Source organism: Populus trichocarpa, chromosome 6 (assembly GCF_000002775.5).
Source record: "Populus trichocarpa isolate Nisqually-1 chromosome 6, P.trichocarpa_v4.1, whole genome shotgun sequence".
NCBI lineage: Eukaryota > Viridiplantae > Streptophyta > Magnoliopsida > Malpighiales > Salicaceae > Populus > Populus trichocarpa.
The window spans coordinates 2,764,617-2,831,688 of record NC_037290.2 but is presented as its reverse complement, the minus strand read 5'-3'; the positions used below and the strand labels follow the sequence as shown (position 1 = coordinate 2,831,688).

Sequence of the window (67,072 nt, the reverse complement as noted above, 5' to 3'; positions counted from 1 at the left end):
ACCTTATCTAAAATGTTATTTGAAATTGTGGTACATAGTGATTATTATTCAAAATATTTTTTACTCGAAAAAATATTAGAATAATATTTTTTTTATTTTTAAAAATTTATTTTTGACATCAGTCCATCAAAACTATCCAAAAATGCTATGAAAAAATTAATTTAAAACAAAAATTTTTTTTGGCTCCAAACAGTGCTAAAGTTAATAAGTTTTGAGGAATAAAGGAAAATATAGAGTTTACAGACATGCTGAAAGACATTATTTTGCCGCAGAGCTAAACAAGAATTGCAGGTAATTATGTGGAAATCAAGCTTCTATGCTTTTTTATATTCTTTGCACTAAAGCTCAGGTTTGGATTTAGGAAAGCAGCACAAATTAAAGAACAGACATGCTAAAGCTTAAAGACAGCAAACAAAATGTGAAGAAACAGATACCAAAGCTTAAAGATACTAGCTACGGAAGTGATGCGAGATAGTGGCAGAACAGAGAGATCTAAAGTTATTCTATAATACAAAATGTGTGCCATAAGAATTCTGCAAATTGAATACTTGCAGATAAGGTGAACTAACGTACGTTTGTGGAAAAATTAAACCCTAAAGCTCGAGCTATTCATGCGCGAATGCTAACTAGTAAGAACCGAGAAGAAATCAAGATAGATGAGAATCATGAGATTGCTTGTGGCAAAAGTGACTAGCCCGATTTGAGTTTTGCAGGCTAACATGTGAAATGCATGGAAGAGAATCAGAGATAAAGACACAGAGGCTAGCATTCTCCGCCCCAACTTTGTTAGATAAAGTGTGGGCACTAGTTACTTTGTTAAAGCTGAGGTTATATTCTTAGGACACCAACCGGCAAATCCCATATTGGCATAAGGGTACTGAAAGAGGCAGCTTGCTAAAGCAAAAAAAAAAAAAAAGAGTACGAAGACACGCATATAGGGTTAAAACACAAGATAACTCTTCAACTTCATTTTATTTCTTAAATATTAATATGACCAAGTCTACTTTCTAAAAAGATTTACAATGTTTTTTTTTATATATAGACAAGAAAAACCAACTAAGGAATATAAAACAAAATCAGAATCCTAACACATAAATAAAATTAACACAAGATCTGAAATAAAACAAATTATCTTCAAATAAATAGAAAAATAACTTACCCAAATAGTAAATTCTATGTCTAATTTTGAGAGATCCATTAATTTTTTGAGTAACAAATTAAGTAGCTCTTCATAAAATAAAATAAAATAAAAACTACTTATAGAATTTCTGTAAAATTATAAACTCAATTCAACAGTCAAATTTATTGTTATCTCTATTATTAGCAATTATAATATCGGTCTAGAGTGATTAGGTCTTTTTTTGAACCTACACATGTTACATTAGTCTATTAAAGTATTTGTTAGATCATTCACATAGTTTGTTTAAGATAGATCCATTTTTAACTACTCATAACTCTTAATCTCTACGAACTTGGCTACATCATTTTCTATGGATTGGGAAGAACTCATCCTTGAGTTATAGTCATCACGATGTCGCGGGTATTGACCAATTTTTGGTCTTTATCGTGTAATAGACTTAGATAAATTAGATCAAAAATCAATTCTCAAAACACTTGTAATCTTGATAAAATCACTATTGATCATCAATGCTTGTTCCACACCCCTTATTAATTTGGACTCTCCACCTTTTTCTTCGTCTCTCCCTTCTCCATAAATCTAGATAAAAATAACTTATTTTTATCTTACTTCCAACAATTGTCTTCTCCTTATAAGAGTTAATACTATACATTTTTTATATATATATATACTAAGGGCAAACATATCATGCCTTCTATAATGCACGACATTCATGTCATATTGATATGATTTGCCCAACAGTATATAACCTGTATAGATAGTCATCACACCACACCAAATATTATTAAAAAAATTATTTCTTATGAAAAACAAAATGAGATAGCATTTATATATTCGTGATTATTTTGTTGTCTTCATTCAGTCATTTTCATTTTAGGGTGTGAGATATTTTTTTTTATTTTAAGCTACAACTTTCATACCACTTTGATTGAAACTATATAACTCAAATCTAGAATGAGTAATTTAGTCTAATTTAATGATCAAATATAAATATAGAAAACAATCTCAACTAGTTTTAGAGAGTTGATATCATATAAATAAAACCAAGCATGTAAAATATGCTTGCAAAATTTTAGTGTAATCATACATTTAAAATTAAAAATTATGCATGTTCTTATCAGCAAATTCGTTTAGCTTCCCTAAATGTTTCTTAGATTTGATTCTGTTGATCAAGTTACGTTTACACATTACGACTTCTTTTCTTTTTTCCTTTTTTTTTTTCTTTAAACCACTTATTGGATGTGAAAGAGCCAAGAGCAACGTCGGGAGATGCCCATTATGAGCGGGTCAAAAGGTAGCAGTCTTGATTCCTAGCTAGGTCAATTGATTCTCTAACCTTTGATTTTACAAAAAAAAAAAAAAAAAAAAAAAAAAAGAACAACGTGTTGTTGCCATTTGGTAAAAGTGATGCTCCTTCTCTTCGATCTGTACGATCTGTGGGTTCAAATATTTTCAGCCCCAATCCCAATATGTATAATTCAAGTAGTAAAATTTTAGATTTGTATTTTTAAAAATTATTAGTTTAATTTTTATAAATTTTAGAATTATTAAAAATTTATATAATTATTAATTTTAAAATTTATAAAATTAATTAAAATACACGTAAACTAGTCTGAACATCCTTATTAATAAAAAAATATATATATTAGTTGCACATCAAAGCCTTTTTTTTCACTTAAAACATTATGACAGACTAATTGGTAAATTATGATTTATCAAGTACGATTGGTGTATGTTAATTTTATTGGTATCGTGCAAAAATTTAGAGCTTTTGTGTCATGATTTGATTGCCTGTACAAGAAATTATTTAAGAGTGTGATAGTTTCTTTAATTTATTTATTTTGTGCTTTTTTCAAAAGTATATTTAGCTTTTCAAAAGTATACATCAAATTAATATTTTTTAATATTTTTTGATGATTTTAATATGTTAAAATCAAATATAAAAATATATTCTTAAATATTCTTAACTTTTAAAAAATATCATAAATATAATACTAAATAGACACTAAGATACTTGTTCTTTATTATCGTTGCTTACAGTTTTTCGTTTTAAGGCTTTTAGCTTTTTCACATATCTTTTTATGTTGTTAGCACTTAATGCATCAAAATAATCATGAACCGTTGTAAGATATAATTTTTGTTTTCATTAAAAAAAGTAGAGAATAGATAAATATATTAAATTAGGATTAATGTAATCAAAGATTAACATGTTAATGTTTTTCATGATTCTTACTCGAGGCCAGGTTGATTTGGTATGTATATGCTCACGACAATGAGACCTTATTTTGGGTATTATTCTTCGAAAAAATAAAAAATAAAAATGGACAAGGATTTTTAAGAATAACATAAAATAAAAGTTTATAATTTGACAACACCCATATGGACTTGGTGGTTTGTTCATCTCGATCTACCAGACTATTTTGATGGATATACCCATGATCGATCTCTTTCTCATTTATGTGCACAGGGTAATATTAAAATTATTTCAATTTTATGGATTTGGCAATTTGATTCAAATCAATTATTATTTTATAATTTTTTTAAAAAAAATAAGATATTAAGTTGAAATTAAAAAAAAAACTAGGTTGATTTGTAAAGTTCAATGAATCCCACAAAATTTAATTTAAATTCAAACCTAAATATAAAGAACCAGTAGGCTTATTATTGGTTGACCAGCCAAGTTTAATAACAATAAATAAAATATTCAAGATGGTCCGTGGAAAGTATGAGCAATCTTTTTTTTTTTTAATTCATGTGGGGTGTTCGGGTCAGTTTGCCTACACCTCGACTAATCCTCATAGATCCTGAAGTTAATGATCATATAAACTTTCAGTAACCATCAATATTAGCAACCACATGACTCAAATCTAAAATTACAAGAAGAACAAATCCTTTAATCTCAAGTTTTTATTACTAGATTACCTACTTGATGGTTCGTATGAGCAACCCGATTATATAGGTAGTGTGCTTTGCAAGAAAATCAATAAATTGTATTAGGCCGGGCTATGATTATAGCACTTGGGCTAGCACCATATAACCCATTATGGGTTTTGGCTGCACGATACTTGGGCTAGCATACCAACAGGCCCATTACATGTCAAATATCATTCTCAAATCTCAACATGACACGAAATTTATTAAAAACAAATTTTGCTCATTTCTATTTACTTTAAATTAAGAGAAGTATAATATTTATTTATTTATTTATAATTTAACCCATTCACAGCAGAAAAGTCTTTGGACGAATATATAATCTCCAAATCATTGCTTTAGACCATATTCTCATGTATTTACAAAGAAAAATGATACAAGTAAATTATATGTGCCATGCTATCTCAATCAAAACTAGCATAAAAACACTAAAACGTCACAATCTAATGTTGACTTGGCAACTATTGATAAAGCTATCATTTCATCATACTGTATTTGTTTTTGCGATTTGTATTTATAAAAAAAATTGGATTTTTTTTCAAATTAATTTTTTTATATTTTTTAATTGTTTAATATGCTATATTAAAAATAAATTTTAAAAAATATAAAAATATTAACTTAATATATTTTTAAATAAAAAATAATTTTTAGATTTTGCATCTTGATGTTGCTCCTTTGTGGAGCCCCTTTTCTGGCACTGTGTTGCTACGAGTTTTCCAAGCAATTGCCGTGATAGGTAGAGGCAAAAAGACGAGACCACACCGTGATAGATAATATAACAATTACTTGCACGAACAAAATTGAACATCTATTTTTTTTAGTTATTTTTTAAGCGCCAACCTCGACTAATTAAATAAAATTCAACATCTATTAATTATTTAGGTGGTGGTACACTTATAAAAATTTAGAATTAAAAGATTTGTTTTTTTTTTTATCTCAAATTTGAACCCTATGGTTGCTCATATGATGGTCACTGGAGATTTACATGGTCGTTAACTTCAGGGCCCGTGAGATTAGTCGAGATACATGCAAACTGGTCCAGACACCCAAATTAAACTAAAAAAAAAATTTGAACATCTATTGCCTTCGTCACCATATATGTCAGCAACATTCCTCATTTAACATTTAGAACTCTCCGAATTAATTTTCATTTAAATTTCAGATAGACTTCTACATGATAGCTAATAAACTTGATCAATTATGTCTAGTTCATGGATATAAAAGGTTAATCTAAATTAAAAAAAAAAGATATTTTATAAAAAAAATTAAAATATTATTATTTTTAAAAAAATTAAAATTAAAATTACTACTTAAACTAAGTTATTAACCAGTAAGAAACCTCTATTTCTTTTCGTTTATACTAAGAAAATAAGTAGTAAAAGCAAATTTTGTTTCCTTTTTTATCAACGTCGTCAAACCCAATTGAAGCATCAAAATTGGCTGCCCGTTAAAAATAGATAACACACCCCCAGTTACTCCCTCGTTCCTTCCTTCCTAGACTTCCGGCAGTCTCATATTTTATTTATTTATTATTCCACACTTGAAAAATGAAAGCTATATAAAGAGTAGAAGTAGGACGAGCAAATCACATGTATTTTTAAGAGCAAAACAAACCCACAAAAAAAAGGAAGAAATGGCAGAATTGTTCGTTGAGCAAGCAAAACAATATGCAGAGACAAGGCCAAGTTATCCACAAGAATTGTTCGAATTCATTGCCTCAAAAACACCCTCTCGTGACCTTGTATGGGATGTTGGCACTGGAAGTGGACAAGCTGCTCGATCTGTGAGTTCTCTTATCCTCCCTCTTCTGTTTATTTCTCTGTTGACAGCAGGTTTTTTTTTATATGAAAATTAAGGGCATGGAAGTGATTATTACAAGCCATTAGGATGACATTTTATGTTTATTGTACTTTTTGTTTAGGCTTGTAAAGTTCTAATACAAGTTTCTTTCAGCTAGCTGGGATTTACAAGAATGTAATAGGCACAGACACGAGCCTAAAACAACTAGAATTTGCACCAAAACTTCCCAATGTGAGATACCAACAGACTCCTCCTGTGATGTCAATGGGTGAGCTTGAACAGACTGTGTCAACACAATCTAGTGTTGATCTAGTGACTATTGCCCAAGCCATGCATTGGTTTGATCTTCCTTCATTTTACCAACAAGTAAAATGGGTGCTCAAAAAACCTCATGGAGTCATTGCTGCTTGGTGCTACACAATTCCTGAAGTCAATGACTCTGTAGACTCGGTCTTCAATCCATTTTACTCCATTGATTCTGATCCTTATTGGGAACCGCAGCGTAAATTGGTCGACAACAAGTATATGAGCATCGATTTTCCATTTGAACCAGTTGAAGGAACTGACAATACCGGACCATTCAAGTTTGTAACAGAGAAGATGATGGATTTAGATGAGTATTTTACGTACATAAGGTCATGGTCTGCATATCAAACAGCTAAGGCAAAGGGTGTGGAGCTACTGAGAGATGATGTGATTGAAAGTTTCAAGCGTGCCTGGAATGAAGATGGGCATGGCCAAAAAGTTGTCAAGTTTCCTGTTCACCTGAAGATTGGCAAGGTGGGAAACGTATGAGATAGCAAATATTCAAATGGTTAACGAGGTAGCTGAAAAATAAATTCAGACTGAAAGTTGATATGTTTCCATTTCTTTGAACACAATTGTTCAGTTTTCCTCAATGAAAAGCTCTCTGCTCAGCTTTTGTTGGTTTGATTCTTGAGTTCTATTCAAGGCACCAAACTGAAGTAGTCCATGATTTCTGTTTCTTTTATGATGAATGATGACCCGTTCAATTCAGACTGAAAGTTGATATGTTTCCATTTCTATGAACACAGTTGTTCAGTTTTCCTTAATGAAAATCTCTCTGTTCAGCTTTTGTTGGTTTGATTTTCGAGTTCTTTCCATGGCGCACCAAACTGAAGAAGTGGTCCATGATTTCCGTTTCTTTTATGATGAATGGTGACCCGTTCACAGGGGTCCGGACCAAAGATGTGGTAACCTCATACAGCCCTCGGATCTTTTTGCCCAAGTCAATGGCATTAATTTTCTCTATAGCCATCACATAGCTAACTGGTCTTTTTCTTCTTGTTCATCTATGGTAAACACAGCGTCACACCTCTTATCTCTGGCAAACAGAAAACAAACACTCTATAATACAAAATCACCAAGCCAGACACTCCATATGACAAAACCTTGGTACTCCTCCCAGCAGAAATCAAAACTGGACTAAACACAGCTCCAAGTACAAGTTCTTGTCTTACCATCGACGAGGCTGTGTTCCTAACACATGTTGGAAACAATTTCAAGGTGCAGATCATTAGCATGATAAAAGCTGTACAGGCACTGAAGTAGGATACCAGATCCAATCCAATTGGTATCCCTCCCTTCCAGTTCATGATACACATTGTGCTGCATATGCCACTTAATGTAGTGAATGCAAGAAGAGATCCTTTACTGTTCCATCTGCTTATGATAATGCAAATTTTATACAGGATGGTATCTCAGCTAGAGCATTGAATACAACACTCCATTACATGTTTTAGTCCAAGTTTCCTACTGCTAAAGGCGGCATGCTGCAGTACATAATGCCAAAACCTGTTAGCATCACGATTAACGACCTTTGAAGTGCCAATTTTCCCTCCAAGTTATATCTCGATTGAAGAGCAGAGGTTGGCCTTTGGTGCTTCATTTGTTAGGGAAATGTAGGTTTTGCATAAATTCAGGCTTGTTGGATCAAGTCTTTTTAATGTTGGCATGGCTTCTTCTTTGCGGCCAGCAGGGAGATTCGCGTGCGAAAAGATGTACTAACACTCAATACAATATTGATGGAATTGATGTCCATACATAGATAGTTCTTCTTGAAGAATTTATGTTGATAAAAGCGATCCCTGGCAACGACAATAGCCCTCATGAAACAAAAGAAATTCCAGCAATAGTTCCCATTTGGCCACGCCATTCGCTTCCTAGCTACCTTTTCAGTGGATAAAACAAGATCACTTGCTGCAGTTGATGCACGGCCCAATCCACTTAAAAATCTGAAAGCAGAATAGATTCATACGTTACTGGAGAAAATGGTTTTGAAAGACAGACAACTGAGGTAAAGGAGACCAGACTAGATGAATAGTAGTATAATAGACAGAATAAATATCTATGCTCTAGCTATTTTTTCTTTATCTTTATAATCAAATATTTTTATGCCTTATTATTTTTATTTTTTTATTTCAAAATAATAACCAAATACTATTAAAATTCAGCTGGAGCAAAACAACCCAATAAGCAACGGAGAAAAACAAATACAGTAATGGATATATATGTTTTACATTAAAAAAACAAAAATATATCAAAATAATATATATTTTTTATTTTTTAAATATTTTTATAATAAACATATTAAAAGTCAGTTACTTAATCCTTGGTCTCTCCTCTCCATCCTCATCCTCTCTTGCAAGCTTTCTTGCCTACAAAACCACATACATAAACCAAAATAAACCCAACGCAAACCTTGAATATAAAAGCATACCTTAAACAAACACACCAAAACCTCTTCAAATCATCATTTAATGGAAGCGAAGATCAGAGGGGCCTTCGAGTCCGTCGGTTCCTTCTTCACCGGCGGCGATCATATCCCATGGTGCGACCGTGACATAATTACTGTAAGTACAATTGTGGGTTTTCCAGAATTTTGTTATTGTCATTTTGGGCTTGAAAATTTTGTAAAAGTTGTTAATTTTAAGATATGTAGACTCAGATTTCATGCTCTACACATGTTAGACTGCTTAATCATGCTGTACTTCAAGAAATTTTTGGTGTTTTTAATATTGTTATGAGAGAAAGATTAAAACTTGGTGATGCTTTTTGAAGATTTTTCTTCTGGGTTATTCATGGATTGGTGATTGATGTTGAATATGAGAGGGATGCGAGGAAAGAGTGAAAAAATCAAGATAGAGAATACAGGTTTTTTGTTTTGAAGTAAGGTGCAATGGAAATCAATTTTGCTAAAATAAAGATCCATCGGGAGCTGATTCGTTTTTCTTTAATGTATGGTCTTTGTATCCCTTTAAGATCCTCAATTCATTCTTCTTATTTATTTTGGAGACATTTCCTATCAAGTCTTGTAAATCATCCAATTTTGTGTGATTGAAAGTTTGTGTGTTAGTGTCATATTTTTTTTTTTTTGTGGGAATGGAATTATGTCATACTGTTTTTTGCTTTTGGATATTTTACGTGTTGCTCTTGTTATGCCCCACTGCTACATGTTCACCTGAATTTAGATTCAATAACTTCAGTGTCCTAGTTTGCTAAAGGAGTTATGTAACAGCTACATTTAGCATGAGAAATGCGAATAGTTTTAATAGAAAACGGAAAGGAGGTGGGAATGCTTTTTCTCTGTGTGTGATGTGTGTGTGTGTGTGTTTCATTTTCTCTCAAGTCTTAGCTTTTATGTCAGCTTTGCTGTTTAGAAAATACTGGTGGACCTTTAAGTTTTTGCAAGCAATGAATTTATAGGTTATTTCACTTTTCCATAATTTCGTATTTTGGCTATCACTGTTCTTTTGATGCCAGGGCTGTGAGAGGGAGGTTGCAGAAGCTGCTGAGGGTGACTCAGAGGAACTTAAAAGGGATACCATAATGCGATTGTCATGGGCTCTTGTTCACTCTAAACAACCAGAAGATGTGCAGCGTGGGATAGCTATGCTTGAAGGTGAGTGACTTAAATTGTGTTCTCTTCCAACTTCATCATTCGATGCCATCACGTAGGACAAATTAGATAAAGTTGCCCATTGTGTTTGAAAACGGAGTAACTGGGGATTTTAGGGTTAATTGGTGCAAAATGTGTAAATTGTTCAAGATCTGAACATGTTTGGAGAATAGTGAAGCTGGTGGCAAGGAGTTGATGATTTGAAACAGATTTTAAGCTTCAGGTTTTTAGGTACAGCGGCTAAATATTGAAATGTGTGGTTCACTTTGAAAGGCTTTATTGATGAGGAAAGCAGTGTATAGACATGCATGGTAATTGGAGAAAATGGATGGCATTCTGCTGCATAATTTTAGGGTTCTCATCAAAATTTCTTGCAGTTTATCTGGGGTATGTGTTTTTAGGCAAAATCCTCATTAGTTTCTGAGGACAGATTGCCTTGTCAGCCACCATGATTATGTCAGTACTTGTTATTCTGCTTCACCCATAATCCCCGTTGTTGTAAGAATTTAGATTTGGAGTCTTAAGTGATTATGTTCCTACTGAAAATTTTAAAATCATTTAGGAAGTCCATTGCTTGCTACTTACTACTACAGTTTTGCAGATGATGGAATATTTTCATTATCTTCTTACTTAATTTGGTATCTCATTGTAAGCAAATGAAAATGTTGTCTTTATGAACTAGCTACCCATAGCAGGAATATTGGAGAAATCTTTTCTTAAAAAGAAGGAAGTATTTTAAGAAGAAAAGGTAAACAAAATTGTGGGCATGACAGTGAATCCCTAATGGGTTCTATGTAGTTGAGGAACTGACAGTCCTTGATCTGTCAATATTCATCGATAAATCATCACCTCTTTCATGTAATTGCTTCTTCTTGTCAGCAAATTCCTTTTTAAGTTGTGCTTACTCTCTTTGATTCTAACTTCTATATCTTTATTTATAATTTGCATGCTCTTTCTTGAACTAAAAACCCTGTTATTTGCAGCATCATTGGCAAATAGTAGCCCCCCTTTGCTACAGAGAGAGAAGATTTATCTTCTGGCCGTGGGATATTACAGAAGTGGTGAATATTCAAGGAGCAGGCAGCTGGTGGACCAGTGTTTGGAGGTCTCTTCTGTTTGTGTGTGCATGCATACTGTTTTCTTTTCATTTTTGGTTCTTTATTCTGAATTTCAACTTGTTGTAGATTGCACCTGATTGGAGGCAGGCTTTGGTCCTGAAGAAGACACTTGAAGATCGAGTTGCTAAAGGCATGCTCATACGTTGAATTTTTTTACTCTCATTAGAGCTGATAACATCTATCTGAATAAATTTCACAGGGATTTATCTAAACAATACCGAAATGTGTCTGTCAAAATGCAGATGGTGTTATTGGAATAGGCATCGCTGCTACTGCCGTGGGACTGATAGCTGGTGGAATTGCTGCAGCATTGGCTCGCAAGAAATGACAGCTCTCAACCCCTACAATGCTCATAAAAAAACATATATAAAAAAACTATAGCATCTCTCAGTTTTTTCTATGTTACAAATGTTATATCGTTTGTAGTTACCAAAATAGGAGGGGCTTGAGCTATGAGTTGGTTGTACCATATGGCCATCTTTGAATCATCAACTCTTTGTAACTAGATTCTAGTATTTGCTATAGCAGCAGCCTTTGACAATCTTGAATTTGCCAAAGCGTGTGTGTGTGAGCTTCGGTTTAATCCAGTTTGTTTGTAGGTATAGATATCAAGAGAATGAATTTTTAAAAAATAAAAAATATTATTCGATAAAATATTTTAAAAAACAACTATTATTATAATATCAAGAAGCAGCATGAGCAAGATGGAATAAATCTCTATTGATCTTTATATAGTGCAAGGATTGTTTCTTGTCTAAGTCGGTATGCAGGGCCAGCATTGTCTTATTCAGAAGACTTGAACCAGGTGGTGGACGATGCCAAACTTGAAGATATTGCAGTTTGACAAAGAATAAATTACACTTTAGACTCTTGAGTTTGGAATGCATTTATAATTTAATCTTTATATTTGAAAATATATAACAGTCCGTTTACTCTTGCTGACTGCTGTCTTTTTGAAGAGCCTATTGATTTTCCTCCGAACCCTAACCATGGAGGTTTTTCTCAAAGAATTAAATTTCTCAGATAAAGAAAAACACCAACAAATGCTCTCATAAGGACTGCATTATAAAATCCATATTTTCAAACATGAAGGGCTGCATTATAAATGCATTCAAACTGAGGGACTAAATAATCATCAATTAGTTGTTCTGTAGGCGCAATCTTCCTTCTAGCCATTGGCGTTGCCCGGATCTACCATGAATGTGGCTGGGTTGCTGCAAAAAAAAAAAGTAAAAAAGATCCCAGAGTTTTATATTAACGAGGCTCATTAATGCCTGTCTTGTAGCTTTAGCCAAGGACAAAGAAATTATTGTACGAACTAATTTTGATTCACGGTACAAAATATTTTTTTTTAATTTACGTGGGTGTCCGGGCTAGTTTATGCGCACTACGACTAATCCCACGGCCCACTAAACATCTTGCAAACTCAGTGAGCATGTAAGGCATCGTGGAGATGATAGGTGTGTACATAAAGGTTCGAACCCGGATAAAAAAAAACAAAAAAAAAATCCTTTTTACCGCTGGGCAATACTTCAAGTACTTACAAAAATAATTATTGCATGTGCTGCAAGCCCTGCAAGTCAATAATTTTATAGATCACCAAAAACTAGATTGGCTAGATTCTGAAAGAAGGACAAAAAATACTAAACGGGCTGAAATCACATTTGGTCCTTCTACTCTGTGGTTTTCTTCAAATCAAGTCTTCACTTTAACTTGTTCCAAATCAACCCCTTTTTTCATTCAATTAAATACGGTATGATACCCTTTTTCCAATTATATTATAACCCATGGCATCCAACTGGCCACTTAATTATGTAGTAATAAAGTTGGATTAAGGGGCTCGCATCACCTTTAATGGAAGCAAAGGAGTTTATTTGATCCAATTTAAAGTAGGGGGCTTGATATGATCAAAGGTAACAAGTAGAGGAATCAAGCATGGAATCATTCCTGGTTTTTCCAGCAAACTAAGATGAGACACAATTTACAGAGTGCACGAGTGCTGCTAGCCTGCTAGGTTCTTAAGGTTTTCTTTTTCTTTTTTCAAAGCTTAAAGGGTTAAAGAGCAATAAAGTGGGCATCGCATGACAATGACTCAACCAGCTCGACCTCACATTTGCAAAAAAATGAATCGTGGTCTGTTCTGGGCAATTATGCTTACTGGCTATGGTGGCCCAGCAAATTTGTCATGTGTCCATTTCAGCTTGTTTGTTAGGGTGCCTGTCGTGACTAGTGTACACACACAGAGACACGGATTAATTTGGATCCATCATGATTTTCTGGGAAAATGCTGCTGCTGCTCATGATTTTCTTCTGCTAAAGCCTCCTGACCAATACTTGCCAGGGTTCCTGGCTCTTGAAATTTCACAAAAAAACTACCGACTAGTGTACACACAAAGAGACACGGATTAATTTGGATTCATCATGATTTTCTGGGCAAATGCTGCTGTTGCTCATGATTTTCTTCTGCTAAAGCCTCCTGACCAATACTTGCCAGGGTTCCTGACTCTTGAAATTTCACAAAAAAACTAGTGACTGAAATTGCCGATGCCCTAGCAATCAAGTTGTGTTATGTCTGGTAACGGATTCTCAGAGTGGTTAGTGTGAATAGTAGAGAGTTGGAGACAGAGGAGAAAAAGGCGTGGAAACACAAATTCCCAGCAAAAATTCATCCATGCATCCTCTGTCATCGTTATGAGCACAGGTTTAGGTTCGACCTCGGATCGCGACTATCTTTCCTTTTCTTCCTGGTTGGAAGCACTATTTCGAGCTGGGGTCCTGCATTTGAAGCTCCCTGAAAAGCCCTTCAATCCATCTTCATCTTGGAACTAAGAAATTGGTTCCAGTGTGGAATTGATAAGGAAAAAATTCATTAAAACAAGATAGGAAGGTATTTAAGATTTGATCTCAACATAGATATGTAATGACATCAATCTATAGCTAACATGATGAATCATAAAATTTCATTTAATAATTTTTTAAAAATTAAATTAAATTCATTTAACTCATAACCCAGATCTTCATCCATCAAAAGCGGTGTAATAATTTCGATTAAAACCGGAAGTTAATGCGGCCCCTCTAAAAGGCACACGACTATGAATAAGTTGTATCAATGCTTGATTAACGAACAAGCAAAATAAGATGCAGGCACGATCATTTGGTGATTGTACTTGCTTTGCTTCTAATTTTAATAAGCACTTCATTAAATCCAATTACCAAATATTTATCATAATGTTTTTTCTTTCTTTTATAAACCATGTATGGGTGATCATTCTCTTAGCACCTGCCTACTTATAAATTAATAGTATGTTTGGAAATGTATTGTAAATGGTGTTATTTTAAATTTTGAATTTTTCTTTGTTAAAAATTATTTTTTTTATATTTTTAAATCGTTTTGATGTTCTGATATTAAAAATAATTTAAAAAATTAAATATATATATATATATTATTTTGATGCATTTCTAAACCAAAAATATTTTAAACGGCAACCACTGTCACAGTCTTAAATATACACTAAATTAAACAAAGCAAAATACACACAGCTAACAGAAAATTTAAACAAAAATCAATCTAATGCTAGAGACTAGGGCTATTTCCAGCTATTAGCACATAAAAGTTTAGCAAAATAATATAGACCTGCAAAATCTTTTAGCAAAATAATATAATTTATACTTATTTCAATTTCAAAATGCTACATATAAGGATATTGTAATTTAAAAATGTGATATCAAAGTACATGTTTTTTTATTATTATTAATCTGGATGTTTGGGTCAGCTTGATTTTATCTCGACTAATCCCACGGGTTCTGAAGTTAATGACCATGTAAGCCTCCAGTAATCATCATATTAGCAATAGGGTTCAAACTTGAGACCACATGGAGAGTAAACTTCTTATTCTCAAATCTTAATTTCTTATTACTAGGTTACCTATTAAAATAAATTTTTTTTTTTATTAGAGAAGAAGAGAGGCTGGGGTTAAATTCGTTAAATGTCTCTATTTTGAATCACGACTTTTATGAAATGTTGTGTTTTTTTTTTAATTACAACAGGATGAAATTGTGCATTTCCACCTATTTTCTTTTTTAAACTATACTATTCTGTAAATGTTTTTAATTTATTATGTTATTTAAAAAAAATGAGAGATCAGACTAAATGACTCTAGAGGGAAATGATAAGACATGATCATGATATGAAAAATATGTTTTCTTTTTCTCTGCGAACTGACAGTGAAAAAGACTCTTCAGTATTTCCTCAAAAACTGACACACTCCTCACTTTATTCTTCGAGATTAAAACAAATCTCAAGAAAATAATTTCCTATGCATAGATATTCTGGTCTTATCTTAAAACCTGATTAAGAAATTACAATCTCACGCAAATGCTCGATAATGCGCAAGCCGTGTTTTTTTAAAAAAAAATTTATTAAAAATTAATTTTTTATATATATATTTTGGATCGTTTTGATACGTTAATTTTAAAAATAATTTTTTAAAAATAAAAAAATATGATTTTGATACATTTCGATACGAAAATCATTTTCAAAATCAATCACAACCACACCCCCAAATAGGCAAGCCTGTTTGGAGCTGAAATGCATTAAAATGATGTTAAATGATAACGATAATAATAAAAGATTTAGATTAACATTTAATTTTCTGTTTAGAAATGTGGTTGTGATTGTTTTTGAAAATAATTTTCGTGCTGAAATGCATCAAAATAATGTTAGATGACAACGATAATAATAAAAGATTTAGATTAACATTTAATTTTTTTTCTATCAAAATTAATACTAGGAGTAATTTCTAAAGTTAATTAAGCCCGACTAACTTTTAAATAAATTAATTTTGATTAATTTTAATAAATTAAAATGATATTTTTTAAAAAATTTAAAATTAAAAATAATATCATTTAAAAAAATTAAAAAAATCAAACATGGTCTTAATTAAGTCAGCAAAGTCAACTTCAAATTAATTTTTTAAAAAATTTATATAAAAATAAATCAATTAGATATCAACTTTTTAAACTGAGATTAATAAATAAAGTAATTTTATTTCAAATTACTCTTATTTTCATCGAACAAAAACTTATTTAGAAGACAAAAAGATAGATCTTGAACACTACGGATTATCAACATGACTGCCCAAGATAATCTTATCCTTTGGTTAAAATTTTATTTCCTAATTTAGCACCCAATCTGATAAAATCCAACTTTGAAAACACCAAACATTTTATCCTTAATCAATTCACAAAAAAAAAAAAAAAAAACTCCAAAACTACTTTCCAACAGCTTTAATGACATCTATCTTCCACTTCCAACCCCCATGAAAGCTATCTGTCACCAGCACGCACACTCTTCTTTCTCCGAACTTGCCTCTAGAGCTCTCTCCATCACCCTCTCAAACCGACAAAGCCACAGGCCTAAAACTCGAACCAAAAAAGCAAGAGAAAGACTGGAGAAAGCAAAAGCTCTCCAACAAGCAAAACCAAACCAAAAAAGTTGAGCAAGCGAGAAGCAGCTTATAGAGAGACAGAGACATCCATTTCTCTTCATTCATGGGCTGTTCTGCTTCAAGACCAAATACCCTCCTCACAAAGAATCACCATCCTGAAGAGACCTTATCTTATGCTTCTCCTTCTAAAGATAACTCCATGTTTTCTCCACAGTATTCTTCACCAACTGTCCCTAGAGCTCTCTCTCTTCAAACCCCGTTAGTCCACCACCCACCTTCAAGAAAAGGTGACTCTCATCACCTGGTGTCTCTAACTTCCACCACTTATGGCTCTCTTGTCCTCATTGACCCCAACGTGAACACCCAAAAATCCTTTGATCAGCCACAACCACCAAGAAAATCTACCAAAAAGACACATAAAACACAAAATAATCAAGACCCTTGTGAGTCTCTATCCCCTGACTCTGTCATTAACACTTGGGAGCTCATGGATGGTCTTGACGAGAATGATGAGCTTGAATTTGAAATGAACAACTCTTTTAAGCCAAGATCTTCACTTTCTGGTCATTCTATTGAGTTCGTCTCCAAAGTTAGTTCTTTTCATCATCCGGGTTCTGATAAGTTTGTTAAAAAGCTGCATGATTCTTTTGACTCACTGAAGTTTGAAGAAATAGTTGCTGAAAAGCCTGTTTCATTGTCAAAGCCATTATGGAAGCATTTGTCTGAGGAATCATTGCTTTCAAAGATGGATCCTAATGTGGCTTCAAGTTATATGCGTGCATTGTCATCAAGGCAATTGGGGTGTAACAAAGAGTCCAAGGATGCAACACCAGTGAATTCTAGTTCCATGAGTGATACTTTATCAAGTAAAACGGGTCCCTTTTTGAATGATAAAGATGGAAAAATTGTTCTGTATTTTACAAGTTTGAGAGGAATCAGAAAGACTTATGAGGATTGTTGTGCAGTTAGAATGATATTCAGAGGTTTCAGAGTTGCAGTTGATGAAAGAGATATTTCAATGGATTCCACATATAGAAAGGAGCTGCAAAGTTTGCTTAAAGGGAAAGCAATGATCTTGCCACAAGTTTTTGTTAGAGGAAATCATATTGGCGGTGTGGAGGAAATCAGGCAGCTAAATGAAGCTGGTGAATTGGCAAAGCTGTTCGAAGGTTTTCCTGTTCAAGATCCAAGGTTGGTTTGCGAGGGTTGTGGGGACGCAAGGTTTGTGCCATGTCCAAATTGTAATGGAAGTAGAAAAGTGTTTGATGAAGAAGAAGAGCAACTGAGAAGGTGCGCAGATTGCAATGAGAATGGCTTGATTCGTTGCCCTGGTTGCTGCTCATAGACGATGCTTGTAATTAATGCTTTCTTTTTGTGCTTGCCTACAACGTTGCAACTTCATCTTACTATTGTGATTACTAATGCCATTGGAAATTATTTATCTTCATGATCTTTATATTTTCTTGCCATATTTGCTAAGCTGTTGGCTATAATTCCTCCTCATCTCTTTAATGAGGATGCAATAAGAATCAACATTTTTTGTGCTTGTTCTTGTTTATTCAAGTTATTGTAATCCCTCTTCTCTCTTTCGTGGAATTTCCAGCTTACCCTTTTTTGTTTCATCAAATTTGTTTGGTCAATCTACTCATTACTATAATTGGTTTCTTCATTATCAATCTCCACTTTGAGTAATAAACTGAACAATTAAAGAGTAAATATCATAGGTGGGTGATGGTTGATACTGTTTGGTGATGAGAAACTCTCATTAAGTTTGCTGGTCCACAAAATTAATGCTAGCACGTGCAAATTGAATGCCTGGAAAACATGAAGCATGGATTCTGCTCTGCTAATATCTCAACAAAGTCTTTAAAACAAAAGGGAAATGGCCATATCAGTGTTCAGAATTGCATATGATGAACCAATCTCTGATTAGCCAGCTTTGGTAGCTGCGATGATATCAGTGAGATGAAATAATTTGTGAGAAACTATAATAAAATTGCCCCATGGTGTCCATTTTAGTTGCTATCTTGGAAGAGAGATGAAGATAGCGTGTTTCCATGTATTATTTGGTTGTTTTGGAAGTACTGAAATTCATTCTAGAAATGTTCAGAAATGAATTTATTTCATATCTCAATCAATCTCTATCTCTTCAACTAATCACGTTTTTGTTTCTTCTATATCTATCATTTTTGTCCTGGAACATTAACCAACGCAACTGATACAGGTATGCCCAGTGTTTGAACTTTATCTAGATTTTGAGTGAGGGCTGCAACAAAGGTTATCAATTATGTTCCGTTTCGTTTAGAATGACTGAAATATTTCATATCAATTTAAAAAATAAAACAAAATGGAATAAATTTCATCTCATTTTAAATCTCGGTCTGTTCCGGATTTTTTGGCTAAATTCCGCCCGGAACGTTCCGGTTTCATTCCACATGTTCCGTTCCGCTCTTGAAAAGTCATTGAATCAAATTGAACCTTGTTCAATTTAATTAATTAAACCACCTAATTATAAAAAGCTATTTTCATTACTATTTTCAATAACAATGATATTAATAATAATATTGAAAATTATTATTACTATTTTCAATAACAATGATATTAATTTTTTAAAATTAGATTTATCACTAATATATATGGTTTATATTCATGTTATTTTTTTCATGTTTATACTTTATAGGAATTTGAGCAAAACAAGGGATGCTTTAGATTTCATTAGCCTTGATAACATTGACCTAACTTTTTATTTAAAATATTTGTGTTAAAACATTTTACTTTCATAATATTTTGATATTTTGTTTAAGTTGAATTACTTTAAGTTAAAGATCTATTTAATCTTGACTATTTAGAAATATTTTAAATTTAGAAATTATATTTGTTTGGTATTGTGTTTGTATTGCATAATTTATAATTAATTTATCTTGAATTATGTTTGTTGAATTTATATATATATGAACAGTACAATCCCGAAACGGTACTCCGAAACTGAAACATTCCATTCCAATTGAAAAAACGAAATACCTATCGAAACGGAATTGACAACCTTGGCTGCAACTGCCATAAAAACTTCATTCAATCTTCAAAATCCAGAAATGCAGGAATGATGAACCAAAAAAGAAGCATCTTGAATGTTACAAAGTGGAATCTTTGACAGCATCATAGATGGTACTGAGACACAAACATGCTGTCCAAGGATTCTATTCCTGCTTGCTACAGTTTGGTATAAAACATGTGATCACAGCTATATGCAGTACATGAGCTGTGACCCAGTGGGAATGTTCAATCCAGCTTGCCAATCAGTATGGCTAAAGCCTAAGAATGCTTTCAACTGATCACATGTTGTCAACTTGTTCCATGGCTAAGATTCAACTACGACTACAAAGGTCATGTTATCGTGAATCGGATTGAACTGATCATGAATGTTAGAATAAATAAAGGGAAAGGAAGAGGAACAAAAAGCAATAGATGATAAGAGTCGATAATGGATTGAACATATCCTTCACATCCGCTTGCTTTAACCCTTCGTAACTTGTCGTGAAGAAACTGCTCCGAGTTGACACAATACTGAAATTTCAACGACAATGGTAGTTGAGATCGGTGATGGAGATGGTTCTGTAACGCTTTTTGGGTAATTCAACTAGATATAGGGTAAGAATGAACACCAAAGGATTTATGATTGGTTAGAATCCAAATCTCCCTTTTTTTACAGGAAAATTATACTATTTCTTATCCATTCAACCCATAATAAATGGACAAGAAATTATAAATTCTCCATTTTCAATGCATTTAATACGTTTTTAGTAATGCATGCGTTTGTTGCGTGGTTTTCAAAAATGCTTTTTAATTAAAATTTATTAAAATTTATTTTTTTTAGTTTTTTTTTTACATTAACATATCATGATTATAAAAAAAAACATAAAAAACATTAAATTTAATTTTTTTAAAATAAAAAATACCATGAAAAACAATTTGAAATGTAAGCTATTACTCTCTAAAGACCCTTCTTCCAATCAAAGAGGCTTAAACAATTTCTTTTTTCTTTTTTCCTGAAGGGTACTTTTAGACAAATTTTGTTAGGACCGTCACACCAGCATTGTGGCAATTTATGGGACATCATACTGTGGGCATCATTTTTTAAGTATAGTTATTAAATTTAATTTAATTTCTAAATAAATAAAACTTAAAAATCTTATTCGAATTATATTTTTATTTAAATTAGATATAAAATTAATTTTGTTAAACTCAGTTTATCTAGTCAAATATTTAAGTTTCTTGGTTTACTCAATCTAACCTAACTTGATTGATTGAGTCTGCATTAAAAATATATATATATATATATATATATATATATATATATATATATCATGGGATTTTCATTAAGAAATTTTTCTGTTGAGGATAAAAGTTTAAAACTTATGATTGATTGAGAATTTGAGAGTTAAGAATGCCTTCACATTTTTTTAGGGCAATGCATAGGATAATCGCTGGTTATTAACAGAACATGCCCAGAGCCCGGTGGGGCGTGGGAGGGGAGCCCCAAGTACACAGGCCCACTTAGAGGTGTTTGGCTGGGCATTACAACTACTATTTTGCCAAAATTTAAATATTTTTTTATTTTAAATTATTTTTTTATATTTTATATTATTATAATATATTAATATCAAAAATAATTTATAAAAACATAAAAAAATATATTATTTTAATATTTTTTCAAATAAAAAATACTTTAAAAAATAACTATATTTCACTCACAATCATTCTTTTAACAAAATCATCCTTGTAGTAATTCCACATGTTTAATAAAGCGTGGAATTTTACGAAAAATACTTCAAGCGTGATTTACACATCATGAGTACAAGCAACTATAATAATTTAATTTAATATATATATATATATATATATATATATATATATATATATATTAAATCTTGTAGAGCAGCTTGAAGTATTTTTCGTAAAATTCTGTCGGTAAAACGATTAAATCTTGTAGTGATGGTTTTATGACCTGGGTCGGGTTAGCTCGATTGTCTTAAGTTTCTTTGTCCTTTTTATTATTATTATTTTTAATTTCATCATTCAATATTGTGTTGACAGGGAATTAGGCTTCATAATTTATTTTTATTTGCTTTCTATGAAGATATTTTGGCATCATGACTTAGATCACAGGTTTGGTTGATTGATTCGGATGGTTTTTTCATGCCCTTTTTTTAATTGGTTTTTTTAGTCAATTTCATCATTCAACATTGGGTAAACTGAGAATTGAGTTTCATAATTTGTTTTAATTTTTTTTTTCTATGCGGTTATCCTAGTCTCATGATTAAGTTTTAACAGATTAACCCAGGTTAACTCAACTTATTTTTTTTAATTGAATTTAATTTTTAATTTCATCTTTCAATATTGAATTGATTGAGAATTGGGATTGGACTTGATATTTGTTTTTACAAATTTATCCAGGTCTCGTGATCTTGGTTGGAGAATTCATAGGTTAACCTGATTTGATCTGAGTAAATCCAATTTGATCCGATATATTATCATCTCAATATTTTAAAAAAGATATCGTTTAAATTTTTCTTAGTCAAACTATATTTTTATTGGCCGTTTAAGTTATTTTTAAATCTATAAAGTCGATTATATCACATCAGGTCAACTTCCACGTATTTATTTTTGCTAGAACACAAGTTAACAACAGTTAAATATTTTTTCCATGTTCAATAAAAATTTAATTCAACTTCAAGCATAGCACAAATCTAGTACTGACTAATTACTTACAAAAGAAGAACTTGAGAGCAATTTGACTGCATTTTTTGAGATCATAAAAAGTTTTGACCGAGATTTGAAAAATGCATTTAATAAAATAAAGTAAAAATAATGAGTCAATAAATCATAAAATGATTCATTAATACTAATTAGAAATTAAAGTAGAAAGCTAAAAAAATATATAAACATGAAGATATTTGATTTGGTGACATGATATGATTTTTCATTTTTTTTATTTAATTATATGATAATAAAAATATATTATAATTATAAATTTAATAATTTAAATTATGCAAACAAATTAATGCAATTGTTAGTATAAATTTTCTTTTTGTTATTAATGTATTTTTTTAACAAAAAATATATCTTTCTTTGGTTATATTGTTTATTACATAGAAACTTTAAGCGATTAGAATAAATATTAAAAAAAAATTAATGATGAAATAAGTATAAAAAAGTATCATTTTAATCAAAATTCATTTCTCTTATTAATGCATTCTTTTTTTTTTACAAGATTTTGTTTTATCATAAGCTTTATTTTTAATTTTTGTTTTATCATAATCATAAATTAAAAAAATTAGAAACAAATATTTCATATATACTTAAGAAGTTATGCATACTAAATTTAACATTTCGTAGTAATTTTTTATGATAAAAAATTAAAAATAATTCAAAAGGCTATTAATATTACCATAAAATACACCAATATTATTTATAAATAATAGCATAATTGGATAATATTATTTCCACCATTTTAGCCACAAAGGCAAGGCCCTAGCCACCACGTCTCTGGGCATTGGCCAGGAAAGAGAGAGTGAGGATTTTCTTGGCAAATCCTTATAGCACCATAAGGAATACCTTGTGAATGGACATGTTCTGGTTCCAACAAGCACCCCACACCCACAGAAACATTAGCAGTTAAACCTATTAATGTTCCCTCTCGTTACCAAAAGACTTTGTTGGATAAACTGTTGCTAGGATTCATGCATTTGGACAAACCCCGATTGAGCCACAGTCTTGTTGGGGTAACAAGATCTATATGCCGGAAATACAAGAATCTTTGATCGTTAAAGATCAGAGACCACCATGATGTAGTGGTTTTGGTTTGATTCTTGTCCAAGTACAGGATTGTACGTAGAACAAAATAAGTTGGATTAGCAATACTGAAAATAGTTACACCCACTACAAGATTTAAGAAATCCGAAAGGCCAAAGCAATCTAGTGGTGCTTGATAATGGCATCTTCTCCTATCTATCAGATTTGGCTGTGTTTGTTCCTCTACTTCAATAGTAACTCGTACAAGAAAATCTGGGGAGTACTGTGTTTGTAAGATATAAAGGAACGAGTATGTTTTGGAAGGTTTAATGGAGGTTTTAGAGATAAATAGCAATGGAACAAGTGAAGCAAATTTGAAGAGAACAGGAAGACGGGGGTTTTACCATTCGTACAATACAGCTAGCTGCTATGCTGCTTTTTCCTTGCTAAACAAGTAATTGGATTGACCAAGTTTGCTACATATATTTACTTGATTAAGCATGTTACAGCCAACAAGACAACGGCTGCTCCCACGAATTGGTTCGGGTCAGGCTCATTTAGCTAAGGAGCTCGTGTTAGCCAACAACACGATGGCTGCTTCGAAGGATTAGTTCAGGCTCATGCAGTTAAGGCCTTTAATTTGAATCTCTTAACTAGATTCTTAGTAAGGTTGTATTTCCATGTCTAATTAGTCCCGCCCACATATGTACTCGAAGAAGAGACCTCTACCCAGTGGAGCTGTGGAAGGACAACAATAGAGTAGGCCACTTGATGGTTTTTGCGTAAATTTGTGGCACAAACAAAAAAGTTAGAGATAGGCGTGCCTTAAATCCCATTTCTCATAAAGTGACATAGGCAGAACTGAACTCGATATTTCATTGCATATCTCTGATGCTTTGCAGGAGCAAGGATCACTAAATCATTCACCCTTGCAGGACTGCCAAGAACAAACTATAATGTACGTTCGTTGGTATATTTACAGTGCCCCACAATCTATATACAGTTCATAATCGCAACAGTTCCACCATCAGTGCAATAGAAAAAACAACTGAAACATAAACCTTTTTTTCAAATCTCATGCCTTGCAAACATTTGTAATACAATTGCTGTCAGACAGAATTCTGGTCACCAAAATTCTGCTAGTGTTATTCACTGTCTGAGCTACAAAAGATTAAGAGCTCCAACTTCTGCAGAATCATCTCCTCTTGATCTTCTTACACTTTCTGTGGATATGATCTTCGAAAGTCAAATTAAATGAGATATACAATTCCAGTATGTTTGAATTAAAACTCGAAGCATCTTTGAAGAATTCCTAGTTTCAATATACACATCACTTTATTTCTAGTGTCTTTGAAGTCAAATTAATCTGTGAAGTAAAATACTTTAGACAGTCACCAATTGTTTTGTGGATGAAGTGAGAAACAAAGGTTCAAGTGTAAGCAGGATACAGACGCGACTAAGCAACTAGAATGTAGGAACTCAAAGAATCACATCTCTGGCATATGAACACCTTTCAGTTTATTTACATAATTTATCAAGGTAATGAATGCCACTCTGTTTATGATTGTATTTTGTTCTCTGCACAAATTTGAAAGATTGACACTGAAAAAGATGGCCAGAAGAATAGCCAATTAAGGCTTCAGGCAAGCTATTTTGCAGGTGAACTTCATCATGGTTTTTTTTTTAACCTGTATCATTACTGTCAAGTGCATGAGTAAATTAGACTAACACAAGAACCAAAAACCAAACAATTTCTCACTTTTGTTAAGATTGCCTTAAAAAGACAAGGCCATATATATGCTGCAACGATATTTGAAAAGAAGCTATAACCGGATTATGAGGATCAGAAAAAAACATTGGATAGGGTCAAACAAACCATAGAGACCAACATGGAATATATGTCTCAAGGATGCAAAGGTCCTCTATTGAAACCAACAAAAACCTCAAGCAATGGAAGAACCATAAAACCACCCATGAGACCAACCAAGATATAAGAACCTAGCTTCATTCACATTTGATATGCAATGCTAGCAATCCACTGAAAAGGGTAATAGTCCTTTGTCAATAAACTAACTAGAGAACTAGGACTAAGATTCCCCAAAATTTTGCAATATGGAAAGCAACAACTGAGCTACATACTAAAACCATATCTCAACCGAGCTTAAGAGGATCAGAATGAGACCACAAACATTATGTGAAAACTTTTCTCGATTGCTACCACCACCAACATGATACATGAAAACCAGAAACATGTACAAGACAGATCAATCTGCCAAATTTTGAAGTTCATATTAAGGCATATAAAAGGAGATGCAAAGCACACATAACAAAATTATGTGTCAGATGAGACACCATCAGGTTCTGTTTAGAACGAGGACATTATGGGATGAGAAAGCAAAGTTTCCCAAAACCTTGCCAGAGAAACCTGGTAACAATACAATCATGAATAACCCCATCTTTGTGCTGCAGGACCACCCCCACTCCCACAAGTCCAATGGGTCAAGGAACAAATCAGTTTAACTTACAATTCCATTCTAGTTTCATATTTTTGTCAAGATCAGCTCTTTCCTATGTCACATTCAAAGGAAGTTCTACACCAAGCAAGTACTGAAAACTACATGAACTGTAAAAGTAGTCTCCTTTATCCTTATCACCAATAATTTGCTAGACAACACATATACTTCAAAAGACACAAACACGAACATGGACAGAAAGCCATGCTGCCGACAAGATGATGGCCACCATGCATCCAACTGTTATTTATTAGCAGAAGCAGGAGCTAAAGAAGCAATTGAATTACATGAAAAATCATATGCCTTTCAAGACTAATAAAATAAAATAACACAAAACAACCAAAATATTTTGATATTTTAAATTCCAAAAGTTAAGCAGCTGTGGTGGAATTAAACAAGAACCACAAGACATCAGATTGATTAAATAATTGAAACCAAAGTATCAAACAGAAACCCAATAAAGGAAAAGAAAGATATTTGGGATGGCCAATAAAGAAACAGCAATTGCCTGATTGAATTAGAAAAGAGAAAAAATTGCAGGTACACAAAAGATAAGGCAATAGACAAGGCAAAGAGAGAGAGTCACCTAGTTTTGAAGGAAGAGGATCAGCCAACATGAAAAGGACCAATATCTCCAGTTCTAAGAGAACTAGCAAGCTCATCAGCAACAGTCAAGCAAGTAGAAACCAATCCTATAAGTCCCACCCACACCATATTTGCAATCCATATAGCCATGCTCCATGGCATTGCCATTTCTCCTCTCTCACTCTCTCTGTTGCTTTCTTTCCTTTCCTCTCCCTTTTAAGACACCAAGTCCACTCTTGTGTTTTCAGCTTTCAAGAGAGAAAGATAACCCCATTTCAGGATCAACAACCTGTTGTCTAAAGTTACTCGTTACAGATGGTGAAGTCAAAGATTTGGAAAGACTTTTGAGTGTTTTTTTTTTTTTTTTTTTTTGAAAATATAACCTCCCGACAAAATTTTTGATAAGCTAGCCCGCCTCCAGATGTATTTTTAGGAACAACACTTTCTTAAAAAAAAAAAAAAATTCTTTTTTAATATAAAGGTTTTTTTTTCTAAAATGATTAACATCATTTTATTCTTAATAATAATTTATTTTCATTTTAATAAGATTCTTTAACTTATTAGTTAAATAATTATCGATGAAAATAATAAATTGTAGTCTATTTAAATTCAATAGAATTTCTTAATAGATTAGTTGTTGTAAGTTTAGATTTCAATAATATTTCTTAATTAAGTAGATTAATCAATAAATAAAGTTTTAAAAATAAAATGAGTTAGTTCGATAACTAAAGTTTTTGGAGAAAATCATGAATAAAAATTCAATATATATATATATATAATTGTTTTATCTATTTCTTAATTAGTCATCTATCATGAAAGAATTTTCAAAAATTTTATTTGTCAAAACACCTAATCTGTGAAAGTGATTTTATTCCCAAAATTTTGTTCAACTGAGTTAAAAATGCAATTAAAATTTGATTTGACTATAATTAGTCTATTAATTTACACCGATGAATTTTAATTTGACTATAACTAATTATTTTCATTTATAATTATCATAATTGTTTTTTAAATGATTTTTCTTTCTTTCTTTCTTTGCTGGGGTTGATAGTCTTGCAAGCAAGGACAGTGCTCTGTCTTGGGAGATGGGTTTTGTGGAAAGTTACGCCCAAAAAAAGGGGCAATCTTTGATGTTACAATGGAAGCTCGGTTGAGCCCTTTTGGACAAAAACCTGATTGGCAAAGGAAGGACACGTGGCATGGTGCCCAAGGATTCAATTCTTGTCGAGAGAGACACTGAGACCCATGTCAATAAAAGCATTGATTGTTAAAAGCATTAAATAAAGAAAAGCTGTAACCCATAAGTTATACACGTAACATCTCTAATAAAGTTGCCAAACATATGTTTATTTGGGCGAGAGGTCACACACCTACTTTTTTTTCTTCTTCTTTTTCTTTTTTAATAAAATAAAATAAAGATGAGGTTACATCTCGAGATTTCCATGTTAAAATTAAATTATATAATATTAAAAAATAAATATTTATTATCTTGTCTCTTATCTAATTATGATTAAGGAGAAGTAAAGGTCGGGGTGATCATTTTCGGTTCGATTTTTATAAAAAAAATAATAAACTGATTTTTTTTAAAAAAACCGAAACCGAACCGAACCAGTTCAAACCGACCGGTTTTGGTTTGACTCGGTTTTTTTTGTTTTGCTCGATTTTAGCTTGGTTTTTTCGGTTTGGGTTCGGTTCGGTTTTTTAAGTTTCAGGCTTATAAAACCGAACTAAACCGGTAGGTTTTTTCAACATTTTAATCTATTTTTTTTTCACGGTTTGGTTTTTTCAGTTATTTTTTTCTGGTTTTCTTGATTTAATCGGTTTTTGATTTTTTTGCTCACCCCTAAGTAAAGGTATGATATGTATTGATGAATGTTGTTTTTATCTCTCCTGTACTTTGAACCAAGTTAGATTCGGATTATAAATTTTAAATTTAATTAAATCACGGTGTCCAAGTTTTTTTAATTAAGATAAGTTGAGATAATTATTTTTTATTAAATCTAATTAAATCTCAGTTATTCTTGAATTTTAAACCTATTTGAGTTTTTTCTTAAATATTTTTAGTAATCAATAAAGATATTGTTTAATTAGTGTGTGCTTATTAATGTGGTGTAAAATGATTTTGCAAGTTAAAATCATTGAAATAATATAAAAAATATTAATTTAATATTTTTTTTTAATGAAAAACAGTTTAAAAAAGAGGTCAAGGTCATGCTTATTGGTTTAGATGAAAGCCCTAATACCTGCTTACGACTATCTTACGGATTCCACACAGGGCCATTTTTATCGGGCCTTATATGGCCAGGCCCGATTATCCCATACAAAGGCCTGTAATATAATGGGCGGAGCCCATAACTTCACTCAAATTCCCGCTCCCTTCCCTTTTCAGTGTCCGATTCAAATTTCATCCCCCACCTCAAGCAAAGAAAGAAGATCCTAAAAGAGACGCAGAGAACAACACCCCCCCTCTATCTCTCTAAAAATGGCTCCTTATTTTGTGTTTCCACAAAATCTAAAATCCTTAGAAGAAGAAAACGAAGACAATCGTCTCCACGTTCTGAACCCAACCGACGTCGCTTCTCTCCGTCTTCCTGAACTCGAAGAATTTGTCAAAGGTCAGTTCTATCCTTACTCAATTCCACTAATTACACTCATGCTATCATGTTTTACTTCGTTTCAACTTGGGATTTCTTGTTGTTTCTGTTTGTTTCTTGAGAAGGTAAGGGTTTGGTTGTGTTTGTTTCTCGAGAAGGTGCGGGGAAATAATTTTTTATATATATATTTTAGTGAACTGTTAATAATAGGGAAAATAAACTCTTTAACTTAGTTGCTCTTATGAATCATAATAGAGTGAAACAGAAAGATATAGTTTTTTTTTTAAAAAAATTATTAAAATTTTTGAATTTTTATAGGATTAGGTGTTTTAAAAATGTAATTAAAGTGCTCAATTTTTACGCTTTTTAGCAATTAATTTTAAAGGAATCAGAAATAATTTTAATTGTGAATGTAATCTTGAATTACTGATGGAAAATTCAATTTTTAAGTGCTCATTTTTAATGGTTTTTTAGACTCTGATTTTTTTTTTGTTGGATTAGGAGTATCCTTTGATTTGTCGGATAAAGAGATATTCTGCATTGAGGAGCAAGAAGTGTTTGATCACGTATATTCGTTAGTTAAAGGGTTTTCTAGTCTAACTCCATCCGGTAAAGTCAATCTTGTGGAGAGTCTTCGGTCGAATCTAAGTGTTTTGCTCCCAAATGTGGATTCTCTCTTGCGCGTTTTTCAAGGTCAGGATGATGATAATGACAATGGGAATGAGACTCCTCCGGTGCTTGATCGAGTTTCTTCTTATCGAAATGCTCTTAAAATTTACACATTTTTCCTCGTCAGTATTGTTCTGTCTGAGGAGTCAAGTGCTAGTTCAAATAACAAAACTAAGGTAATCTATTTGCCATTATGCTACCTGAAGGGATTTTTAGGTGTGAGAGTGATATTGGGTTTGCTGTTCTATTTTTTTTTAATTTTGTGTGTGCTTGTGCGTGTGTGACTTGTTGGGTGTGATATTGTTGTTGGATTGGTTTAGATGACAGGGCCTAATAGGAAGAAACAGTCGGTACATTCATGGAATTGGGAACCACAGAGGGGCCGGATACTTAATTTGATTGCTAATTCACTAGAGATCAACCTTGCGTTGCTCTTTGGATCGACAGACCCTGATGAAAATTATCTTTCTTTTATTACAAAGTAAGCTTACTTAGTAATGTTGTTCTGCTTTGACTTGCCATAATTATGTTTTGGTGCAGTGTTTGAAATTTTTTGATTTGGGGTTTTACAGAAATGCATTTGGTTTGTTTGAGAATGCAACACTTATAAAGGACTCTGAGACAAAAGATGCTCTTTGCCGAATAATTGGGGCTTGTGCTACGAAATACCACTATACAGCACAGTCATGTGCTTCAATCATGCACCTAGTTCACAAATATGACTATGTTGTTACCCACATGGCTGATGCGGTTGCTGGGGCTGAGAAGAAGTATGCTGATGGCACCCTTGCCAGTTCTTTGATCAGAGAGGTTGGGAGGACTAATCCAAAAGCTTATGTGAAAGACACTGTTGGGGCTGAAAATGTTGGGCGTTTTCTTGTAGAGCTTGCTGATCGGCTACCAAAGTTGATTTCAACTAACATTGGGGTCTTGGTCCCACATTTTGGAGGAGAATCTTATAAGATAAGGAATGCTCTTGTTGCTGTTCTGGGGAAGTTGGTGGCAAAGGCATTTAAGGATGTTGAGGGTGATGTCAGTTCTAAATCTGTTCGTCTCCGCACAAAGCAAGCCATGTTGGAAATCTTGCTTGAGCGCTGCCGAGATGTTTCTGCTTATACCAGGAGTCGGGTTCTTCAAGTTTGGGCTGAACTATGTGAAGAGCATTCTGTTTCAATTGGTCTGTGGAATGAGGTTGCTGCAGTTGCTGCTGGGAGATTGGAGGATAAATCTGCAATAGTTAGAAAAGCTGCATTAAATTTGCTTATCATGATGCTGCAGCATAACCCTTTTGGCCCCCAGCTTCGAATAGCTTCATTTCAAGCAACATTAGAACAATACAATAAGAAGTTGAATGAGCTTGAACCAGATAAAAGTGCAGAAAGTGTTTTGGATGGATTGCAATCTGATAATGAGACCTATGATGGAGGTGAGGTGGATGATGTGAATATGGAAGAACCAGTTAAGGAACAGCAGGAGAGTTTAACTGACAGTGTGCCTAATCTGGAAGAAGGGATTCCTCATAAGGATAGCTCAGTGCCAGATATTGGGAATTTGGAGCAAACCAGGGCTTTGGTTGCATCTCTGGAGGCTGGCTTGATATTTTCTAAGTGCGTATCTGCCACAATGCCTACGCTTGTCCAGTTGATGGCTTCATCTTCAGCCACAGATGTTGAGAACACTATTTTGTTGCTGATGAGGTGCAAACAGTTCCAAATTGATGGTGCCGAGGCTTGCCTCCGTAAGATGTTGCCATTGGTAGGTTTTTAATTTTGGTCATGCCTGGGAAATAGTGACACTGCAAGTTAGGAAGCAAAGATGATGTATTCTTAATTTTAAGGTTGTCTACTCTGTACTTATATTTTAAACTGTTGAAATTAATGCTGTCATCAATGCTGGATTCTGCAGGTATTCTCTCAGGATAAATCCATCTATGAAGCTGTGGAGAATGCCTTCATTACAATTTATGTCCGGAAAAATCCATTAGATACTGCTAAGAATCTTTTGGATCTTGCCATAGATTCAAATATAGGAGATCTTGCGGCTCTGGAATTTATTGTCAATGCACTGGTTTCCAAAGGTGATATCTCCACAAGCACAGTGAGTCCCTCTTATCATATGATTTTGGAGGTTTTAGTTGCTGTTAGTAATTAATTCAAAGTTGAAAGGTGTTACTTTATATTCTTTTACTTAATATTCATCTGTTCATGCCACATTTAGATCTCTCATAAAGCATTTGTTTTTGCAGATATCAGCATTATGGGATTTCTTTTGCTTTAACATTAGTGGTACAACTCCAGAGCAAAGTCGTGGAGCTTTATCAGTGCTTTGCATGGCTGCAAAAGCGTCCCCTGGAGTTCTTGGCTCACACTTGCAAGATATTATTGATATTGGCTTTGGCCGTTGGGCTAAAGTGGACCCTTTGCTTGCCAGGACAGCATGCATTGCCATTCAGAGATTGTCAGAAGAGGACAAGAAAAAGCTGTTGGCTAGTAATGGTAGCCGTGTGTTTGGTTTCTTAGAGAACTTGATTAGTGGCTCTTGGCTTCCAGAAAACACATGGTATGCTGCTGCTGATAAAGCAATAGGTGTCATATATGCAATTCATCCCACTCCGGAAACCCTAGCTGCTGACCTTGTAAAGAAGTCTCTTAGTTCTGTTTTCATTTGTAGTGGAGGAGATGACTTGCAGAATGATATTGAAAGTGGCAGCGCTGATATTCTTACAACAGTTCAAGTAGCAAAAATTAGTAGATATTTATTTGTCACAAGTCATGTTGCCATGAATCAGTTACTATACATAGAAACCTGTGTTCGGAAGATCCAAAAACAGAAGCTGAAGAGGGATAAATTGGGAGCTGATGGACAGAATGGTCATAATAATGGTATAAAACAAGATGATACACCAAAGGTAGGTTGAAAATTTCGTACTATACATCATTGTCATGTACAACAAACTCCAGCTTTTAATTTGGAATATCTCTTTGACTATTTGTTGCAGGATAACATCAATGCGGAGCTAGGTGTTTCTGCCTCTGAAGATGCAATTCTGGATACACTCTCTGAGAGAGCAGAGAAAGAGATTGTTGCTGGTGGTTCCAAAGAGAAATATTTGATAGGGCTTTGTGCACCTTTCCTGTCGAAGCTTTGTAGAAATTTTAGTTTGATGCAAAAGGTGATTCTATTAGCTTTTCTGGCTTTACAAAGCCTTCGCGTTTGCTTTCTTCTTTAAGAGATTTGCGTATGACATGATGCAATCATCATCTTTTGTTTTCCATGAATGATTGAATATCCTCCAATTTTTCAGTGAAACTAACAGGACTTTATGTTTTTTCAGTATCCTGAACTACAGGCATCTGGAATGCTTGCTCTTTGTCGATTTATGATTATTGATCCAGATTTTTGGTGAGACCTCCCCCGTCCTCTTTCTCTCACTCACGCTCATGAAAAGCTTATGCCTAACTTCGGGGTGAATGTGTTCTCAGTGATGCAAATCTCCAGCTTCTCTTCACAGTTGTGGAAAGTGCACCATCAGAAACTGTTCGTTCAAACTGCACTATTGCTCTTGGAGATTTGGCAGTTCGGTTTCCTAATCTGTTAGAACCATGGACTGAAAACATGTATGCTCGGTTACGAGATCCTTCGGTTTCTGTTAGGAAAAATGCTGTGCTGGTGCTTTCACATCTCATATTAAATGATATGATGAAGGTCAGAGAACCTGCTAATCTCTTTCACCGTTCTTTCTCTGCTATTTTAATGATACAATATCTGATTCTGGGCATTTGCTTATCAGGTTAAAGGTTATATAAATGAGATGGCTATAAGATTAGAAGATGAACAGGAGAGGATTTCAAATCTCGCTAAACTTTTCTTTCATGAGCTGTCAAAGAAAGGTAAATATTGATACTTAACTAGTAATGCCATGCTAAGTGAATTGGTCATTTCTCTTGGAAAATGGATGCTGAATTGTTTTCGTAACTATAATGCAGGAAGCAATCCTATATATAACTTACTTCCAGATATACTTGGCAAATTATCCAACCAGGAGCTGAAAAGGGAGACTTTCTGCAACATCATGCAGTTTTTAATTGGGTCCATTAAAAAGGTATAGACTGCTCAACTGAGTTGATTTAGCAAGTATCTGCCCTTAACAATGACTTGAACATTATACTTCCCTGATTCTCCCCAGGACAAACAAATGGAGTCTCTTGTTGAAAAGCTTTGCAACAGGTTCAGTGGAGTGATAGGTATGTCTTTGTTCATTATGCTTCTGTACATAGTGTTTACCAAGCTGATGTGATCGTATGGTGTCAGATCATACAAGTCTGCTGTGTTATGCAATAGTACACCGAGTACGAACTTACTGGCTGAGAAAATATGATCTTATTCAAACTTGTTTGATAGCATTGATTTTAATGATTAAGTGATTTATGACTTTTATATGGTGCATGTGCTACACCATACTTGCAAATTCAGCTATTTCAATTATTGTTAAAATTTGTTCTAAAAACCATCACTCACGTAGATGCATGAAACCATATCTCCTTTATAAGCATGAGATTGTAAATGTACTCTCATTTCCTTGTGCATGGATGGAGATGCTCATTGCTTTTTCATTTTTAACTATTATTTACAAGTGCATGCAGGCTTTTCCTGGACTAGTTGGTCTCTAATCTTACACTGCCTGCTTTTAGGACAAAACAGAGGGAAAAAAAGAAAAACATGCATGGATGGAGATGTTCCTTTTGTTTTTACGTGTAGCACATGATTTTCTCCCATCCTTGTTAATATATATATATAGTTCTTCAAAGATGATTTTTTCCTTTCTGTGTGGACTGCTCTATTGCTGCAGATACTAGGCAGTGGGAATACATCTCGTATTGCCTCTCCCAGCTGGCATTTACTGAAAAGGGAATGAAAAAACTCATTGATTCATTTAAGACGTTTGAACATGTCCTGTCTGAGGATTCTGTCATGGACAATTTTAAAAGCATAATCATTAAGGTATTGGATTTCTGTAATCCTGTTCCTCTTCCATCCCATCATTTGTAATGATTTAATGGTATGCTTTCCATTTTCATTATGTGCAAACAGGCTAAGAAGTTTGCAAAACCAGAACTTAAATTATGCATTGAGGAATTTGAGGAGAAGCTTACTAAGTTCCACATGGAAAAGAAAGAACAGGAAGTGACAGCAAGAAATGCCCAAATTCATCAGCAGAAAATCGGTGGCATGGAAGGTTGTGCGGTGGCTAGAAATGAAGGAGAAGTGAGTGAAGAATCAGATGTTTTTGAAGGTTGGTACAGTAATATATATATATATATATATATATATATTTTGGAAGGGGGTGCTTGTTTCAATGTTTAATGTCTTGGAACTTTCCCCGTGCTTCCAGATTTTCCTAAGACATTCATCGCTATCTTTTGGAAGCTTTTGAATTACCTAGTTAAAACAATGTACATGTCAGATGACACTCTTGATATCCTTTTCTACTGATGAATACAACCCTAAAAGGTAAGAAGTATCAATAGGATATTTTGTAGATTCAGCCTTTCCACAACATGCTTTATAGGTCTGATCAAATCTTCCTCCCTTTAGGTGATTAGATGTACTTAAGCCTTGGATTGTGCTAGGATATATTGCCAGGCATCGTACTCTTGCTTATTGTGTGCCTGTTCAAGATACAACTTGTTGACTCGGATGTCTTTTTCAGGATTTCTCTGTTTTCTTTTTCGGTTATCAATATCTTGGTTTTTAGTGTGGAACGCAAATGTGGTGAACTATTTACTGATTTTAATTTCTCTTTCAGTACCTTGGTTCCTACTAATGTCAAATACATCTCATCTTTTCAATGTAACGCATTTTGTTTTCTAAAATTTAGTTCCATCTTGAATAGGCTTCATTCGTTCCAAAGGGTTAAATAATTGATGGAACCTTAGTGAAGGTGTAGCCTTTTAGGGCCATATTACCTTGACGCACTGCATTGTTTGTGGATATGGTATAGGCCTTTAAGCAAAGAATGTTCGGTTCAACTAGCCTTTTAAGAATTGTGTTCCTGTTTGCAAGATCTGTGCTTATAAATGATACTTTCTGCCTACGCTTGGTAACCAATGAAGCAGATGGTGAAATCGATGATCCATCCATGGAAGAAATGGTTCAATCATCGGATTCTGAGGTCAACAGGTCAGGTGAATATTCAGGTACTTCAAGTGAGGTGACAGGCATGGAGTCAGATGGCACTGAAGTGCAGTCAAAAGGTCATTCAAGTTCTCTGACTCTTTTGTAACTACAGTCAACTGTTTTCTACTGTTGCTATAATCTGCTATCTTTTACAGTGGCCTCCAAATCTAGAGCTACGGAAAGCAAAGTGAAGGGTGAGAGTGGTGATATTTCTGCATCATCTAGAAGATCCACCAGGTCAAAGCAAAGGTAGGTTTCTAAATATTATCTCCATGCGTATGTATGTGCCGCATGCTATTGTGTACAAATTTCCACAAGAAAAAAAAATCCACGAGAATTTGGCCTTACCCATGATTGTCAGAGCTGTTGCTGTTGTCCAGTACCTTTTGGTTCTAGCTCACCGTATCAGGTCTATAAAAGAGTGACAAATTTTTTATGTGATCATGCAGATAGAAAACAAGACAGAAGTAGGGGTAGCTTGCAGACCAGTCTTTGCTTTTCCATAAATGAAGAAAAGTAAAGTTTCAAGTTTTTGAGAAGGTATTTGTAGCATATTGCTTCTTTTACTTAAAGAATGGCTACAAAGATGTATTGTAGTCTGTATGCATTTGTGTAATGAAAAAAAGCACCACACAGTTCTGGATGAATTAAAAACTACTTACGTCCACTATTTTCACTGTAAAGATTCTATTTGATTTAGATTATCTCAGCCAATTTTATTACCTCTCAACATTGGTATTTGTTTTTGAAAAATGATCCAACAAAAACAGGTCTTAAACGAATTATTTGTGAAATTGACATCTTTTCTTCTCTTCCAATATCAACTATCATGTCAACCAACAGAGTAAGCATCATCACCTGCTATTGATTGTGCAATCAAGCTCAGTTTCAGTTCTTTGCTCCTGAATATTTTCACTGCATGTACTGACATGCATCAATCTTCCAGCCAAAAAAAATAAGTTACGATGATGTTGAATGTAAAAGGCGAGGGATGATTCTCGCATCTCCAAAGGTTTATATTATATTTCTTACTCTTAGAAAGCATCTCTATCTGGATGGGAACAAACCTGAAATCACATTGAGTTCATAGAAAGACTTGAGATTGGAGTAAGTGACTCGTCGTAGATGATGCCATTAGAGGAATATAAAATTTTGAGAGTTTGCTGCAAAACAAATGCCGTTGCTACTCTTTAAAATTGATTTCTTGATTTGTTTTTTGAGAAATTGAGCATTGAAGGCCCGCCTGAGAAAACAAAGAAAAAAACAGGGCTCGGATGCTTTCCAACAAGGTTCATTACTATCGGCCCTCGCTTCTGTTCTTAGTGTCATTCAATGAGCCCTCTGGTAAAAGGTTTGAGCATCTTACTACTGTTCAAGGGTTAACACCGGTGGTCTGAATTTTTATAACCCATTGTTATTAAAGCTGGCTTGGTTTGTTCGGTTGATTAAAAGAATCTGCAATTCTAATCTAGGATAGGCTTCAAGTTGAACTGATTTTAATACTGATTTAACAGGATTGACTCGTGATTTGATTTATCCAACTAATCTTGGTGTAGACTTAAATAGGTTAATATCAAAGATTTTTTTAGTTAGAAGTATGTTGTAGAAAAAAAATTATAGATTTGGGTTGATTTTATGAGCCGTAGGTTAACCCAATGACTTTGTAACCTGAACTCTGTTTTCAGTCAAATCTAGATTGGTCTGCCGATAATAATATAACTTAATCAGTTTTGATTTGAAATTGATCATGCCCTCGTGATAGTGGGATTTTCAAACTATAATTTTAGGGTGGTCAATCTTTTTTTTCTTATATATCTCATAAAACCATGTTATTATAATTTTTCAATTCTTTCTTCCTTGTCTGTATAATAACACAACTCTTGTTAGTTTTCCAAGGAAGGAAGGCAGACAGAAGGATGTCGTTGGCAATGAAACGCCATCAATGCAATCAAAAGAAAACAAAAACAAACCATCTAGATGGTGGCTCAGTTGTAAAAGTTTGGGATCAAAAGGTTTGCTCTCTCTGTGGTCTCAGGTTCGAGCCCTATGGTTGCTCATATGATGACCACTGAAGGCTTACATGGTCGTTAATTTCAGGGCCTGTGGGATTAGTCGAGGTGCGTGCAAGCTAGCCCGAACACCCACGTTAAACTAAAAAAAAAGAAAACAAAAACAAGCTTTTGAAAATAATTTGATAGAATTCATAAAATTAAAGGGGGTAAATATCATAGATGATTCCATAGAATTCATACACCATCAAAATGAGCAAACATAACCCACATGACTTTGCAAACATATCCACACAGTAATTCTAAGGTGAGAAATTAACAATAGATTATAGGAAATGTTTGATATATGTTGGAATTAATTATAAGATCAAGTATTAGAATAATAAAGTTTAATAAATAACTGTTGAAAAAGATTAAACTCAATTTGACCTAAAAGTTGATAAGGTAACTCGGCAATTTAGAGCTTAATCTGGACCATGCTTTATTATGAACCATTTTAACATTGATACTAGATTACTTAATAATAGATTAACTCGCAACCTGCTAAGCCTGAATAAACCTAGTTGGGTTAAAACAAAGGAAGTTTTTTTAATAAAATTAAAATAATATTGTTTACTCGAAATGATATGACATCTCAATAACCCAAGCTGTGTAAGGTCTGATAACCATGCATGATACCATCTCTCTATAAAAGCTACGATTATGAAGCTCGTTCAGTGAGATAAATCAACATGATACTATTATCTTCGTGTGTGAACGTGGTGTTAAAATGCATTAATGTCCCTGACTAGAGAATTAGGAAAAACTAAGGGGTAGTTTGCGAAGAGCAAAGATAAGCTTTGGCAACTGGCAAGACTCTGATTGCATTCAAGTATGATAACAAAAACAATGTCAATTTGCAGCAATGTTGGGCACTTTGCAGGTTATCAGACTGGCAAAAAACAGGTCAAACTATTTCAGAAATTGATCTATTTTCCATCAGTTACAAGATATCTTCACTTCCTACCAACCGAGGAAGCATAGTAACCTGCTCTTTGTTGTACAATCAAGCTCTCAGAGTTACCTGAATAACTGTATGTGTTTACATTCTTCAAACCAAAAACAAATCGATTACGTTGAAGATAAAAGTTCGAGGGATAATTCTCGCTTCTCCAAAGGGGTTATATTTCTTCCTCTTCGAAAGGATCTCTTTCTGGATAGTCACCAACCTGAAATCATATAGAGAAGGCTCTGTTCATCAAATCCACGAACAAAATGAGTAGTTTGATATCAGACATTTAACATTAGAATGATCTAGATTTCATATGCATGAAATTATATCTACTCCATGTCTCAAATAGTAATATGATGTGTATTTTCATTGGATCATCAGTGAAGGACAGATCCAGCACAGAAGCATCATGAGAACATAGTTCTATACAAACCTTTACTTTGTCTGGCCTAATCATAGCACCATGAAGTGGAGGAGAGTCAAAGTAGCGCACTCCTTTTACCCTGAAAATGTTCGAGAAAGAAATAAATAATTGGACGCAACACAGAATGATCTATGAGAAAGATTTTAAATGCCTATTAGCATAGCACAACACCAACAATGTAAACCAGGGTACCAAAAATGAAGACACCTAACTTGGTCAAAATCGCTCAAGAGGTTTTGGTTCATGAACTATACATATACCTACACATACCCAAGGCTGTGTGATTCAAATTTTCAGTCCAACAGACTAATCAAAGAACAGTAATTCTGTAAAAGGCAGGCCAACTGCATATGTAAAAAGGAATTGGTGAAATGCCCAACATACTCATGTACAGTCAATTCAGACACCATTTACCACCAGAATTTGGTAATACTGACTTTTGCAAGAAATTCCAACATTGAATCAAAATAACATTTTAAGACTGCCTATCTATTCCTACACAACATCATTGATATTCTGAAACAGAGTATGTCAGCACGATTTGACCAAAATAAAGGGAGACAAATTTTATCCTGTTTTCCTACTGAAATGCAAGACAGATCCAAAAGCACCACACTTCCAAGTTCCTATGAATAACAGAGAGAGAGAGAGAGAGATTAGTATACATACATGCCATCATGTTTTCCGAATGGTTCGTCGAACTGAACTCCTACCCAAAAACCTGGTGCGAGAGATTCCGCTCGACCAACATATTTGACAACCCCTCTTTTCTCCCCTGGATCAATTTCACATCTATCACCCACCTAATCATTTGGAGAATTGGAAAATATATATAAAAAAGAAAATTGTTGAATAAGGAAGTGGATAGGACAAAAATGGTCAACAGATTTGCTGCAAGGAAACTCTCAAAATGCAATGGAGAAATAAAGTTAAGAATCCATTCACGCCGTGTACCTAAAAGTGGATACAAGATTTAACCCAAAGTCTCAACCATCTTTGAAACCACCAAAACCAAGACAAAAATTGTGAAGGGAATAACTGACCTTGATATTTGCACACAGGTCTTCCATGTAGTCATCTGTTATCTGTGAATGAAACACAAATGAGAGAACTAAATTTCCCCTCACTAGCTCATAGAATGCTGACAAAAAATATCACTTTTTGAATCAAGATAAACAAACACACTGAAAGAGGCCAATGTACATATTTCCACACTACATTATCGAAGCAAAAATCATGAATAAAATAGCACACTCAAATTTTCAGGCGCAAATTTGAAAATAGAGCACCTTACTACATGGCAGATTTTCACCTCATATGGCATGGTGCTTTCTCACTTGAAGTCATAATTACCACAAATGGACTCCAAGTGAACGTGAGAAAGGGTGCACGTACACACACCGAAATTACTGAATAAATAATTACTCTCACTTGGGTTGTTCCTCCTCAAAATTTTCCACTCATATTATTGCCAAAACAAAAAAAAAAATTAAAGAACAAACAAGGGGTAAAGAACCTCAAATCATTGAAGATTACCTTAGGCGCAAAAGCTGATGGATTTTGGGCTGCCATTTTTTCTTTAAATTTTCTAAAAGTGCCTGAAAAGCGCAAAAGAAGAAATAAATTCCTTAACCAGTAAAACCCAAAATGTGGTCTGCAGGCACAACATCTACTCAAAAAAAAAAAAAAATTACATTCATAAAATAATTATTAAGAAATTAATCCAATCAAATAAAATCCAATTACTTACCATCACGTTTATCATAAGCTTCTTCAGAAATTGAATATTTCTCCACCGATGAAATATCTTCCAGCCACCCACCAGCTGTTACTGATGAAGGATCCAGATCTATTATATGCAACCGATACCTTTTAACCCAACAAATAAAAACCCATTAATCACTCAATTCGAGAAACCCAAAAAACCTACATTTCCAATAATGACACCCATTTTTTGAAAAAAACACTAACCCATCAAAAGGAGAGTAGAAACCAAGAGGTCTAGAATCATCAGTTAAATTAGAGACTTTTGAGTTTGCATCATCATAAAGCTCAAGTTGCATTGAATTCACTGAAGTCCCACATTTTCTCCATAGCTTATCTTTAACAGCTTCCACTGAAGACTAAAAATAATACAAATTTATCCAAGTTTCAGTGAATGAAACTTGTGATTCAGCTAAAAGTGTTTGTGGGTTTTGTACCTGAAGTGAGAAGCGAATTTCAGCAGAGAAAGACTTGATATTGGAGTGAGTGACTCGTAAGAGGACTGCCTCGTCAGGTTGAATCTGGAAGCGAGATGATGCCATTAGAGAGATTTGAGAGTTCGCTGCAAAACGATAGTAACACCGCCCTCTTTTGCTGCATAATTTTATTTTATTTTTGAGAAAGTGAGGCCCACCTGAGCTCACAAAAAATCAGGGCTCCGCTGCTTTCTGACAAATCCACAGGTCCATCGCTATTAGCTCTCGCTTCTTTGTCCTTTAATAGCCCTTTAGTAAATGGGTCGAGTGTCATGCTTATCAAAGATGGTTCATATGTATAAATGAAAAGAAAAAAAATCTTTGACAAATCCACAGGCCCGTCACTATTCATCGCATGTTAAATGCTTGTTGACCGCTGCTGTGATTGAGCCGACATTGTAACTTCCTTCTTACGTAACTGATAATCTCTTCTTCTTATTATTCTTTTTTTTTTGTGGGTTTGTTTTAAAATTCAATGGGTTAGCAATTCTGAATTTCCTTTTCTTCCGTGGATGCTTTTGCAGGGTTTTTCATGTGGGTTTTTGCCTGCAAGTATTTGGTTTAAAAAGGAAAATAATTTGAACTTTGAAGGGAAAGAATTTGATGTTATCAAAGAATTTCGAAGTCAATTGCTTGAAGGATGGAGATATTCATGTTAGGAATCTAGCTTTGGGTGATGGTGTAGCAGAGTGTTTAAATGGTAAGCCTTTTTTTTGTTATTGTTATTGTTATTTGAATTTACGGTTATAATGAAAAGTATTCTTCTTTTTGCAGAAATTGAGATTAAGAAACTTAGTATTTCGACAAAATTGATGAACTTTGAGAACGAGTTTGATCCATATGGTGCAATGAGTACACCACTTTACCACACAATTACATTTAAGCAGGTAATGCTGTAAGGACCGATAGGATAAAAATTATAATATAAGGTCAAATTCAAATTTAATTGTGTTGTATTATCCTTAAAATCCTGTATTAAAGATATAGCAATACCAGAAATAAAAGAATTAAGATTGTTAGTATTAGAATATATTTTTTTATATACAAGTAAAATTATAAACATGTTAAAAAAAATAAATACTAAGACAGTGTTTGACATTATGTTTCGGAAACAATTCTGAAAAAAATTAAAAAAAAATTTTGTTTTAAATTAATATGTTTTTTATGTTTTCAGATTATTTTAATGTGTTGATGTCAAAAATAATTTTTTTAAAAAAAATATTATTTTAATATGTTTTGAAATGAAAAACTCTTCGAAAAGTAACCGCTACCACACTCCAAAATATCTAGTTAATCTCTCTTTTTTGTATAGAAATTCAAGTGTTATCTTTATACATTGTGTGTTATAGATCATGACGGGGTAGATGAAAAGTGTATATGTAATGTTGGTAAAATTTTGATGTTTTTGTCATGCCATATTTATAACGAAAATGGGGCTAGAAAGTATCAAGTTTGAACTGCATGTGATGAGAATAGGGATAGAGAGCTCAATTAATCATGGACATTAGTACAAGAAGCTTGTGCAAGTTCGTATGCTTTCGACATGGACGTAATTCCCTTTTTTATCTACTGTTTTCTTGTTCGTATTTCATACATAACACATGCTTAACATCATTTCATTTTTTGGGTTTTAATGAATTTGTTTTTCATGCTTTATATTGCAGCCATCAGCTATAGAAAATGGTCAATATGATCATACTAGGAGTGGAAATCCAACAAGGGATGCCTTAGAAAGGTAGACGTTTTGTTTGTTGGTCTATATAATGCTGGAAAGCAGTCTTCACAAGTATTTATAGGACCAACTTAGTTGTTTCTGCTTCCACCTCCTTTTTTGTAAGCTTATTTCTGTTCTTGTTCTTATTCTTATTTTTAGCCTCCTGGCAAAGCTGATAAAGGAGATCGAGCATTCTGCTTCACAAGTGGAATGGTTGCTTTGACTGCTGTCACTCATCTTGTTGGAACAGGTGCTTTTCACTCCTTTTGCTGTCTCTTCTTTCCACTTACAACCAGTATTTTATCCACCATGCCACACTATTACCTATGTTTCAAAATATCCCTGCCTGTTATGGTCTGGAGATCTGTAACTGGCTCTAAACATTTTGCTACAGGTTCAAGGTTATGCGGTCCATACTCAGCACATGTTTATGCAAATTAACTTGTGTCTGTAGAATGTCTACTTCATTCTTAATATGGCCAGAGATAGTTAATCCTGAAGTTGCGTGTAAATTCTTATGTTAACCTGTTCAAATTCCATCTTAGGCCAGGAAATTGTTGTTGGAGAAGACATTTATGGTGGTTCTGACCGATTGTTGTCAAAAGTAACTCCAAAAACTGGAATTGTGGTGAAGTTAGTATGATTTCTTTATTTCTTGTTTATCATGGTCCTGCTGTATCTGAAATCTGAGATACTTATGCTTAGCAATGTGCAGACGGGTAGATACAAGTGATCTACATGAAGTTGCATCTGCAATTGGTCCCCGAACAAAGCTCATGTGGCTAGAGAGCCCAACTAGCCCTCGTCAACAAATTTCTCATATTCGTGTAAGAGTCTTACTTTCTCAAACTTAAGAAATTTGTTTGTCAATAAGTATCCTTATTTGACCATTTGTGAGTTTTTCATATGGAAGTGTTTGCTGTTAATGGTTTATGTTATTTATAGTATGCATGTATGAATAAATGCAATTTGGCAATCGGGCTTGATACTGTGAAAAAAGAGAGTTATGGTTGGTATATCTTTTCCATAATTAAAAAGGTTGAGCAATAGTGACCCGTGATGCTGTGATATATTGTCCATAACTATTCTCCCTCTCTCTTTTTTATTATCTGTTTTTAAGTGCTGTCAATTGTTCTTGTGTTTTTTATATCTGTGTTTTTTTACGATGGTTTGCTGGTCTTGTCAAGGTTTCAGAAAATTGCAAAGATGCATATGGTGCACTTGTATTGGTAAATAATAGTATTATTACAGCCGTTGGAGCTTGGAACAGGTCTGGCCGATGTTTTGTGGTCCTAACATTTTAGGAACTGCAGTTCTTCCTAGTGCTTAGTTTTGAATTTTTCTTGTCCTTGCAGACACTGTGATGTACTCAGCGACAAAATTTAAAGCTGGACATAGTGATGTCATGGCAGGCGTGCTTGTGGTAAAAGGGGAAAGGTTGTGGCTCTAACTTGTGTATTTCTTAGTGCATTTGTAAGGGATGTCCTTTGTTTCCTTTGCTATCTTGAAGTCTTTTTCTAATAATTGTGTAGTTGTTGAAAATATTATGTTGATCTTTTGAGTGGAGAGCTTGTGAGAAAACCTTAATGCCTAACAATTTATTGCATTTGCAAACAGTTCATCCTGTTTCCCTCCGGCAGGAGAATGGACAGAAAATTTCGGAGTTCCTTTCATCACATCCACGGGTGAAGAAAGTAAATTATGCTGGTCTTCCTGTTCATCCTGGACGTGATTTGCACTGTTCTCAGGTGTGCCTGACTTTAATAGTAGCTTAGATATGAACCTTGTTCTTGCAGTGTGAAACCTCTTATATAAGAAAGCCCTTTAGTTACAGCTCTTGCAGGCAAAGGGTGCAGGATCTGTGCTTAGCTTTTTAACGGGTCACCGGCACTCTCAAAGCACGTTGTTAAGAGTCTTAAGACTACCAAGTATTCAGCATAATCAGTTTTGGTAATCATTTTTCCTACTCAAAACTTATCATGACTTGAAAATATTTTTGTGGGGGTAATTTAAAATCCAATTGATTAAACCCCTGAGATATCTGCATGGTGAAAGATGATGTTGGAGATACGGGTTCGTTCCTGCATATAACTATTATCTTTGCACATTAGAATTTGAATGAGTGTGCAATGAGAGAGAGAATGAAGCTCAGGTAAAAAGGAACGCCAGAGGGATTTTGGAATCAGCTGGTTACTCCATGCATGGTATTGAAATCTTATGTCATGGGAGATCACTGGCATTCAAGATCCCCGCAACCTATGCCTCCCATATTTCCTTAGAGCATAGGTGCGAAATATCTTGTTCCAAGCCCTGTCTAATCAAAATGGAGTGTGATTACTGTGAATATTTTGAGAAATGATATTCGTAGCTCACGCTTGGTTGCAAGCTGTACTCTTACTATGTGATTGCCTGTTGTAGGAAGTGTGAAGTCCCTTATGAGCTTGCCCTGCTTCATGTCCCATGCAAGCACACCAGCTGCGGTACAAGATGCCAGAGGTCTCACTGAAGATCTTATTCGTGTCTCAGTGGGGATAGAGGATGTCAGTGATCTGACTGCTGATTTAGACCATGCACTCAGAACTGGACCGTTATAGGTGCTCGAGCGTCTCCAAAATTTTCCTAGATTAAACCATGGCCTGCCCTTGCCCTTTCTCTTTAACAGGCAAATGAAGTGCGCACAATTATTCCAGATATGTTCAAAACTTCTAGAGCATAGTTATTTGCTACCTTGGTTGTTTGAAATATTTGATGGATGTTCTTTAGTATGCATTCACCACAATAAAAGTGAGCGGAGCAGCTGCTTTCGTGTAAATTCTTCTGTCCATTTCAATAAATGGCATATGCAATCAGCTGAGTGGGTGTCTGCGGTAGTTTCTGATTTTTTATTTTAAAAAATATTAAAAAAACACTTTTTTAATAATTTTGATATACTAATATCAAAATAAAATATATTTTTAAAAACACACTGCACATCCCGATAACAATCATAAACAAATCAAAACTACAAGATGCTCAGTGTTTTGCTAAGTAACAAAGGACGAGGCAAGTAGCATTGCTTTATGACTGCCCCTGAAGTTTTCCTGGGGTATATCATGGCAGCGAGAAAAAGATTTTGAAGCTGGGATGTGTCAAGCATTTTAAGAAGCATTATCCATTTTTTCTTTTATATATATATATTCATTAAACTCAAACCCAAAATAATAAAAAGAGTAAATTTAGGGTTTTTTTTAATCTATCTAGACATTAGCTGAGTTATTTTCAATCAAGGTGAGCAAATCAATCACTGTCATCTTCTTCCCAGGTCACAGGCCTGGAACCTCCGACGGGTCAACTTAGAAAGTACAATACTTGAAGCAATCATGCGTACGGAATTACGGATGGTCTTGTCCACCTCAAATCTTAATTATTTACTCCTTTTCCTGTAAACAATCAACTCCAGTTTTTATAAAACCAGGCACAATCTTCATCATTTTATAATCATTTAAAAAATAAATAAAATCCCATAAATTTAAAAACAATAAATTACTTTATCACCTTATTTCCTTCATTAAAATTCATATTGAATATTGCATCCTCTATAATTTTTATCTCATATTTTCTTTTTAAATAAAGAAAGTGTTTTTTTAAATATTTTTTCAAGTTAAAATTATTGAATATGGAAATTAGTTTTAATATTAAAAATTTTTAACAAAAAAAATAAAACAAGCTCTTTAAAACCAAAGGGATCATATCCAAAGATTTTCTTACTTATTATTTTCCCTTCAAAAATTAAATTCACATCCGAAAAAAAGAAAAGAAAAATGAAAAGAAAGAATCCAAAAACGTTGACCGACATCTGAGCAACTAGTACACGAACAAAACTAGAAAGTCCCAATCAATCACCACCACCTGATCTCTTCTCTGGTCCCCACATCTCCCACAAAATCCACGCGGCATGATTCCATGCTTCTTCACAGATCACACCCATAAAAATAAAAATAAAATAATATTCCTGCTCCGGATCAAAAACAAAGAGAAAACTCCCTCTCCCTCTCTCTTCTTCTCTCTCTAACAAGTTTTACTTTTTAAGGTAAAACGTTGTATTTTGTCTAATTATTTTCCAATTATTTTTATTATTTTGTAGATTATTAATTAAATTTTAATTTTTTGTTCTGAATTTAGTTTTTTTTTGTCGAAATTAATGTGTGTGCAAGTGTTTTTTTTTAATTTGTCTGATCTGATATTGTTTTTGTCGTTGAGATTCTAGGGTTTTGGTTCTTTTAATGAATTATGGTGATCAATTGTACTTTTCTTGTGGTTTTGTTGAATTATGACAGGGTGTGTTTGGTTTCTGAGAAAATTGGGTGATAAGAGAGGGATAGTGTTTGGTTTCTGAGAAAATTGAGACATAAAGAGAGGGATAGTGTAAGGTTTCTGAGAAAATTGAGCGGGAATGGTGTTTTATTAGTTTTTTTTTTTTTTGTAATTAGAGACCTGGGAGGTTTAAGTATTAATCTGCGTTATTAAGGAGAATCAGGGCTGTATGAATTGGAATACAAATCATTTGTATGAACTGTTTTTCCAATGTTAGTGAAAGTTTCAAAATTGAGAGATAAGAGGGAAAATTGAGTTTTAATTTGTGTTGTTAAGCTTGAAAAGGCATGAACTTCGGTGAAATAAGGATTAAAGACCTTTTTTTGGTTGTGTTGTAATCGGGGATTTAGGTAATCAAGCATTAATCTATGTTAGTAAGGAGAATTATGGCTGGATTCAGTGGAATTCAAATCTTAATCGTGAACTGTTTCTTCACTGTTAATTCTGGAATCTGTCGTTTGATTTTTCTGAGGTTTAGTTGCTGGTTTTGATTGTTATTGATTTTTCGAGTCCAACTTAATTCTCTGTAAGGGACAGTTTTTTGCGCACGCACTAACACCTTTTTCCTTTTGCTTTTGGGTGAAACTGTTGTGGAATTTACTTAGTTCCGGCATTTATTCTAATTCCCGCTACCTAATTCTTTGCTTGAGTGCTACCCTCTTATGCTCTATGACATGGTTAATCAATTTGTTTTTGGCATTATTGACATAGCTGATTTTGATGGAAATTATCTTTGGTTTTTTGTTTACATCTGATAACATTCGAGGACTAATTTGTGGATATTGATTCTTGTGTATGCTTGTTTCAGGTTAGACCCTTTCTCATCAAATCTCAAGGCATTAGCCTGTGAAATAAAATAAACTGTTGAAGGATATTGTGACATAGAAAGTTATTCTGCTCGTTTTCTTTTTCATTTCAAATTTCAAGAGATGTCAAGTGGACCGGTGAGAAGGGTCTCGCCAAAAGACATACAAGTGGTAAGCTGTTGATCTTTGAATTTTAGAGTTGATGAACTTTCGTCGTGTTCAATCTTGTTATTCTAATGTTAGCAGTAGAATTATTCTGTATAAGGTAAGCAGCCAATGGGGATTATTTAGTTGAAAATGCTGATTTTTTCCGACAAAAAACTGTGTCCTGAATTAGTTTTGACCTTTGACTTCCTTGAGCATCTTGTATAACAGCTGTAATTCCATAATGTTTTCTTTAGTTGCTCCTCTGTTGGAATTGATCTAGCTGACTTTGGAGGAGATAGATGCAGAAATTCTTGAACTGATTACATTTCTTCATTGCTAGAGAGCGGTTTCTTATGTATAACCCAACAGCGTGTTTTAATTTTTTCCTCAGGCCAGGCCTTGCCCTGATAATTTCTGAAATGGATAGTTGGAGTTTTAATAAGGAAATCTAGGTCCTTAAATAATGAAAAAAAATTCATAAACTGTAAATTTTGAAGTAGTAGCAGTTGATAATCACCCACATATGAGCTTACATCTCAGGTTCTTAAGTTAGTGGAGTCTTCTGTCAAATAACATACAATATTTACATTGTCTCTCCATGCAAAGGTCACAACTAATGATTACCCATTGGGAATAAATCTTGTCTATAGATCCTTGGGAGTTCAAAGCATCACAGGTCCATTGGCCTTTTCTTAACACAATTCTAGCCATTCATGTTATACATAAGCTCCTAATATCCTCAAATTTGTGTTAAAAGATTTTATAAAACTAATGGACAATAATTATTGTTTGAAAACTTTCCATTTTTCCATGTCAAATGCTGTTGTCGAGGAAAAAGATTTGTAATAATTTTTAAAATTTTCTTGTACAAATCTGGTGTTTTGAATACTGATTGGATCATAGTATCTGGAGGAGACTGTGAATCAAAGATGAACATATTGCTCTTGTTTTGCCCTAGGTTCCATTAAATATTGTTTGCCTGCATATGCGAGTCAAGTGGGAAAAAAAGAGAGATAGAATTTCTCCTTTTTATGTCATGGAAATTCCCTGTCTGCAATTGCCTGTTTGCTATTGTCGGTTCGAACCGCATGTGATTTAGTGTCTTTTGGATACTGATCCACCACAAAGAATGTATAAGGAAAACAATTTATTGACAAAAAGACTAGTCTAAATACTTGGCTGATAGCTTTGCTTTTTGTGTGTGTGTGTGTTGGCAACTCATCAGCACTTTGTCAATGTTAGCCATTTAACATTATTTTCTCCAGCAAAAGATAGTTTAAATAACTGAGGATAAGATAGTTTGGATATCTGCTATGCACAATCCAGTGTGTCCAATAAAATACCTTTATGAAGAGCTGCTAATTAGAGATTGTTTCTCACCTGTACCTTTTTCCTTGAAAAAATGGGTTTCTGCATCAGAATTCTCTTTTCTTGGAGTTGAGGGATTATTAAAAAATCTTTAAAACTGTGACATAACCATGCTATCTTCATAATTCTCCTTTGGCTTATTGATGTTTGTTTCCAGGTGCAAAATCTCATTGAGCGGTGTCTTCAACTGTACATGAACCAGAATGAAGTTGTTGAAACATTGTTAGCTCAAGCAAAGATTGAGCCTGGTTTCACTGAACTTGGTAATTAATACTGGAACTCCTTTTTTACGTGTTGCAGAATGTTTGATGATTAGATTCTACTCATGCTATTTTCCTATTGTGGCACCTTTGAGGGTTGCTAATTGTTTCCCTGATCCGTTGAGAGTGCTGATTAAATGAGTGTTAGGATGTATTGGCTGAGTTTTCCCAACCTTTTTTAGTGTCCCTAAATGATTTGTTTTTTGTGTAATTATTTGATAAAACAGTATGTAGTACAATGCTAACGGAGCAAAAAAACACAAATGATGGGAATAAAAAAAAGGTGAAACAATCACTGAAATGGAAAATAGTCAAACCACAAGATTCTTCTTTGCTTTTCTCAAGATTTTTCAAGAGTCTATCAGTTAGTGAAAGGAACATTTCAGGCATCATTAGTCTCTCTGTCCAGATATGAATACTCACAGAAAGTTATTAGATATAGGAATTATTGGTGTTAAATAAAAATTCCTAGAGCTAACTCCAGCTTTCATTGTAAATAGGTGGTCAAATCTGTTCTTTCCTCAAAAATTAAACTTGCAAAGGCCCATCAAATATGATTCCTTTTCTTTTCCCCTTTTGTCCATTGTCACATTCTTCTAAAACCAATATTTTGTATCATAGGAACAACTTCAAGTTTGGTGATCTTATTTTATTCACAACTTGTAAATTTGTTTTCCAGTTTGGCAAAAGCTTGAAGAAGAGAATCGGGAATTCTTCAGGGCTTATTATCTGAGGTTGAAGGTAAAGCAACAAATAGAGGAATTCAACAAGCTGCTTGTGCAGCAGGCACACTTGATGCGTGACCTGAATTCAACTGGAGTTGTTTCAATGCCTACTTCTAATGGATCTCATATCCCATCAAGTAAGACTGTTTTTCTTCCCGTGAACATTTTTACTGTTCTTATTGGCATATCTAGAAAATTACAATATATAACTTTCCACATAATTGGAAATCAGCTTTGCTGTTGTGCTTCCTAATTGTTGTGATTTGATTTCACAATCATTATATATCTTCCAAACAGACTGTTTGGTTGGAAAGAAAGCAAGGTTCTATAAGTGAGAGATTAAAGGAAAGGATAAACGGTGGGCCTCTGTGGGGTTTTGTATTAAATCCACACCTAATACCAAGTTCGTGATGCATATTTCAAAGTTTCCCGAGTAATAGTGATTACAGTATAGTAATAACTGGTAGGCAGCAAATTAACTCTCTTTATCAGACTTCATACTGGCTATTTCCCCCTCGTTTAAATGATTTTGTAGAACATGGGAGTCCACTTGTGGGAAGAGTTGGAGGAATTGGATTTTTATTGTAGTGGAAAGATCTTAAGGTGATTTCCTTGATTTTTGCCTTAAAAATAGACTTCAGAAAACTCTCAATCAATCAGTATTTGCGGAATCCACTATTTTATAAAGGTTTGCTTAATATAACGTGATAATAACACAATTTCCTTCTCTTTTTTGGATTTGAATTTGAACTTTTTGGAAGTCATTTTTTGATATTTGCTTTAAGTTTGCTTGTGTAGGTGGTTTTTTGACATGTGACTAATTGATTGCTGAATGTATGTTATCTGAATGTCCCGATCAAAATGATACCATTGTGCATTTACAAGGATAATTTGGTTGAGTCTTTTCTGTAGTTTCTTGGTAGAGCATGCTTTCTCCAAACCCTTTTATGCTTCATATGATTCGTACTTTTTTGGCAACTGATTTTGGTTACTTTGACAGTGCACCAGAATACTGCATGCTATGGTCCAGATCATACAGGACCAGCCTTGAAGCCAGAGAGCATGCATCACCCCATTGGCTCCAGTTTGACTAATGCATACACTAATGGTGGATCATCATTGCACTCAAGCATGCATGCTGCTGTTGAAATAGCTGCCCGTTCCAGTAGAATTGATGCACCACCAAACATGCTTTCAATGCAGAGCTCAAACATAGGTCTGCTGCAAGGAATGAATGGGGGAATGATCAAATCAGAAGCTGGTTATTCGGGTACTTCTCCCTACATGTTTGGTGCTGATGGAAATGTCCTAGAAGCACGCCCATCGATTGCAGATGCATCTGTTGCATCATTCAGTAGTGTAGAGTCCAGTTCACAAGCCTTGAATGAGTCTATTCTGGATGCAGACACCTCTTCATTTGGATTTTTGAGTCAGATTCCTCGAAATTTCAGTCTTTCAGATCTGACAGCTGATTTTACCCAGAGTTCAGGTTTGTCTCCCTACCATCCCCCCTCTTCTCTCCATCTCTTTATTTACCAGCCCCTGACTTACTCTCTAGCACACTTCTTTTGCACAAGATTGCTATTTTATCTGTTTGTTGGTCAACTGAAAAGTTAGGCAACATGCTTTTCAGTGGACTCAGTTATAATCTGTTTAGGTGAGTACTCAGTTTGGGTGATTAAGTAAGTTGGTGGAGTCATTTCTTAATTTTGGTCCTATGTGCATGTAATGGAACATTTAGTAGACAATTTACAAATTTTACGTTTACATTTTCTGTTTTCAGAAATATTGGAGAACTACCCAAGATCACCCTATCTAGCAGCAGACAATGATAACTTCCCAGATTCTCAAGAAAGAGAACATCCAGGTTATTTTATTTTATTTTAAGGCTTTGTAATATTTGGTACATCAGAAAGGAGGAAACTAATTTGGTGCCATGATTCTGCAGGAGACAACAGAAGGCTGGACACTATATCAGAAGGCATGAGTTATGATGATTTTGGAAGTGAATAACCATAGAATTTCCGTGGTGAGTTCTTTGTGCTAATTTTTTTTTAATTTGTTGAGTTGCTTGTGCTGCTATTGTTTACTGGATAGTTATCTGTACCATTTACCAATCAGCTAAGTTTACTGTGATACATATTTGCTGCATCAGAGTTAAGTTCTGTCTCCACGCTGTCTCTATATACCTAAGACTGCTAGAAATGGTTCTGTCTTCATGTCATATATGTTTGGATTGATCTGTGTTTGCTTCTAACTTTAGTTTTTATAATTTTCTGAAAGAAAAAGGAATTCATACTGGCTTTTTTCCACAAACATGGAATCATGCATAGAGTCGCATCTTTGCCTTCCCTGTTGAATTTGTTATAGCATTTACTTTGTTTTTTCATTTTTTTCCCTTTTTCAGTTTTGTTATTGCAGGTCCAACTCATCCATAGAACAGGTTTGTAAATAGCAATTTAGCATGGGAGAAGCTTCAGAAGTAGACCAGCAGGAGATTGATTGGCGTGTGTAAGATTTCGCTGACTGCAGTATGTAGTGATGACTCTTGACATTAGGATTCTTTAGGGTGAAAAAAAAGTTCAGAAGAATGCAACAGATTACCTTTTCAAGCACCATGGGAATTCATGGTGATAATTTATACTATATCTAGGTGTTTGCAGAAGCATTTATTTGCGCTCTGGTGTGGTTGCTCTTGTTGATTGGTCTTTTGCATTAAATAAAATTGTGTTTTCATTTTTTTAATTAGATTCTGAATTTGATATAATTCTTCTCTCTGTGGCTTGACATCAGAATTTATTTATTTTTGTACCGAAACAAAATAATTGATTCTTGTAATATAAGAAATAATTAATTTTCTGACTGGTGTTGATCAAGCATATTTTAATGTGTTTTTTCATAAAAATAATACATTTTTTCTTAAGAATTTTCTTTTCTTATTTATGACATGGACAAAAGATTGAGATAACGATGAATTTAAAAATGTAGGGATCAAATATATAGTTTTTAATATAATTATTATTAGTAAATTAATTATTTTCGCTAAACTACAAGGATTAAGTTACTCTAATAGATTTGTTATCCATCAAGTAATGCAAGTTGTGTCAAGAGTAACAGTAGGTTCCTAAGGCTGAAGTTGCAACTGCGCAGATTACTCCCTTACCTGCATGATATCTACCCAGTAAAGCTGATTGGATATTTTAGTATTTGATAGATTCGTGGAAAGAATGAAATAGAGAAATGTGAATCTGTCCAAGGGAGATGAACTTGGAAAATCATAAACCTAGTTAAGGAACCTGAAAATGATACCAGAAACCCTCTTCTCCAATTACATCAAACATCCTTTTGTAGTGTATTTGAATGTGAACATGGTATCTGAGAGGGTGAGCTCTAGCTTCTAATGAAATTTCAATGGGAACAGAGCCTGAAAACATGGGATTTGGGACAATGAAATGATAAATGTGTTTAACGTATCAGTTTGGTAAGATAGAAATTGAAACAGACAGAGAGAAAGGGAAGCCACATGTTTCAGCAACCAATATGGGCCTAATCTGCCAATCAGTTCCACCATGAAACTCAAGAGTCGGTCACATGTAAATGCATTGATGAAAGAAGAAGACAGTTCATAGACCATGCCAACAAAAACAATGACCACGCCCTTTCATTCATAGAGAAAGAGTCTAACCAGTAACCATTCATAACAACATCGTCCATGCAAATGCTTGATTCAACAGCAAACAGAATGATTTCACTTTTTGAACTGCATAATCTTTCTTCTTTTTGATATATTTTGGACTGTGTAATCGTTTTTAATCCTATCTTATTACCAGGAGTTAGGATTAAACTATTACAGACTTGCAATTACAGGCGTTAACATTTTATAATATTCCTTGGATCAACCCCAAAACTCTTTTTAAGTTTCATTTTCTTGTAGTTTAATTGGCAAAAACAAAATTGGAAGGAAATATTTTCATGTGAAAACTGTATACATGAAGCAACTCTATTCTACACTTCTATTGAGCCTGTATTAACCAGCATTAATATCTAGATGGGGGGGGGGGGAGATTATCTGAATTACATTGTACGAAAAATCTCCCCATGATTTATCAGACCATGGTAGTAATGCCATTGTATCTAGGTCTAGTTCTATCTGGTGAAAGCCCTTCTTCCATAGCTTTCCTTTTGTTATTGTTGGGTTGTTGTAGTAGTGGTGATGGTTGTGGTTGTGATTGTGACTCTAGCTGTGGCTGTGGCTGTGGCTGTGGCTGTGGCTGTGATGGTGGCTGTGGCTGCTGTTCTGACTGAATTTCTGAATTTTCAAGCTTTTCTTGATCTTCTTGTTTTTCGTTCTTAATTTTGGTTTTCATCATGTGAGGTTTAAGCCTATTCAAATCAGCTAGTCGTACTGGCTTCAAGAAAAATTCCTCTGCTCCTTCCTCTAAACATCTGTAATGAAATTATACGCAATAGTCAGTTCCATGACATCAAAAAATCAAATGGTATATTCCTCAAATTTTTTCCACAAAAAGGAAAGAAGAAAGAACCCAATTCTAGCTTTAATTATCTCTCTCCACCTGGTGATCCTTGAAGGGACATTTTCAGATGACATGATGACCACAGGTATGTCCCTGAGAGATGACGATTCCTGCAAGATCAGAAGAAAAGGAAAAAAAAATCCATAAATCTCTTTAACTACTATTTGTTTTCATGGAAAATAAAATAAATGTGCATTAAAAATCTTCTATGGGTGGCATGACAGAAGAAGGTACCACATAAGAAACAAAGAGAATCTCTGAATATCTTGAGCTAGATTTGTTTAGATACAAAATAGGTGGCAAGTGTTCCAATAAGATTTTCTTTGAGATTCTCAAGCAAGTGGGCAATAATAGGGCACATGTTGACAACAACTAAACTAGCGCCCATCATTTTGGACACTGAAAGTTTTCAGGCTGGGAAAGAATTTTCAAGGTACCCATTTTGCTAGAAATAGAAATGGGAATAATTGAGAAAAAGAAGAGGGAATATATGATTACTCAAAATGAAGACAAGAGAACAGAGATCCAAAAAGCTTACCTTTACTTTCTTGAGCAAATCATAGCCTGTCATGCCGGGCATACAGTAATCTGTAATGATAAGATTCACTTCCACTTCCTGCAAAAGCACAAAAAAACAGAGAAAAAAAAATCAGAAACCCAGAAAAGATGGAAAATTATCAAGAAAGGAGAGGAATCTCTGGCATTGAGAAAGGAAAAACAGGAAAACACGGAGAAGAAAGAGAGAAAGAAAGAAATTTTACCCGATGATCGTTAGGAGAAACAGAAGGTACTGTATCTGGGTTGCTATGGTCATCTTCTTCATGTAATCCCAGAAATTTTAAAGCTTTACTACCAGAATCAACTGCAGTAACTGCCATGACATAACGGAAGGCATAACAATCAGAACCCAGGAAAAAAAAAGAAAGAAACCTTACAAAACATAAAAACAAAACAGTTACAGCCCGTGTCATAAAAATCATTCCTTTTTTAACCAAGAAAGTAAATTTAGTACCTTGATATGATGATGTCTTGAGGAGCCTCTCAATCAGCTTTCTATCTATCATGCTGTCATCAACAGCTAAAACATGAAACTGTGAGTGTGAATCTCCCGTTATTGTCATTGCATCAAATTCCAGATCCAATATTATCACCTGTAAAGAGCAAAAATATAGAAGAGAATTTTTGGTTTTTGCTTTGTTTTTGTTTCTGTTGTGGTGGGTTGGTTTTTGCGGTGTTGTTCCTATAATGGAATAAGAAATAAGAGGGAGGAGAGAGGCCTATTTTGTAGTAATGAAACGATACCTTCCCAACAAAATCCACACACCCCACAAAGCAAGATCCGACCAGATTTCTTTTCAAATCTTGCAAAATTTCCAAGTAGATTTTAGAATTGAATTACAGGGTAAGCAATGCATTAAAGAAATGCACAACGACCCAATAGAAAATAAAAATAAAAGAATAAAATAAACAAATAAAATCTTTATGGGAAATGTTGAAGGAGACGGGAAGATGGGGAGGTCGGTTCAAATTACATATGGAACCAACCAGCGCGTAGAACATGGGAGAATGGGAGGAGGAGGAGTAGGACTCCACAAATAAATAAAGAGGGGGAAGAGAGAAAATGGGGAGAATGGCAAGGAAGTTTTGGATTGAAAAAAAAAAAAGAAAAAAAAAACCCCTCAAGGGGTGGAAGTGGGACCCATCAAAATCCTCCCCAGAGATACAGGTGATGTAAGCATAGTTGCCTTTTTCTCCCTAATGTGAAATCATGTGGCTCTTGCCATATCTTGAGCAGGTGGGGAGGGCAAAGAGAGGCCATTTTTCTGCCTTGATTCCCTTTTAAGATTTGCTTCCCATGCCCCCCCACACACACACACACACACACACACACTAACAAGCTCATAAGATAATCATAAAACCTCACTGACTATTCGTTTCTTTATATCCATCCTTACTTCCCATTCATGTATCTAACCACGCTTTGGAGTTGGAGAGCTGGCAATTCATCGGTCTTCTTGGCACATGAAAATTAAATATTTAATGTGATTTTGATATCGTGAGCAGGGTTTTTTTTTATTTAAAAATATATCAAAATAATATTTTTATTTTTAATATCAACTCATTAAAATCATAAAAAATATATTAAAAAAAATTAATTTAATATTTTTTCAAGAAAAATATACATTTCAAAACTATCCGAAAGTGAAAGTTGCCGCGCTACTAAACGAATTCCTAGAATGTGTTGAGTAACACGGTTCAATTTGTTTTTCAAATTATTTTTTGTTTAAAAATATATTAATTTGATGTTATTTTAAGTATTTTTTTATGATCTTAATGTGCTGGTATATAAAATGAAAAGTATATATATATTCAATTAAAAATAAATATTTTTAAAATTCAGACTGGTCACCTTACTAAAATATTTAAACAGTATCGTTGGCGTTGTGTTTCAATAAGGAAAGGGGAGTCGGGGTCCCTCGAAGGAAAACAAAGGGGCTGTATTTTGGAGAAAACATGTCGCAGCACATGGGGATCAAGGCAGCATATAAATTGCTATTGGTAAAATTTATCACAGGATTCCTGTCTACCATTTTATTTTTATTTTTTTAGCTTGGAGAAGGACTGTAACCCTTTGGGATGCCTAGTAAAGTAACTGTTCCCTGGATTGTCCACTTTTTTTTCTGGTTTTAACAACTATAGTATTTTTGGATTTTTTTTTTTATCACTTGAATTTAAGTGTTTATCACATTGAAACTTAACAATATTATAATGGAGAAGAAGTAGGGCAAGGAGGGTAGTCAGATTTTCATCTTGTTGTTGTTGTGTTATTGTTATTATTATTATTAATATTAATGTAAAAAAATCTAATTAATCTAGGAATATGATTCTCATGTTAAATAATTAGTTAATTATTTTGTCTTAACAATCTCATTCATTATTTGTAGCCAAAATAGTTGATAGCTTATATTTGATGCTTAATTTGTGGCTATTACCTGCAAAACATCTTCTTTGATGGAGGTAAAAACTCTTCAATACTTGAATAAGTATCTTTTTTTAGAGATAAAATACAATAATATTATAGAGAGAGATATTCTGGTTGTGAACCTTTAACCTGAATGATTCGTGGTGTGTTTATAACTCACGAATCTTATTTTTTTATGGAAAGGAAAGGATGGAGTATAATTTTACCTTTGTGATATTTTAAATTATATTATACTCAAAATAATAGGTATTGTATCAATATAAAATATTGAATGATTCGTATGGGGTCCCAAAAAAATATATGGTGAGTGTTGGGCTTGGGACCATTAGAGATGAAAATGGATTTAGGTGTGCTACCTAGACCTAAGCATGTTGAGCTCGAGCGTGAAAGCTCGAGCTCACGGGGGTGTTGGGGTGCACGCCCACCACCAAGGGTAGTGGGCCTGTCACACCCATGTTAGGCTTGCACCCTACATGGGCTCGAGCTTCTTGCCCAAGCTTAGGCTCCTTGAGTGTTAGGTTAGGATTTAGTATGCCCGAAACTATTTATTTTGGGCCCATGTTGTACTTTGAGTTTGAAATACCAAGCCCGGGGTCAAGAAGTATTCTTATTTGTCCTATTTAAAGGGAATTTTTTTAGTTCATCTTGAAGGTTTTTTGATTCATTTTATCTGGATTCATTAATTATTATTATTATTTGTGACACCCCATAATTGTTGGATTGTTGATGTGAGATTTTTATGTTAATTGAAGCGGGTTAATAATATCAAACAAATCCCTACTTTCATAGTTTTTCTTTAATGTGGTCCTCCTACTTATCTCACATTGCCTAAATAAATTATTTTCGTGCAAATCTTACTTTTTTTTCTTTTAATCTAGGATTAAGTTTCTTGTGAATTGCATTTCCACACTTCAACCCATGATCAATTAACGAGACTTTATCACGATTTTATAATTAAATTGTAGTGTAGATAGAGAATTTAAGCATTAAAACAAGGTGAGCAGTGGGTCTCATTTGCCATAACAACTCAGGAACTAGCGAATGAATTTAAACAGAAGAACTTATTTAAGCAACGAATGATAAGTAGAAGGACTGTATTAGGAAAATTAATTGATGAGGACCCACATTAAAAATTTTATGAAAATAGAGGGACCCGAATTGTTGACGCAAGGAAAAACAAGAACATGTAGCTACACCAGTAGACTACAAGTTGGTCCTCAAAACTGAGTGGGAGCTGAGTTTCTAACCGTGTGTTTGGGTATATTTTAAAAGTGTATTTATTTTTTAAAAAATATTAATTAATATTTTTTTGATGATTTTAATATATATTCTTTAAAAATATATATGCTGTATCACAATAATAAATAACTTTTCGTACGATAAATAAAACACGGATACTCACATGGAAACTGATGACTATTTTTCCTTGAAATTTCGGAAGTTTGAATTGTAGTAGATTTTTTCTAGATCTTAGAGGGATTTTTCTCACCACATTCAAGATTTGCTTGTTGAACGAAAGACACGTCGAGGCTGATTGATTCCTTTCTCACTTTCTAGAAAGCCATCAAATTTCTTCGAGATTGTTATCAAAAATAGGTCAACAAATTCTACGTCAAATATCATATCTTCGTGATTAGACCCTCAATCTTTTGTCTACCATGCTCTTGAATTTCCACTGCTGTTAGTAAATAAAGTCTAGACCCATTAACCAAGAGACCTGCAATTAGTGAAGTGATTAATTAGAGGAAAGAGAGGGAGAGTTTCTAGTGGGCCAATGTAGCTTGGAAAAATCTTCAAATTCCTTGCCCTTCTCTCTCTCTCTCTCTCTCTCGCTCCCTCTGATTGCAAGTTTAATCCTGTAAATGATGAAGAAAAGGGACCATCATTTTGATAATCCGCGTTAACTTTCTTGATCATTGCAGCTGCTATGATTTTTCTCCCCTGCCTTTTGAAAAGGCCATATTTCCGTTCTCATGATCTTGCCAAGGGACCTAAGTGAATCAAGAATCATGCACCTGCTTTTGAATTTTCAATTGTCACATAGTGTTTTATCTATATCGGAGAAATCTGCACCCGGAAGTCACTCGAGAATATATTATGCATACATGGATAAATACGCGTGAGAACTTGCACACATGAATGAATTCAACTTAAATACCTAGTTATTAAACTAGGATCAAATTAGTATAAATCCCGAGTCACTGGTCAGAAAAATTATTCTCAATTTCTTACTAAAATAATTAAAATGATATCATTTTAAAAAAATAAAAACAAAAACAACAATGATTTTTTTAGCTGAGTTTCGACCAGGTCTTAATAGGTTAACCCGAGTCCCAGGTCAATTCAGATTTTTTCCAAGTCATTCAAGTCAATTTCTTCCTCTATTTTATATGAAACCCAGACCGGTCTATGTTCCGGGTCGACTCGTCAGGTTGGTATGGATTTTATAACAATGCTTAAAAAGTATTCAATTTGACTCTTTGTTTTATTATTTCAGACAAAGTTATCAAGCTCGGTCAGGTTATAGGTTGGGCGGATTAATCCAATTCAATTTAAAACTACGGTATTTCAAGATTTTTTTTGAAGTTAAAATGATATTGTTTTGAAAAAAAAATCAAATCAAGATTAAGTTGCGGGTTAACCTGCCGAGTCAATCATATCATATCAAGTCAACTCTCATTCGGTTTAATTTAAAACTCGGTGTATACTAAGAGTTGGGTTGACATGTCAAGCCGAGTTTAATAACACTGGTTCTAGTTTCATTTTTTTTTTCATGCATAAAAAGAATACCTAGATAAATCTTGGGTGATGCTTAACAACGTATTATCTCGATTAAATTTTGGGCAAATGCTCAACATAACCTGTATATGACGCATGTATTGCGTTGGTATGTATATATCTATGAGGTCCTTTCTACAGATATTAATGGAGGAAACATTCTACATCCATGTGAACGATTGAGCATGGTTTTGATTTCACACCGAAATCAAACTTTTCTAGTTATTACAGTTACTCGCTCGAAGGAAGAAATCTTGCAAAAAGTCCAGACATGCGTGGCCATGTAATAACTCATTATATCCGTTGATCTAGACTCGATTAATGGTAGTTTAGATTACATTGAAATCCTGCCTGCATTTTACATGCAATAACTCATTCCCATTGAAGGGATCACCAATGGAGCTTATAAATATCTCACTGATTGAATTAAATTCTTGAGAGTGGGTGTTGTTCTTTTGGGATCGTTTGGATCTTCCCTTGAAGGTAACAGGAAAATTATCCAAGAAAATTAAAAGATTCATGTAAAACCGCGGTTTCATTTTTTGATTCTACGATTAAGTAATGTTTGGTTACTGATTTGAGAATGAAAAAAATGAGAATAGTTTGGATATAAGAGATTTTTAGATAAATTTATTTTATATTTTTAATTTTAATTTTTTAACCAAGCATGTCTCTATTTTTTTTATATTTATTTTTTTAATCTTAAAACACTAATATTTAAACATGCACGATGAAGAAAGACTGGAAAATTCATTAAAAAAATCCGAGTACTGAAAAACGACTCCACATTGAGTGATGATCTAGAAAGAAAAAAAATCTACTAATGATCCTAATTCCATGGATTTTTCCAAGAAATGATCTCCAGCACATGCCAAGAAGACATCAACATGAATTATTAGGAGCAAATTCAACCCTTGACCAATAGCTAAAAATAGAAAAATATTAAAGTCAAAAATTTATCTTATTCATTCATTATTTTATTTATTTTATTTTATTTTACTTTTCAAATCTACCCTATACCCTAGGAAATATACAGTGGGGAAACCCCAATCCTTTAGAAAATTTAATTTTAAGTCGATTGATTATTTGCCATAAAAGAAATAAAAGAATAAAATATGAAGAAAATTCCCTTGCTGGAAGGGCATCACTACATGGCTAGCCACGTACTAACATTATAGAAAAAAAGGAGAAAGATTCCCCGACACACTTTAATTCACTGTACAACCTGTCACACACAATCCGATCCTGCAAGATTACGAGAGGTTGTCTAGTGGAGCCACGTAAGCAATTGCCAGACATTACATATGACACGATCTCTTCTACTTAGCTCCATCAATCCCTATAGTATCAAGATCTCTTTTTTTGTACGAATAGATCAATCTTTTTTATTTGAATTCAAAACCTTTTTCTTACCTTGATAAGTGTTTAGTAAAACATTACTTAATACTTCACCTTTTCAAAGCACTCCCTCTCGTTTATTTTTTATTTTTTATTTTTTATTTTTTCTGCTAGGAGCAGCTGATAAGGAGCCTCCAAATCTATTACTTTTAGTTTGAAAAATATACAATAAATATTTACTATTATCTCAGCTTAAAAGTGTAGTTGATATTGCATTTTAAAGTATTTTTTATTTTAAAATATATCAAAATAATTTTTTTTATTTTTTTAAAATTATTTTTGATATCAGCGCATCAAAATTATCTAAAAATATCCAAAAAAAAATATTAATTTAAAACGAAGAAAAAAATAAAAAAAATTTAATTTTTTTTAAAAACATTTTTAAAACGTAAAAATAAACAGGAAAGACCTTTTACTGTATTTGGCTGCCTAAACTTGGTGCTGATTTGGTAATTACCGGTTTTTTATGGCTTTTCATTCAAAATTAGAATTTGAAAGTGTTTGATAATAATTAATTAAAAGTTAATATCATAACTCTTTCTATGATTTTACAATTAATTCATGAAGTTATAACTCGTAACTTTTAAACTACAGTAAAAAAAACACAACAACAGTTAAAAGCCTTGTACTTATCCAAACGTTTCAGCAACGATTTTACTGTTTATATTGATCAATAAGAATACAGTGCCCCCACGCTATTTTTCGTTTTTCACCTGTCCTTTCTGGTAAGTAATGGGGTAGAAGTATATAAGGCATGCATTGCTACTGATAAATATAGAATTGTTTCAAATAATTTCTAACTTCTAGGTGATTTACTCTGTTTAGGGTAGGTGATTTACTCTGTAGGGTATGTTTCGCTAGCAGTTACTTTTCAAATAACTTTTCATGCTGAAATGCATGTTAATAATATTTTTTTTATTTTTTAAAAATCATTTTTGATATCAGCACATCAAAGGGCTTTACCGATATATATAAGTAGCGATTCGAGGCTATTAAAAATAAAAAAATAAACAAATTTATAAAATATCAAGATCATTTATACAGAAGGTAAAAATATAACTCCAATACCACAAAATATAAACGAATTACATGAACCAAAAAGTTACCAAACCAAACCAAACCCCTCCCAGTAATTACTGTGCTCTAGCATGCCACCATTGAAGTGGCAGAGATCATCCCTCTGATACTTACAAAGTTAAAATGGAATGGGTGCACAGACACAGACGCAATCACATCGAGGCCATAAAGATTGCACCATTCTAGACAAGGGCATCCACATTGTAACAGGATGATTGTAGCTGAGCTTGTCTGCCTAAGAACCAACCCCACACGTTCACTCATCAGATTTCATGGTCACTTTGGCCCTACCTTTGTTTCAGTGACATTTGGATTTGGTATTTCCATCGACCAAATATTTCAGTATCGGGATCTTGTCTCTCTCTCTCTCTGTTTTTTTTTTTTTTTTAGAGAGTTAACTGTTAGTGAATTGAGTTCTTGAAATGAGTTTGAGTGGACACACATGCACCCAAAGGATATTAGATTGACTTTGAACTATAATTTGTTTAAATAGTCTTGAGCATTGAGGGTTTGAGATCCAGATTTTTATTTTGATGTCAAAAATTGGAGGTATTATTATATTTTTTTTACAAAAACCACAATTTATATTGTTCTATGTCATTAAAAATAAAAAAAATTACTCTTTCTTTGTATATATGATCCTAACTGTTAGGGTAAGAAAGAACATTCAACTACGGTCTAATTTATTTTGTTTGTATTTAATATTGTGGTGTATATTTTTTTTTTAAATTATTTTTTTTTTAATATTATCATATCAAAATTATCTAAAAATATATAGAAAACATCAAATTTGATGTTTTTTAAGCAAAAAATAAATTCAAAATATTTTTAAAAGCAGGTTGTAACGCAAAAAGATTCACAGTACCGATATGTTAAGCATGTGTTTTGTTGTGCGATAATAACCGTTAGGGCAAGAAAGAACATTCAACATTCTAATTTGCTTCGTTTGTGTTTAGTATGTATTGTGTCGTATAATATTTTTTAAAAATATTTTATTTTTAATAACATCATATCAAAACTATTTAAAAATATCTTAAAAAATATTAATTTAGTGTTTTCTAAACAAAAAATAATTTCAAAAACACTTCAGAAAATAAGTAAACAGGTTATAACGCAAAAACATTCACACCAATATATTAAGCATCTATTTGGCTGTGCAATAATATTCAGTCCATTAGAATTAATAACAGTAAAAAGCATCGCTGGCTGGAGGCTTTGAGCAAATCAATTTTAGATTTTTTGCTCAAATTGATGGCACCAAAAAAACTGCTAACTAATCCGATAATTTAAAAACCACAACATTACCAAACACACTAAAATCAGCTCAATCAAACACAATTATGCTAATTTCAAGAGGTTCCATGGTGTAGCTAGGCTCCATTAAATAATTCAGAAAGACAGATTTCCTCATTCCATTAACATATAGAGATTAGTTCAAGATTACCGATCATTCAACCCTAGCCTCATGATAAACAGATTAACAAGTAAATTAATTTGCTAATCCTTCCATTAGAACGTGTTATATGTGTAGATTACACTATCGATCTGTGTCATTCTTACAACTTTTCACCTGTAAATTGTTTACCATTTAAAATCTCGAGGGATTTTTGGCTTGGCCACATTGCCGAGAGAGCAATATATATTGTACAAAATCAAGAAAAGAAACACTTGAAAACGTACATATTGGAGGGTTTGTAATAATGAAATGTAAATCATCTTGTAGAAATTATTAAGACTATAAGAGTGGAGGGAGGCATCTCGTCATCACATGGCTTGTTGACACACTTACACATATATATAGAGATCTATGCTTTGACAGATAGAGAAATCTCCTGGGTTAGAAATTAGGGTTTTTGGGTGCCATATATATGCATGGTCCCTCTCTTCTTGCCCTTTGCTTTGGGCCTTTTTGCTTCTCCCCATATATATATATATATATATATATATATATATATATACACACACGCGCGCGCGCGCATACACATACATACGTGGTCCCCTCTCCTCCTCCATTTCTCTCGAATCTGAAAGAAGAAGATAGATTTAAAATTTGATTTTGGGTACCACGTTATATTGGCATATAAGTGGACACTCATCATCATATATTCTAATCACTCTATCAAGAAAATAAAATCATGATCTATTATAATCATTATTAATATGGTAAGATATGGTTGATGATAAAATTGTGGTAAGATATGGCTTCCATGGTTTTTTAATCATGTACCAATAAAACATTGCATTATCAACAAAAACAAAATCTTTTTATTGAGTCACAAGGTAATTAATTAAATTTCAGTGTTAGTTTTACAATCTTTTTATTTGTTGCATAGGGCATGCATATATGGGGTAATGATATGGTAAATCTACTAAATCCCAAAATTCATCTTTTTAGTTTTTCTTTTTAGATACGAGTAACCTATTTAATCTTGGAATATGACAAGGGTAGCATCATTAATCCCAAATTGGTTGAAGATTCAAGTCATAGGTCGGATATATTGACCTAAATCATTCTAAAATAATGTTTTTTTGTTAAAATAAAAGGTTAAAATAAAATTTTTTGAATTTTTTTAAAAGTTTAAAGAGTTTAATTGAGTCACAGGTTGACTTGTTAGGTCGATTGAGTCAACTCCCATCTAATTTATTTTGAAACTCGACTCTAATTATGTTTTAGATTGACAAATTATCGGATTCACCCACCGAACCGAATTTAATAAAAAATGATAGCTATCACTTGTCTACCACTACCAGATTTAATAGTTTTATTGATGAAATTTTAGTTGGTATTTACACTTACAATCCGCCAGTACGTATATTACTGACAGGCTCATAAACAGAAACGGTCCGTAAAAAAAATCTTTGATTAGATATACTATTAAATTGTAATGTTTTTGGATTAATTTTTATATGTTTAGACTATGTTCGTTTTTCTAGTCCAATGAAAAACATATCATGTACTATTCATACCAAGATTAGGTGATTCATCCTTCTCAAAAAAAAAAAAAAAAAACCTTAGCTAGGTGATTTATAAACTAACCAACTTATTTTTATTATTTGACTTGTATAACGAGAATATTGTAAGGTCAGTGTCAACGAAATGATAATGTTGACATGCTTAAAATTCTTAACATGTGACTAGACATGGTGGACCTAATTTTGCTCGCAGTGATGCATCATTTGAGTGATGACATACTCCTAAGATGTGCCCTTTCAACTAAAAAAATCATCCTTCTATGAGAATTTCACTCTTTTTTTTTTTCCTTAATCATCAAATTAACAAAGACAAGGTAGCTAGCTAGATAATACAATAGTAAAAATAAAACCCTTCTTTTTTTTCTTCGGACCAATACATACAAAAAAAGACCTCCTCGTCCTCATGTCTCTATATTAATTTGTCCTAATTACCCGACAAGATTTGGGAATTTCTTTTTCAAAAATCATTCAAAAATCACATGAAACCATGATAGAAATTAACAAAGAGGAAAGGGGGATTAATTAAAATGAAGAGAAGGGGGTTATACCTAATGATGTTCAATGAGCAGTTGCAACCAATTAAGTGATTGATTCAATGAACCCTCCTG

The 67,072-nt window shown here is 33.6% G+C and overlaps 9 protein-coding genes and 1 pseudogene across 12 annotated transcripts; 7 read left to right on the top strand and 3 right to left on the bottom strand.

Annotated features, from left to right (window-relative positions):
* The first annotated feature begins 5,652 nt into the window (after window positions 1-5,652).
* On the top strand, window positions 5,653-6,965 carry LOC7496089 (uncharacterized). Its single transcript, XM_002308865.4, has 2 exons — window positions 5,653-5,852; window positions 6,023-6,965. The coding sequence occupies exons 1-2, from the start codon at window positions 5,703-5,705 to the stop codon at window positions 6,662-6,664; spliced, it is 792 nt and encodes a 263-aa protein (XP_002308901.1). The 5' UTR covers window positions 5,653-5,702; the 3' UTR covers window positions 6,665-6,965.
* A 1,488-nt stretch (window positions 6,966-8,453) lies between these two features.
* LOC18099821 (mitochondrial fission 1 protein A) lies at window positions 8,454-11,447 on the top strand. The gene is made up of 5 exons (XM_006380927.3): window positions 8,454-8,742; window positions 9,653-9,791; window positions 10,772-10,893; window positions 10,973-11,036; window positions 11,149-11,447. The coding sequence occupies exons 1-5, from the start codon at window positions 8,650-8,652 to the stop codon at window positions 11,232-11,234; spliced, it is 504 nt and encodes a 167-aa protein (XP_006380989.2). The 5' UTR covers window positions 8,454-8,649; the 3' UTR covers window positions 11,235-11,447.
* A 4,744-nt stretch (window positions 11,448-16,191) lies between these two features.
* On the top strand, window positions 16,192-17,899 carry LOC7473570 (uncharacterized protein At5g39865). Its single transcript, XM_052453464.1, has one exon. It carries the CDS (start codon window positions 16,457-16,459, stop codon window positions 17,696-17,698), a length of 1,242 nt encoding a protein of 413 aa, XP_052309424.1. The 5' UTR covers window positions 16,192-16,456; the 3' UTR covers window positions 17,699-17,899.
* Window positions 17,900-23,997: 6,098 nt separating this feature from the next.
* Window positions 23,998-26,614, bottom strand: LOC112327912 (uncharacterized). Of its 2 annotated transcripts, none has more exons than XM_024603272.2 (2): window positions 26,245-26,614; window positions 23,998-24,381 (listed from the first exon to the last, which is right to left on the bottom strand). In XM_024603272.2, the coding sequence occupies exon 1, from the start codon at window positions 26,409-26,411 to the stop codon at window positions 26,265-26,267; it is 147 nt and encodes a 48-aa protein (XP_024459040.1). In that variant the 5' UTR covers window positions 26,412-26,614; the 3' UTR covers window positions 23,998-24,381; window positions 26,245-26,264. The 2 variants fall into 2 exon arrangements, with proteins under 2 accessions (XP_024459040.1, XP_024459039.1); XM_024603271.2 differs by having other exon boundaries at window positions 23,998-24,368; window positions 26,245-26,606.
* A 2,016-nt stretch (window positions 26,615-28,630) lies between these two features.
* On the top strand, window positions 28,631-36,413 carry LOC7496088 (condensin-1 complex subunit CAP-D2). Its single transcript, XM_002308862.4, has 17 exons — window positions 28,631-28,858; window positions 29,339-29,682; window positions 29,827-29,987; window positions 30,079-31,261; window positions 31,412-31,603; window positions 31,752-32,414; window positions 32,505-32,678; window positions 32,841-32,908; window positions 32,989-33,211; window positions 33,297-33,396; window positions 33,493-33,608; window positions 33,693-33,750; window positions 34,356-34,507; window positions 34,598-34,799; window positions 35,623-35,760; window positions 35,839-35,932; window positions 36,133-36,413. Exons 1-17 carry the CDS (start codon window positions 28,726-28,728, stop codon window positions 36,134-36,136), a joined length of 4,005 nt encoding a protein of 1,334 aa, XP_002308898.3. The 5' UTR covers window positions 28,631-28,725; the 3' UTR covers window positions 36,137-36,413.
* A 2,211-nt stretch (window positions 36,414-38,624) lies between these two features.
* Window positions 38,625-41,497, bottom strand: LOC7473569 (tubulin-folding cofactor B). The gene is made up of 8 exons (XM_002307948.3): window positions 41,309-41,497; window positions 41,079-41,230; window positions 40,858-40,976; window positions 40,644-40,705; window positions 40,151-40,192; window positions 39,777-39,910; window positions 39,117-39,186; window positions 38,625-38,900 (listed from the first exon to the last, which is right to left on the bottom strand). Exons 1-8 carry the CDS (start codon window positions 41,411-41,413, stop codon window positions 38,853-38,855), a joined length of 732 nt encoding a protein of 243 aa, XP_002307984.1. The 5' UTR covers window positions 41,414-41,497; the 3' UTR covers window positions 38,625-38,852.
* A 258-nt stretch (window positions 41,498-41,755) lies between these two features.
* On the top strand, window positions 41,756-44,671 carry LOC112323284 (cystathionine beta-lyase, chloroplastic-like; annotated as a pseudogene).
* Window positions 44,648-45,655, top strand: LOC18099820 (cystathionine beta-lyase, chloroplastic). Its single transcript, XM_024602864.1, has 3 exons — window positions 44,648-44,809; window positions 44,905-44,989; window positions 45,480-45,655. Exons 1-3 carry the CDS (start codon window positions 44,648-44,650, stop codon window positions 45,653-45,655), a joined length of 423 nt encoding a protein of 140 aa, XP_024458632.1.
* Window positions 44,679-53,579, top strand: LOC7496087 (uncharacterized). Of its 3 annotated transcripts, XM_052453683.1 has the most exons (9): window positions 44,679-44,809; window positions 44,896-45,011; window positions 48,223-48,391; window positions 49,893-49,998; window positions 50,675-50,857; window positions 51,721-52,209; window positions 52,504-52,587; window positions 52,669-52,749; window positions 53,128-53,579. In XM_052453683.1, the coding sequence occupies exons 3-8, from the start codon at window positions 48,344-48,346 to the stop codon at window positions 52,731-52,733; spliced, it is 975 nt and encodes a 324-aa protein (XP_052309643.1). In that variant the 5' UTR covers window positions 44,679-44,809; window positions 44,896-45,011; window positions 48,223-48,343; the 3' UTR covers window positions 52,734-52,749; window positions 53,128-53,579. The 3 variants fall into 3 exon arrangements, with proteins under 3 accessions (XP_052309643.1, XP_024459805.1, XP_002308897.1); XM_024604037.2 differs by lacking the exons at window positions 44,679-44,809; window positions 44,896-45,011 and adding an exon at window positions 46,963-47,130 and having other exon boundaries at window positions 52,679-52,749; XM_002308861.4 differs by lacking the exons at window positions 44,679-44,809; window positions 44,896-45,011 and adding an exon at window positions 46,963-47,130.
* A 1,095-nt stretch (window positions 53,580-54,674) lies between these two features.
* Window positions 54,675-56,890, bottom strand: LOC7473567 (two-component response regulator ARR9). The gene is made up of 5 exons (XM_002307947.4): window positions 56,268-56,890; window positions 56,017-56,126; window positions 55,794-55,871; window positions 55,295-55,365; window positions 54,675-55,166 (listed from the first exon to the last, which is right to left on the bottom strand). Exons 1-5 carry the CDS (start codon window positions 56,374-56,376, stop codon window positions 54,827-54,829), a joined length of 708 nt encoding a protein of 235 aa, XP_002307983.4. The 5' UTR covers window positions 56,377-56,890; the 3' UTR covers window positions 54,675-54,826.
* Window positions 56,891-67,072: the final 10,182 nt, after the last annotated feature.

Bases quoted from the DNA above. Each gene is read 5' to 3' on its own strand.
- LOC7473567 (XM_002307947.4), bottom strand. From the start codon at position 56,376: ATGACAATAACGGGAGATTCACACTCACAGTTTCATGTTTTAGCTGTT. The intron at 56,127-56,267 runs GTACTAAATTTA...ATGTCATGGCAG, and splicing joins CAAGACATCATCATATCAAG to TTACTGCAGTTGATTCTGGT. The intron at 55,872-56,016 runs GTAAAATTTCTT...GTGCTTTTGCAG, and splicing joins TTTCTCCTAACGATCATCGG to GAAGTGGAAGTGAATCTTAT.
- LOC112327912 (XM_024603272.2), bottom strand. From the start codon at position 26,411: ATGGCAATGCCATGGAGCATGGCTATATGGATTGCAAATATGGTGTGG.
- LOC7496089 (XM_002308865.4), top strand. From the start codon at position 5,703: ATGGCAGAATTGTTCGTTGAGCAAGCAAAACAATATGCAGAGACAAGG. The intron at 5,853-6,022 runs GTGAGTTCTCTT...AGTTTCTTTCAG, and splicing joins GTGGACAAGCTGCTCGATCT to CTAGCTGGGATTTACAAGAA.
- LOC7496087 (XM_052453683.1), top strand. From the start codon at position 48,344: ATGTCAAGTGGACCGGTGAGAAGGGTCTCGCCAAAAGACATACAAGTG. The intron at 48,392-49,892 runs GTAAGCTGTTGA...GTTTGTTTCCAG, and splicing joins CGCCAAAAGACATACAAGTG to GTGCAAAATCTCATTGAGCG. The intron at 50,858-51,720 runs GTAAGACTGTTT...TTACTTTGACAG, and splicing joins TGGATCTCATATCCCATCAA to TGCACCAGAATACTGCATGC.
- LOC18099820 (XM_024602864.1), top strand. From the start codon at position 44,648: ATGCCTAACAATTTATTGCATTTGCAAACAGTTCATCCTGTTTCCCTC. The intron at 44,810-44,904 runs GTGTGCCTGACT...CAGCTCTTGCAG, and splicing joins GTGATTTGCACTGTTCTCAG to GCAAAGGGTGCAGGATCTGT. The intron at 44,990-45,479 runs GTATTCAGCATA...TGCCTGTTGTAG, and splicing joins AAGAGTCTTAAGACTACCAA to GAAGTGTGAAGTCCCTTATG.
- LOC7496088 (XM_002308862.4), top strand. From the start codon at position 28,726: ATGGCTCCTTATTTTGTGTTTCCACAAAATCTAAAATCCTTAGAAGAA. The intron at 29,988-30,078 runs GTAAGCTTACTT...GGGGTTTTACAG, and splicing joins TATCTTTCTTTTATTACAAA to AAATGCATTTGGTTTGTTTG. The intron at 32,679-32,840 runs GTGATTCTATTA...ATGTTTTTTCAG, and splicing joins ATTTTAGTTTGATGCAAAAG to TATCCTGAACTACAGGCATC.
- LOC7473569 (XM_002307948.3), bottom strand. From the start codon at position 41,413: ATGGCATCATCTCGCTTCCAGATTCAACCTGACGAGGCAGTCCTCTTA. The intron at 40,977-41,078 runs GTTAGTGTTTTT...TTGGGTTAAAAG, and splicing joins TTCTACTCTCCTTTTGATGG to GTATCGGTTGCATATAATAG. The intron at 38,901-39,116 runs GTTTGTATAGAA...ATATGATTTCAG, and splicing joins TTAGGCCAGACAAAGTAAAG to GTTGGTGACTATCCAGAAAG.
- LOC7473570 (XM_052453464.1), top strand. From the start codon at position 16,457: ATGGGCTGTTCTGCTTCAAGACCAAATACCCTCCTCACAAAGAATCAC.
- LOC18099821 (XM_006380927.3), top strand. From the start codon at position 8,650: ATGGAAGCGAAGATCAGAGGGGCCTTCGAGTCCGTCGGTTCCTTCTTC. The intron at 8,743-9,652 runs GTAAGTACAATT...TTTTGATGCCAG, and splicing joins GCGACCGTGACATAATTACT to GGCTGTGAGAGGGAGGTTGC. The intron at 9,792-10,771 runs GTGAGTGACTTA...TGTTATTTGCAG, and splicing joins TGGGATAGCTATGCTTGAAG to CATCATTGGCAAATAGTAGC.